The sequence below is a fragment of the Cricetulus griseus genome, unplaced genomic scaffold, assembly GCF_003668045.3.
Source record: "Cricetulus griseus strain 17A/GY unplaced genomic scaffold, alternate assembly CriGri-PICRH-1.0 unplaced_scaffold_108, whole genome shotgun sequence".
In the NCBI taxonomy this organism is placed as follows: domain Eukaryota; kingdom Metazoa; phylum Chordata; class Mammalia; order Rodentia; family Cricetidae; genus Cricetulus; species Cricetulus griseus.
This window is the reverse complement of record NW_023276818.1, coordinates 32,285-99,530: the sequence shown is the minus strand read 5'-3', so window position 1 is coordinate 99,530 and position 67,246 is coordinate 32,285. Positions and strand designations below refer to the sequence as shown.

The following is a 67,246-nucleotide window of genomic DNA, read 5'->3' as shown; positions in this document are numbered from 1 at the left end:
AACCAGGCTGGCCTCAAAATCACGGAGATCTGACTGCCTCTGCCTCCTGAGTGCTACTATTAAAGGCATGTGCCACCAATGCCCTGCTTTATCGTGGTCCTATAGACACTGAGCATGGCATCTAACCCCAAGGAATGGCTCTAATATTCTAGCTCATGTACCATGTTTTTATTAGGTATTTTCCTACAGTAATAAGAAAACTATCGATATAGTAGTCATCCAAGAAATGGAAAAACTGAGATGGGTTAGAGTGGATTGTTGGGGAACTTGGAGGGTGGGGGCAGGGAATGGGGGGATGGATATGGAAATGTGAGCAGTAATTAAAGAATTTAAATTAAAAAACCAATTTGAAAAAATGTCTGCGGGGATATTGACTGGTACTCTATGAGAGGGATATTCTTGTGCAAGATGCTCAGAATTCATGATGTTGACAATGGGAATAAAATGTCTCCCAAATGCTCTCCCCCTGAACCTGCCTGGGACATCAGGTTACCAGCTAGATGCCTTATTGATGAGACATTTAAAAGCACTTCTTAGATTCTTTTGACATTAGTATAGTCCTGACAAGTGATGGAAACTTAGTATACCAGGGTTCCAAAGAATGATGATTGAAACTAGATCATCTGGTTGTCACATCTCACACATGACATAGGAAATAAACAAGAAATCCCTGTAGATAATCACTGAAAACTTAAACAGCATATGTGTTACTTGGGTGTTAAAGCACCCAGTGCCATCATCTCCTACCTGATAATCAGAGAAGTGGGAGTCTTGTGGCTGAGAGAGTTCACTCTTATGCATGTTATGTTCTGGATTGGACTCAGTCCTGAGCACAGTATGATATGACTACTAAGAAATCTTCTGGGTACAGTTGTGTCCTGGAAAAGTGTAAATCATTAGGGACTGCACAGGGGCTGGTCATAGCTGTGGGATTGTCAATGCTCATCTCAGTCACTCAGCACAGACCAAGTCAGTCTGGAGGGCCCAGAAACACATTCTTGCTCTCCAAAGAATATGAGCTATTCTGAGGACCAAAGAATGTTTCCAGTTACAGTTCATGCCTTTTGGCTATATTTCCATTAGTGACAGTGACTGTCTGATAAAATCCCAAAAATCTGAGGAAATCTTATTCACTTCTCACATTACTGGGCATGGCTTTATTTAGCACAGAATTCCTTACTGTTAGTTTTTTTTTTCAAAGTGTTGCTTTGGGATGAACATAAAAATTTGTTTTAAAAACTTGGGGAATTATTAATAATACTAAAGGGGCAGATCTCTTATCCATCTCAGCCTGACTCTCAGTTTATCAAGGCTCTGCCTAATTATTTCCATCATGCCATCTGAGGTCAGGAACTTTCCCACTTTCCATCAAAACTGAGTGAACTGGCAGTCACTCAGACCTAACCCTGTGTTCCTTAGATGACTTAGAATATTCTGATCTTTTACCCTTCTCAACATAGCATTTGTACTCAGAAGTTGAGAATCTCTTTCACTGCTCCCCATTTAAATATTGGATTTTCTATCTCCCTTGCCATAATCTACCATCACAGAATTTGTTACAGCTCCTAAGGGAACATAGTTATCAATGGCAGCATCTGTGAGACTATCTTCATCCTGGAATAACAGAATTATAACTGGATCCATACTTGAGGAGATAGATGGCTATGCAGAAGTTCTTAAGGAACACAACCAGGGTCTGTAGGCATATGGTGGAAAGAAAAATATCTAAGGGTATTCCATGAGATGTCTAATGTGTCCTAAGGTGGTTCCATAATGGAAGAATTATAAATTAAGAATGAATGGCATGAACCACAGATGGTAATCTGTAGTTTCAAGCACCTTCTGAGATACAGAGTTGAAGGCAGGTCTCCATGGAAAAATTCAGATTCTTTTTCATTTCTTACATTAAAAGGGTTGTGTTTCAATGGTCATGCACATACAATCTCATTACTGATGGAACAAAGGTTGAGATGTGTAGCTCCCTTGTACTATTCTCTGAGATGCTGCACACAGACACATGAAACTCTCTTCTCCATGGTAGTATTCTAGGTCCAGGAGAAACTTAATCTCCCTAGGATATCGGTCTCTCTCTATTATGTGATGTGATAACATTTTCAGAGAAGAGCTCCAGCATGCTGTCATCCACCATACTGTTACTTTTCAAGGATTTGCCAACAGAGACTGAAAGAGAAGAAAACAAAATTTTGTAAACTCATCCTCTTACTCTGTAATTAAAACTATTTTCTTAATAAAGTGCATAGCCCTATTATACTAAACCTATACTAAGATCATATACACAACTATAGAACAAAAGAATATATTAAGATACACAGAGTTGCTTCTGTGCTTCCTTTTATTGGGATCACAAAAGATTTACAGTAATATATTTTTAGTGCATTTTCCCAATGTCCTATATACAATCCAGTATACTACCCTACTTAAATAGTCACCCAACTGTTAATAGAATCACAGTAGAGAGCTTTTATAAACCAAAAAATCACTTAGGTGAAAAACACAGAAGGTAATAAAATGGTGATCTGGGGCAATTTAAAAATGCTAAAATATCTTAAGTATGCTTTGGCATTGATTGTCATATTTGACACAAATTTCACAGTCATAAATTAAATAATATATTGATATAATCAATCCATATCTTAAATGCATAAATTTAACTCATCATAACAATTTTGTTCACAGCCACAGAAATATCTGACCTGAACAATGGGGATCTCTTGGTCTCCAGACTCATAGCTGGGAAACCAGCATGGGACTGATCCAGACTCCAGGAATGTGTGTTTCAGTGAGGAGACCTCAGAAATCTACAGGACCTCCTGTAGTATTTCAGTACTTATCCCTAGCATAGGTGTGAACTTTGGGAGCCCAATCCAAATACAGGGATACTCCCTGAGGCAAGACACTTGGAGGAGGGTCTAGGCCCTATTCCAATTAATATGAAAGGATATATGATAGGTAGGGTTTTAGTTGGGAGGATGGTAGGGGAGGAGGGGAGGGAGTGGGAACTGAGATTGATATGCAAAACAATCTTGTTTCTAATTCAAATAAAAAAAGAAAAAATGAGAAAATTGGAACAAATTTTCTAATAAGAAAAAAAAGAATTTTGTTCATACTTGTGCTGCTAGGCCTAAAGAAGAAGAAAGACTTAGGGGCAGAGGTAATTGTATCCCATCAGAATAGTAACTTCACAGCGACAATCACAGTCTGGCTATTTCACAAAAAAATACTGGGTGGTTGAAACAAGAAGAGGTAAAGCTGGGGACTGCTGCATCCTTCAGTACACAAAGTGCTTATTTCACATAAACTAATTTTGTACATGCAAAGAGGGTAGATCAGAGTGTCTGAAGGAATAAAAAGCAAGTGGGAAAATTATGTTATTATATATAATTTCAAAAATATAAAGTGGTTATAAAAGAGTGTTATTCCCAATGAAAGGGATGGCAAGAATTACCAACAAGATAATAAAAATGATCCAAATTTAGATATGTAAAAATGCTAATTTTAGAGCCATATTCCTGTCTTGGCAATCAGTCATCCCTGTGGGGATACAAAACAGTTGGGAATCTCAGGAAAGTATCTAGAGTGTAAGTTCAATTTCAGTTCATTTAAAAAAGGCATTTGACAGAGACAGGCTGGTTTCATCTTGTGTGACAATACAGTTCTTGCTAGGCTGTGGAACAAAACAGTGAAGCTTACAAGATTAGGATCTGCCTCCTCATCCTAGCTACTTAGAATTGAGTGCCAATGAAGGACAGAAAGTCATTTGATTTAACCAGATGATCAACTGAGTCATGTATCCTTAGAAAGATTAACTCATTATTTCATTTACCTTTAAATATGATATAATGAAGATGCAATGTAAGCTATTACAACTAAAATGTCAATTTCAATAAGTCATCAACATTTTCCTATCAGTGTCTTGCTGTCCTCTGTGGGGTTTCATGGTCCTCAATTTACTATAATACTTCTTTCAGTGGTTCAATAAAGTATGTTTTTTACTTCATAAGCTGCACCAAATAATGCATTTTCCATAGGAAATTGATTTCAAATTACTATTATTTGTCTTTTAGTATGCCTTGTTGTGTGATATCAGTACCCTCACTTGATTCTGAGTAGCAGCAACAATGTTCAATACACAGGTAGCCATGTGACCACAAATGGGAACAGCAACATCAGTAGAGTAGAATCATTTTCAAACTACATAGGCTATTCAACATTTTTATGTATTATGGTTTTATATTAAAAGACTTGATACCATTGTTACCATGAGAAAGTTCTGGATTATTTTATCTGGTGGGAGCCTCATTGTAAGACAGGGGGAACTTAGTATCTATGAATCTGCACATACACTTTTGACATGTTTACAGGTGTGTTTAAAACTTTCTTATTAATATTTAATTAATAATGGCAAGAATTGGAATGTGTATATGTATATGTGTGACTGTGTGGTTATCAGTCTTCCTTATGCATCTGACTGCTGGGAGGAAAGAATAACTACTATATAGGCTTTCAACATAAGCGTTTTTTTTTCTGGGCTTTTCAGCATAAGCACTCTAGATCTTGGCACTGATAATTGTGAATACAGCTTTTCCTCTAGATTCCAAAATAGACAATACCCTAGCCTGTCTTCAATTTAGCCATCTTACCAGAAGAGGGCATCACTAACACATATATTTCCAGTCAATAACACAGCCAAGAGCTGCAAAGTCACTGTAACACTAGACAAGATGCAGTCCCTAGGCTCTTGATCAACTAGGACCTAGGAAGATCTCCAAGTCTTTTCTTACTTCCTTTAGAGTTCTCTTAGAACTGACCACAGCCACAGTTAGCTTAGTGAACCACTGTCTTAGGAATCAATCCTCTCCCAGAATTCTGGCTTCTAGGAAAAATCTCTCCTGATTCAGTAGGATCCACATCCACTATAGTAGTCAAAGTACAAGAGCAGATTGGAGTAGATTTCCTATAGGATGTAAAGATGGCATAACAGTTAAAAGCATTTGTTGCTCTTCTAGAAGCCTCAGGTTCAGTGGCTCACAACTACTGGTAACTTCAAATCCTTTGGATTTGTAGGCCTATTCTAACTTCCTTGGACACCAAATATCCATGTGGTACACCTACAGGCAGACAAAACATACATATCCATAGAATAAAATAAATAGATCAAAATAAATTACAAGAAAAGATAGGATGTCCCTCATTCTCAATAGTTCCAATACAATTATTGTGTCTTTGAGGGACTCTTGAGTACCATACCCTAATTTAAGGACAGAGCTGATGGAGATACCTTGCTTTATCAACAGGAGGCTCCTTGATCAATGTGCTTGTATGTTTGTTTTATACAACACCAAGGATGACTTAGTGCCTTTAAATTTGTAATATAAAACCTATCTTCACAAGAATATAGGAAATTATTTCATTGTTAAGGGAGAAGAATAAGACTAGCAACTAACTACTAAATTACTAAACATAAACATTTAAAGATGAAACCACTGGTTTTCTTTAAGGAAATGTAGCCATTTACTCAGAACTGAGTGCTCAGTAAAGCATACTTCACAGTTTTATCTCAACAGATTTTATGTCAGGGTCTCTCAATGTGTGTACCTAGTCACAAATTTTCATTATTACTTTACCTTATCTTTGATACTCAATGGAAGAAGTCTTTCATGATGGGAGGAATGAGAGTGCCATTTTTAAGAAAGAGCTAAGGAGATTTCCATCTCCTTCATGGATTCTGTTTAAATTATCAGATTACAGGAACATAATTAAACTTTACTGTAAGATAAAGTTAATTTTTGATCAAAATTATACATAAATATTCAGATTCAGGAGCTGTTACTCTTTCATAATTAAAATGTAATTTATTTGAGAAGTGTGTTCAGATATTCCCATATGATAATATGATGTGAGCTAAACAGTGACAGAGCAGGGTATATATTGAGAATAGTGATTATTTAGATAAGTGCATCTTCCTGAACCTACACCCCACGGTTCTTTTAAATCGAACATGAGGTAGAGTTGTAGACAAATGATAGTTTAAAAATTGGTTCATGTTTTTTCATCTATTTCACTGAGGCAGGGGATACTCTTTTTCCTATGATGGGGTCTGTGCTTGACTACTGCAGAAATGTCTGTGAGCACACAGAGGTTCCAAATCACACACTTTGATGCTGGTTTCTAAGTGCAGATCTCAGTTGAGTGGCTTTGAGGAAAACAGAAAGCAGATAAAAGATCTAAAACTTCTCTGAGAACATTATAAATAGTTATCCTCCTCAGTTTTTTCATGGGAGATTTAATCCTCAAACTTTTGATTATATTTGGCTTTTTCTAGAAGATCAAATTAGGCCATGCTTCAGAGGAACACATCAGCATTAATCTGGGTCTACACTTGTTACCAAAAATGAGGAAAAGAAATCAGTGTAATATCTACAAATATTTAGATAGGGTCCTGGTTTAACTATGCTTGGCCTAAATAAAGCACCAAATGGGTTTATAAGCCATGAGCAGACTGACCTATATCTGGCTATTTGCATACTTTGTTCGCATAAATCACAAATGACTCACCATTGTTTTAAAAGGATGTCCTTATGAAAAGAGCAGTAATTAGCCTGATCTAGGGATTACAAAGCACAATGGATTTTTGCGTGCAGATTTTAAACTTCCTGCTAATCAGTGTCACAGGTAAAACAGGGTAGTGCTCATGAGCTCAGAACATATGATTCTCTTCTTACTAGGGAATTTTGAGTTCAAGATAAACTATTTTCCAGTTCTTTCTTCTGAATATTGGTTGACATGAAATTATTGTATATAGCTGTGTCTACTAACAACTTCCTTAATTCATCACTTTCTCTTGACCATAGTGTCCAAAGGAGAAATTGTGCTCACCCAGTCTCCAGGATACATGACCGCATCTAATGGGGAGAAGGTCATCATCACCTGCAGAGCCAGCTCAAGTATAAGTGCCAATTACTTTCATTGGTACCAACAGAAACCAGGAGCTTCCCCCAAACTCCTGATTTATAGTACATCCTACCTGGCTGCTGGAGTCCATGGTAGCTTCACTGGCAGTGGGTCAGAGACTTCTTATTCTCTCACAATTAGCTGTATGCAGGCTGAAGATGCTGCTACTTACTACTGTCAGCAGGGAAGTACTAGCCCACCCCCACAATGCTACAGACTGAAACAAAAACCCTTTGGTTCCCTATGGCCCAGATGCTTTCTCACACAGATGAAATGTGGCCAAGGGTTTGACTGACACATGACAGGATCTTCCACATTTTCTTTAAGGCAGTATTGATGCAGTTTAGAGATATGTACTTTTTCCTACTTTAAGTACTTACCACATCTATCAGTTTTATACTAAGCTGGTAAATTCTTCTACAAGAGTTGTCTTTTTATGATGAAATACTTTGTCATGGAAATGTGTCTGGTAAGTAAATGGCTACAGTAATTTGGGTAGGGAGCAGGTCAACCAAGTGTGGCCATCTGTGTAATTAAATTACATTCAACACCAGAAATGCTTACAAGTATCCCCCAGTGACTTCTGAGGATGTGAATCTCATTCACCTACTGTGATGTGGGGCTTCTCACAGTGCTGGGTTTCCCTGAAGTTCTGAGTAAGACAGAATTGAGACAGGTATATCAGAGTGTATTCAACTGTGTGAATAGGTTGCTTCAGCCTTACTTTATTACTATGGAAAAACTGAAATTCTCCAATATCTTGGGGTAGAGTGACATTATAAGTGAGAACAGAATGGGCAAGACTAAAGGCTATTTCTCTAGGGCATTTGAAGATACAGTGTTAAATTGGTTCTATGAAGAATTACTTTCTATGACTGAGAGCACAGTGTGGTCTAAGTGACTGCTTTTATCTATTTATTGTACAATATATTTTCCTCATGATTTCCCCTACCCTGACTCTTCTTAGAGCCTCCCCACCAAAGTCTCGTCTAGGAGGAAATGTAGTGGTGAGAACTCAGCACTTTCAATCTTTTATCTTGGGTCCTGAGATGCCATATTCAACAGCAAAAGACTTAATTGTCTTGGCTACATTGGTACTGCAACAGGCCTCACTCCTTCATTTTACAGCCACAGGAAATCCCAGTGTTTAAAAGTTGTTTTGAAATGGTGACATGCAATAGTCCACAAGAAGTGCTTCAAGTATTTCTTTAAAATGCTGTTTGCATTTTGGGGTAATGTAGTTTCTCTTTGATATCCCTCTTTACTTCAGTGTTCTCCTTCAAGTTGTTTTGGGGCAGAATTTGTTTATTCTGTACTTTGATTCTGTCTGTTGAAAGAAAGTTTAGTTGAAAGAAAGTTTAGCTTGTACCTCTCCTCAGCCCAGAAGTCTTTACACCTCTTTTCTGCTACCTTATCTCATTCAGAATCTCCTCTGACAGGTTGTTCTCCTTCAGGACAGTTGTTTGCTGAAAATAAATTGCCTTTGTCATCCTGCTAAAAGTAGTACCCGTGCTTATTTGTCATCTCATTGTCATTGACAGACCAATTCTATGAATTATCCTGTTAATTTATACTTCAAATTTGTTTCTCTCAAAAAAGAAATAGTTCAAAGGAGTCATATATGTTATTATTATTCTACTCTAAGGAGAATCCCTTAAAGAAACCTCTAATAATTAAGCTAATAAGGCAACAGAGACCAAAGAGTGGACATTTAAATTTTTGTTTAAATTTATTTATGTTTATCTGAGTCTATGTTTGTGGGCACTCATGTAGAAATCAGAGGACAATATTTTAGTTTGAGTTCTTTTACTACGTGGGTGACAGGGATTGAGCTCAGCTTTTCAGATTTGATAAGAAGTATCTTTATCTGTTAAGCTAAATCTCCCATCCTTAATTTTTTTCTTTTACTCACTCATGTCCTTGGCATCCCTCTTCCTCTCCCCTTCTCATTCTCCTAGCTCCCTTCCCCCTCTTCCCGTGCTCCCAATTTGCTCAGCAGATCTTGAACCTCTCCCCTTCTCCAGCGGACCATGCATGTCTCTCTTAGGGACCTCCATGTTTATTTGGCAGTGTGGATTGTAGGCTGGTAATACTCTATGTCTAAAATCTGCATATGAGTGAGTACATACCATGTTTGTCTTTTTGCGATTGGGTTACCTTGCTTAGAATGATGTCTTCTAGATCCATCCATTTTTTCTGCAAATTTCAAGATTCCATTGTTTTTTTTTTTTTTCTGCCGAGTAGTACTCCATTGTGTAAATGTACCACATTTTCTCTATCAATTCTTTGGTTGAGGGGCATCTAGGCTGCTTCCAGTTTCTGGCTATTACAAATAGTACTGCTATGAACATTGTTAAACATATGTCCTTGTTGTATGAATGTGCTTCTTTTGGGTATATGCCTAAGAGTGGAACTGCTGGATCTTGTGGTAGACTGAGCCCCATTTTTTTTTTGAGGAGTCGCCATACTGATTTCCAAAGTGGCTGTACAAGTTGGCACTCCCACCAGCAGTGGAGAAGTGCTCCCCTTTCTCCACATCCTCTCCAACATGAACTGTCATTGGTGTTTTTTATTTTGGCCATTCTGACAGGAGTAAGATGGTATCTCAGAGTTGTTTTGATTTGCATTTCCCTGATGGCTAAGGATTTTTAAGAAATATGTCAAGGACAATGCTGGATAATATAAGAACTTCAAATTCTCATGGTTTGGTAGAATTAATCTTGTAAAAGTTATCATCCAATCCAACACAATTTAAAGATACAATGTATTAATCCATATAAAATTCTACACAGAAAAATTCAAGATTTATATGGGAACTTAGTAGAAAGAATAATGCAGGGACACTACCATAACTATTCCTAAATTATACAATAGAGCTGTAATAGTAAACAGTGTAGTGTTTATCACAGAAAAAAACTCATAAATGATTAAAACAAGTGTGAATACCCAATTTATGTCAAAGCCATTAGAGTCAACTCTTTAAAAAACATGAGTATACACAATCTCACAAACAAATAACAGAAAAAGAAAAACAGTGCTACCAACAAACAGTGCTGAGAAATAATGGATGTGCATAAACAGAAAAGGAAACTAGATTCCCAACTCTCAGTCTTACAAAAAGTAACTCCAAAATGTTTAAACACCTCAATGTTAAATCTGAAACTGAAAAATCTGGAGGCTATTGAATATGCAGTCAGGGACTTTGCAAAAACATGTAGAAGCAGATGAGAACTCTCTACATAGGACTGGATCAGGTTTATTTGATTCAGAATGGTCCCCATAGGCTCATATATTTTCTGTTTATTCCGTTTTTGATGATCTGTCAAGAAATCATGAAGAGACTTGGCCTAGATGCACCAGATGTGGACTTGTTGGAGGAGTTGTGTTGCTACAGAAATGCCAGGCCCAGTGCTCTGTCTCTCCTTGCTGCCTATGATACAGCATATAAAACTCTCAGTGACTTGACTGCCACCATGCTCCCTACAATGATGATAATGGAAGGACCTCTGAAACTGTAAGCAAGACCCAAGTCTATGTTTTCTTTTATAGAGTTACCTTAGTCCTAGTGCCTCTTTATAAAAATAAAGGAGTAACAGACACAGTGATCATTCAAGAAGTAAGGTCACAATTTGACAATTGGACCTCCTGAAGCTATGAAGCTTCTGTACAGCAAAAGAAAGAGTCATTTGATTGAATAATCCATCTGCCTAGTGGTAGAAAGATCTGCCACCTGAACATACAACAGAGGAATTAATATCTAGAATACATAAAGAACTGAAAAAGCATGAAGAAAATAAATAACCCAGTAAAAACAAGGTAGAGATATGAAGGAACTACATGTAACCAAACAAGAATGTAGTTTATTAAATTAAAAATAGTTTTAAATATATATTGCATATTTCTAGAGAAAGTTATTCTCAGAACAACATTATTGAACTGATAACCAATTACAGGGGCTGATTCATTGCTTCCAGTTGTGGATTATGGATGACTTAGACATTACCTAGCTGTTAGAGAGTCTCATCATTTTTCTTGTTTGAACTTGAGAACTCAAAGATAATACCATTTTACTGATTACACCATGTACTTTAGATGTACAATATAGAGAAATAAAGAAGTGAACTAGAAGTGTCTTCCCTGATGATTAGCTTTTATTGTCCTGGTAGATGCCATGGAGTTTGCTAGGGGATAAAAGGCCTTGATGGTTTTAAGCTTCCATGAATCATACTATCTAGAAGCCCAAACTAACAAGCAAGAAGTGTCACCTGAACAGTAGTAGCACTATTATTAAATAGCCAAATGCTTTCTGACTGTATTTAAGAATAACACCAAAGGAGTGAATACATACCTTGTATTTTAAACAAGGGAAAACTAACAAAACAAATCACACAACAGACACAAAGAAACAAATCTTACCTGGCATGGAAATCACAGTGATAATGTTATTACAGTAAAATTTTACTCAGAATTTTTCTGGAATAAAACACTCTGTAATCCAACAAAAGACTGAAGCCAAGATATATCCTGAAAGGCTTTGATCCAGGGTCTAGTATATATTCCCATTTTATTTTCTAAATACTGCAAGTTGGTGTGCAAGCAAGCAAGATTTTAAAGAAGAATATATGGCAGTCAGAAAGTTGTCAAGGGCAACCACCCAATGTTTTTGGTATTTCCCTGGTTCATTCATATTCCACATAACAAGTGAAGTCATGATTGGTAAATTGACAGTATCAGCAATGTTTGTACTGAATAAATCAACAAATCAGTATCTAATAATTGTTCTTTCCTAGCATATTCTACTTCGATGTGACAAAGTATAAAGCTTCCTCCTATGTCTATATTGATATTCATTGTAAAATAACTTGTGTCAATCAAATATCATGAGGGATATGGGTCTATAACTCTATTTCTCAGTTGTGTCTCTGTGTGGCTTGGGTACAAAGGTAATTGTAGCCTCATAAAAAGAGTTTGGCAATGACCCTTCTGCTTCCATTTTGTGGAACAATTTGAGGAGTATTAGTATTAGGTCTCCTTTGAATTTCAGGTAGAATTCTGCACTAAAGCCAATTGGCCCTGGGCTTTTTTTTCAGATGGAAGACTATTGATGACTGCTTCTATTTCACAGGGGTTTTAGGCATGTTTAAGTTGCTTATCTGTTCTTGATTTTATTTTGGTGCATGAAATCTATTCAGAAAACTGTCAATTTCCTTTAAATTTTTTTTAATTTTGTGGAGTACAGGTTTTCATAGTATGACCTGATTATTCTCTGGATTTCCTCAATGTCCCTTGTTATGCCCCACTTTTCATTACTATTTTTTAATTTGCATGTTCACCTGCCTTTTGCTTAGTTTGGATGAATGTTTGTCTGTCTTGTTGATTTTCTCAAAGAACCAACTGTTTCTTACATTGGTACTTTGTATTGCTTTCTTTGTTTCAACTTGATTGATTTCAGCCCTCAGTTTAATTATTACCTGGCATCTACTTCTCCTGGGTGAGTGTGCTCGAATTGTTCTAGAGCTGCCATTTGTGCTGTTAATTCTCTAGTGTGAGTTTTCTCAGTATCTTCATGTGAACACTTAGTGCTATGAACTTGAACTTTCCTCTTAGCACTGATTTTAAAGTGACCCATAAGTTTGGGTATGTTGTGTCTTTATTGAGATCAACAATTAATAAATGGGATATCATGAGACTGAGAAGCTTCTGTAAGGCAATGGACATAGAAAGACAAATCCTCATACCCAGAATGGGAAAAGATATTCACTAACCCCACATCTGACGGAGGGCAGATCTCCAAAATTTACAAAGAACTCAAGAAGCTAGTCTCCAAAACAACAATAATTCAATTAAAAAGTGCTGTATAGGATTTAGTAGAGAATTCTGAATTCAGGAGTCTTTAATAGCTGATAGACACTTAAGAAAGTGGTCAACATCCTTAGCTATCAGGGAAATGCAAATAAAAACAACTCTGAGATACCATTGCACTCCTGTTAGAATGGCTAAAATCAAAAACACCCATGTCATTTTATGCAGGGGAGGATGTGGAGAAAGGTGAACAGTCCTCCACTGCTGGTGCGAGTGCCAACTTATATAGACATCTTGAAAATCAGTAAGATGATTCCTCAGGAAAATGGGAATCATTCTACCACAAGATCTAGCAATTCCACTCTTTGGCATATACCCAAAAGAAGCTCATTCATACAACAAGGACATCTGTTCAACTATGCTCGTAGCAGCATTATTTGTAATAGCCAGAACATGAAAACAACCTACATACACCACAAATGAAGAATGCATAGAGATATACTTACACAATTGAGTGCTACTCAGCAGAGAAAAAAACCACAATGGAATCTTAAAATTCACAGAAAATAGATGGAACTAAAAGAAACCATCCTGAGTGAGGTAACCCAGTCACAAAAAGACAAACATGGTATGTACTCACTCATATATGGATTTTAGACATAGAGCAAATGCTTACCAGCCTAAAATGCACACCACCAAAGTAGCTAGGAAACAAGGAATACGCTAAGAGAGACATACATTGTCCTCTGGAGAAGGACATGGTCTTCTGGAAAATTGGAAACATAGTGGGAGGGGAGTTGAAGCTAGTTGAAAGAAAAGGGGGAAAGAGAGGGGAGAGGAGAACATGAGGGAGCAGGAAGGTTGAGATGGGGGAGAGAATAGAGGAGAGCAAGAAAAGACATACCATATTAGAGGGAGCCATTATAGGTTTAAAGAGAAATCTGGCACTAGGGAAATGTACAGAGATATAAAAGGAAAGACACCAAGTAGCAATCTAAGCAACAGTAGAGAGGCTACCTTAAAAGCCCTCTGCTAATAATGAGATTGATGGCTACCTTATTTGCCATCCTAGAGCCTTCATCCTGCAGCTGATGTAAGTAGAAGCAGACATCCACAGCTAAACAGTGAACTGACCTCCTGGAATAGCTGCAGAGAAGGAGGAGTGATGAGAAAAAGGGTCAAGACTAGGCTGGAGAAACCCACAGAAACAGCTGACATGGACAATTGTGACCTCATGGACCCCAGACTGATAGCTGGGAAACAAGCATAGGACTTATCCAGTTCCCTTGAATGTGTTGTGTAAGTGAGGAGACTTCAGCAATTTATAGGCCCTCTGGAAACAGATCAGTATTGATCCCTAGCATTTGTATGGAATTTGGGAGCCCATTCCACATAGACGGATAGTCTTTCAGCCTATAAACATGGGGGAGGGCCTAGGCCCTGCTCCAAAAGATATGACAGACTGTGAATATCTCCCATGGAAAGCCTTACCCTCTCTGGTGAGCAGAAAGGGGATTGGATAGAGGGTTGGTGAGGGACGGGGGAGGAGGGGTGGTAGAGGGAACTCGTTTTGATATGTAGAATAATCTTGTCTCTAAGTTAAATAAAAAATAGAAAAAATGCCTTGTTGATTCTTAATCAGAAAAACATCTTCACAGTGAATAGTGATGACTAGAAAATCATTGCTTCACAAAGTATTAGTAAGTGAATGGAGAATACTAAGCCATAAACATGCCATTCCCACCATTCTCTCTACTTCTCAGAAAGGTATCTCAGGAAAATAGGAAGAAAACTTGTGAATGGCATCTTCTGGAGAAAACAGAGCAATTATCACTACAGTGTTTCCATGGAGTGTGCATGGCATCTGCACAATAATGGACCTGAAAATAGTGAATTATGGATTGCTAGGGGAGCAGTGTCTTTAGCATTCATTGCTGAACTATTCACTTGAAGGATTGCTTTCAGCTGTGCACCCACTGATAACTCCATTAAGCTTTAATGAATATTTCCAATCCAATATTCATACAGGTGGACATGATAAACAAAGTCACACACACAGGAAATCACATAAATGGGGATGGATATGGATTTGCGGAGGGATTTATTAGGAATGGAGAAGATGATTAGACATGTAGGGGGAGAATAATCACAATATATTGTGTACTAATATGAAATTTTCAATTTGTAAAATTATCTTTTTCTTCAAATAAAACAAAATGAAAATAAATAAAAGAAACAATATAACTAAACCAATGAGAGAAGGTAAAATAAGTACTAATAAGTAATAAGTATAGACTAAATATATAATTTTTATAAAACATATAACTTTATGTGTATTGGTGTTCTACCTGCAAGTGCACAACACAAGTGCTTAATGCCATTATGCTGTGCATAAATGACATTACTCTTTTTCTGTTCAATATATATAACATTATAAGGACTATTATTTTGTTAATAATTATAACAACTGACAATGCCATATCATTGTCAACTCTTCTTGAAGTGTACTTCTGAGATAACTATTATCTTATATTTTTTCCTCAATTAGCTGTCCTATTATGAAACATGGAAGCAAAAAGCAAAAGATTCAGTATCTATTAGAAACTTCATAAAGTTTCATGATCTGCTTACACGGTAAGGATGAGAAATATTCTAGGAACATGTTATAGGGAATGAAGAACATCAGAAGACCAACACTGGGTCTCCTGGACATGCCTGAGGGCAACAGAATTTGGAGGCTCTCTGCTCAGAATAGCTGTCTAAATGAGCATTAGAGAAACCCCAAATTTAGTATCTACATTCTTGAAAAAGAATTACTTTATTAGTTATACTTGTATTTCCAAAATCAAAAGTATGATAAGAATGTTTTGTAGAAGCTGGGAAGTGGTGGTGCACATCTTTAATCCTAGCACGTGTGATGGGGAGTTAGAGGCAGGCAGATCTCTGAGTTTGAGACTCCCTTAGTCTACAGAGTGAGCTCTAGTATGGGCAAATCCATCATACCAATGTTGGAGAATCAACCCAGTGGATAAAAAGAGAGCCCTATGGCCATGTACAAAAAGAAGGGTTTCTCTTTCCACTCAGGAATCCCACACCTGCACTAATCTAAAACCTACAGTATATATGTAGAGGACCTGGTAAATACCTGTGTAAGCTCTGTGTAGTGATCCTCTCAATAATAGAAAATGGAGTCTGCATAGCAACTATGAATTCACCTCCAGGTTCTTAAATTCACTAACATTTTTACTCAAAACATTGGATTTCTCTGGTGCCATTCTGAACTCAGTGCTCTCTATTTTTTAAGGTACAGGCTATTTTTTAGGCCTCTTCAGAATCCCAGTATTATTCCAGAATCGTGTTAGTAAAAATCAATTGTGGTTACTGCCATGGAATTTTCATAAAGTTATTTCTTGGGTCGTATTTATAATATCTATATGCAATCTTTAAAATATCTTCACCAATTTTCAGTTCAGTTAAAAGAAAAACTTCATACAGTCATAGAATATGTAGAAAACAAGAAGTTGCATTAAAAATGTGGGTGTCTTCTGGGAGGTAAACAACTACATTGATAATAGAAAAAATGAGGCTATAACTCTCTTTTCACCTTATAGAAGAATGTCTTACTGTGATCTATGTTGGAACAAGGCATCAAGGATTTTAAGTAAAATTAAAGTGAAGTACAGGACACATACATTGCAATAGAACAAAAGTATGTGTAAAATTTACTCAACATATAATTCTATGAGCGTCTATTTCTGATCCAGAAAAAGGAAGTGTTGGTTTCTGAGACTTCTAATGTATATGCTTTTCTGTTTTTCATTTATAAGCTTCTTTTGATGTACATATAGTATTCCCATGATGCATATGATTGTAATGCATGATCAAATATGCATATGATAATAAATAGGAGAGTTTCTGTTAAATCCTATTCTAAGGATCCTCTTTTCTGCTCAATGTCAGTTGTAGGGTGGATTGGTCAAATAATCCTGCCTCATTATATATTGGAGTGTACTTTTCCATTCTAGAGGTTACTATGAAATCATGGGTTTGATTGGCATTATTGTTTTTTGGAGAGTGATATGCATGAAGCTCGGTGAGGTTCTGTTGAATTTCCAGTTAGCTCTCTGCTTCTCTGTCTCCTTGCACATACAGATGTAAACTCTTAGCTGCTACTCCAGGGACAGATCTGGGGCATACATATATTAAAGTTATCTACAACAAATCCTTAAACCTTAGCTAGATAAATATAAACACTGTCCTCTGCTGGAGAGATATGTAACAGACCAGTTCAGAGTCTGTAGGAAAACAAAAAGGATGGTGGTCAGTGTAAATCCTATTGTTACTGGAAAAACAAAAAGGGGGAGGGGGCAAAGACTTGAATGTTCCTCACTTTACATGGTGCGGAGAAAATGAATATGGTGCAAATACACTCAGATAGACACTAAAATATGCATCCCAAGCCTTGCTAATAAGAAATTGGGAAACACTGAGAAATTGGGAAATAATGGGGATACAACAAATAAAATATATTAATTGGAAACATTATGTCAAAAGTTCATTTGACAAGCATATCCTTCAAAAATCATAGGCATAAATCAGAAACTTACATTTGTGTACTGTTGTATGAGATAAAGTAATATAAAGCCACTTAATAAAATAGAGTTGAATACCCCATACAGTTCATTACATATGATACCCTGTAATGGACTAGTGATTTGAGATGTGAATTTCTGACACTCCTCAGAAATAGGGATGTATATTTACAATTTGAAATAAGTGTTTTTTAAGCATACAAGCTTTTTATTTTTATTAGTTCAAATTAGGAACAAGTTTGCTTCACATGTCAATCCTTTCTCCGGCTCCCTCCCCTCCTGCCGGCACTCCCCCAACCCCCACCTGACCTGCACCCTATCACCCCTCCACTCACCAGGCAGGGTTGGGCCCTCGACAGGGGCTCCCCAAAGTCCACCACATCATCCTGGCCTTGGCCTAGGCCCTCCCCATGTGTCCAGGCTGAGAGAACATCCCTTCACGTGGTATTTCAGGGAAGAGTACTGATCCAATACCAGGGGCCCCATAGAATGCAGAGGCCTCCTCATTGTCATCCATGTTCAGGGGTCTGGATCAGTTCTGTGCTGGCCTCCCAGACAGCATTCTGGGGTCAATGTGGTACCACTTGTTCAGGCCTGCTGATTCTGTGGATTTCACCAGCCTGGTACCAACCCTTTTAGTCTTCAATCCTCCCTCTCTGCAACTGGGATCCAGAGTTCTGTTCAGGGTATATCAGTGGGTGTCTGCCTCTGTTTCCATCAACCCCTTGATGAGGGCTCTACAATGGAATATAAAGTAGACATCCATCTCATTATAGGGGAGAACATTTAGGGTATCCTCTCCACCATTGCCTATATTGTCAGTTTTTTTTTCATCCTTGAAGATCTCTGGAAATCTCCCTAGTGCCATATCTCTCCTCAGACCTATAATGAGCTCCCTCTGATGTTGTATCTCTCATCCTGTTATTCTCTATTCTTCCCCAAATTCAACATTTCTGATGATCAATTTCCTCTTCTTCCCTCCTCTTCTCCTCCTCCTGTCATTCTGCCATCTCCCTCTCCCCTATATTCATGCTCCCAATTAGCTCAGGAGATCCTGCCACTTCCCATTGTCTGGGGTCCATGCATTTTTCTCTTAGAGTCTTTCTTGTTTCTTAGTTTCTTTGGTGAAGAGGATTGTAGGCTGGTAATCCTTTGCTCCATGTCTAAAATTCATATATGAGTGAGTACATACCATGTTTGTCTTTTTGTGACTGGGTTACCACACTCAGGATGGTTTCTTCTAGTTCCATCCACTTGCCTGCAAATTTCAAGATTCCATTGCTTTTTTCTGCTGAGTAGTACTCCACTGTATAACTATACCACATTTTTTCTATACATTCTTCAGTTGAGGGGCATCTAGGTTACTTCCAGGTTCTGGCTACTGAAAAAAATACTGCTATGAATATGGTTGAACATATGTCCTTGTTGTGTGAACTTGCATTATTTGGGTATATGCCCAAGAGAGGAATTGCTGGATCTTGAGGTAGACTGATTCTCATTATTCTGAGAAACCACCATACTGATTTCCAAAGTGGTCTTACAAGTTTGCATTCCACTAACAATGAAGGAGTGTTCCTTTTTCTCCACATCCTCTCCAGCCTAGACTGTCATTGGTGTTTTTGATTTTAGCCATTCTGGCCAGTATAAGATGGTATCTCAGAGTTGTTTTTAGTTGCATTTCTCTGATGGCCAAGGATTTTGAGCACTTTCTTTTATTATTATTTTTTATTAGTTCAAATTAGGAAAAAGCTTGTTTCACATGTCGATCCCTTCTCCCTCTCCCTCCCCTCACCACCATCCCTCCTCTCCCATCCACCCTCCATTCCCAAGGCAGGGTAGAGCCCTCAACCAGGGCTCTACATCTGATCATTTATCCAGCTTTTCTATTTCCATAATTCCTTCATATTGTGCTTTCTTTATTGTCTCTATTTCAGTTTTTAGGACTTGAAGTGTTTCCTTGAAAGAATTGTTGATATCTTGTAATTTTTGTTTGTTTGTTTGGTTTTTCCATTTCTTTAAGGAATTTTCTCCTATCCTCTTTGAGGCCCTGTATCATTTTCATGAAGATGTTTTTAAGGTCATTCTCTTCTGCTTCATCTGTATTGTGATGTTCATGTATTGCTGGTGTATGGTCCCTAGTCTCCGGTGGTGACATATTCATTTTTCTGTTGTTGAATGTCCTTTCATATTTTCTTCTTCCCATCCTTTCTTCTGGTGGGTGTAGCAGGAGTCTCTTCCTCTCCTGGTGTGTATGTGACCAAGGTTCCCTTCTGGTAGATGCAAAAAGTTCCAATACTCTGATGTCAGTCTTCTTCTTGTGGATGGAGGCAGGCCTGTTACCAATGCCTTCTCACACTCTGGGTTTGCTGGAGTCTGCCTGCTGTCCCATGAGCAAACTCGACAATCATCTTAATGTAAATTATTAAACACACACACACACACACACACACACACACACACACACACATATATATATATGATATCTTACAGAGTGGCACTATTTGAAATGACTAAGATGTGGCCTTTTTGGAGGAAGTGTGTCACTTGTAGATGGACTTTGATGTTTCAGAAGCCCAGGAAGACTGTTTCTCTATCTTATGACAGATTATTTATCCAGATGTAGAATTCTCACCTCTCACATCTGCCTGTGTACAGCCAGCCATGCTCCCTAATAGAAGGAAAATTAACTAACCTGTAAATAAGTCCCAGATAAGTGCTTTCATTTATAAGAGTTGGCTTGGTCATGTTATGCCTTCACAGAAATAGAATAGACCCAATAAATCTACAGATCTATTGTGGAAACCTGTACATGTAGTTTCTGGTACTGGGGACTAGCTGTGGAAAATGTGAGTCCTGCAGCAACAGTGATACAATAATTTAATTCCCCAGTTTCTCTTTCATTGTTATGTCTTCTAGATGTCCCATTGTCAGCGTCTCTTTTCTTTCTATGATTTCCTATAGAAATGGTGAATGAGTAACCATCCCAAGAGATGTGAAATTAGAAAGTGAGTATTAGATGTTCACCTGCACCTTAGGCAGACATAGATAAACAGCAAGACAAGAAAAGCACCCACAAATATACTGCATGCTCCTAAGATGATCAACACCCTACCTGGGACTACCATGGAAATGTGGAGACAATGGTTAGATGGCCCACTTTGTCAGTGTCAGATAAGTTCCGGGGTCTAGGAAAGCACCAGAGAATCAACCAAGCCTTGATGAGTATCTCTACATAACATGCTCAAGTCTTTGGAGATCAAGACTATAGTTTCTAGGGTTAATAATTTATTCAATTTCTTCAGTGATATTTGGATATCATTACATACATAAAAACTAAGTACTATCATAAATCCAATCACTTACATATATTCAACACCCACCTTAATTTCATGAGGCAACGTAAGCTGAACTATGCAGCTGAGGAGTAAGGGATTCCAATCTTACAGTTTTAAGGGTTGAAAATATTAACATACTGTTTTTGATGATGAGGCACCATCCTTGTGATGGGAACTCATAGAGGTGCCCCAGGATGCCTTAAGGCTCTAAGCAGAGAATGCACCATGATGTGTGAGATTTGTTTTTTAAATGGTGGATTAAAATTCAGTAAATGCATATTTGCCCTGAAAACTCTGTTAAATTATAAAGAAGGAGAAACTCTCTTACTCCTCCAATACCCATGGCACAAAATAACAGAAGTCTCTTATGAATAGCACTTTAAGAATTGATAATTTCACAACTCTTTCCAATTTATTAAGGAAAAAGAGCTAGACCTCAGAGTAAGCTATCATTAGTGATGACCTCTGTCTTCATCTGGAAGAAGTAAATAATGAAAGTAGTACTGTTTGTCACTCTTTTGGGGTTACAGAAAATTGATGATAGTATCTTACTACATTTTGTAGAATATACAGCACTGTGGAAATGGGTCTGTCTTTCAAACAAGATCTAAGAAATCCATGTTTTGTAGATTGAGAAAGTCCTGCCCTAGGACACTAGCCTTGAACAACGACCTTCCTGGACAGGGGGATTAATATCATGCCTGAAAAAAATTGTTAGTTACACAAGATCCTGTCTTTATTTACAAAACATGTCTTCCAATATTATTTTTTTACCCTAATGGGAATAATCATGAACAAGAAGCTGCTTGGTAGTTGTGGAGAACAGTTCCAATAAATATAGTTTTGGGGAACATTTTGAATAAGAGAGTAGAAAGATCATAAAGTGCCAGAAGATCAGGGAGTTGGCTCTAAGCTTGTATCTATTACTAGTATCCAAATCTATACCACTAAAATCTCACCAACATGCACAAATGTGAGTTGAACAAGGAGGATACCAATGGACCTGGAAGACTGGTTGGGAAAAAAATTCATGAGGCTTCAATTCTTCATGAAGAATTACAGAGAAATGAATAAACTCATGGATGAAGAGCTGCTCCTCCCCGTGCAATAGCACATCAATAATCAGTCCATGGACTAATATATAACAATTAATGAAACTAAATGTGTTCATGAATTTGAAGACAAGCAGGAAGAGGTGTTTTGGGTATTTGTTTTTTAAATTTTGTTTTTTTCGAGACAGGGTTTCTCTGTGTAGCTTTGGATCCTATCCTGGCACTCACTCTGGAGACAACTCTGGCTTAAAACTCCTAGCGATCCACCTGCCTCTGCCTCCAAAGTGCTGGCATTAAAGGCATGCCCCACCCAAACCTGGCATGTTTTGGGTATTTTAGAGGGAGGAAAGATAAAAGAGTGATATTATAATTAAAATTCAGTCTCACATATAAAGAGTAAACAAAAATATAAACCTGAACTACAGTAATAACATTTATACATATCTATGAAAGGAACATGTAATAATTTGTCTACTGCTGAGAATTATACACTATGCCATAATCCCTTAAATTGAAGGAAATGGAACAGGAAATCCTATTTTGAAAATTACAGAAATGAAAATAAGGTGGCATACATAGAATGGAGCTGTCTGTCTTATCTGAGACATAGGAGAACCACAGGGATTTAATGAATCAGTGACCTCAACAGCCCTGCACCTGTGCCCAGCCATTGTTGATTTGCATGCACCCAGAACACAGCCCACAGCCCTGAGCACTTCTTTATAATCAGGTCACATCCTGTGCTGTAGTCAGCTTCACACCAGTCACAGAACAGACATGAGGACCCCCACTCACCTCCTGGGGTTGCTGCTGCTTTGGCTTACAGGTAAGGAAGACAGAAATGGAAATTCATTCATCTGACTCTTGTTAGTCCTGCCTGGTCTCTGGGAAATCCTTTTATAACAAAACTAATTGTGTTAAGATTTGTTTTCAAATTTCCAATCTCAGGTGCGAAATGTGACATTCAGATGACTCAGTCTCCAGACATCCTGTCAGCATCACTGGGAGAAAGTGTCACTATCACATGCCAGTCAAGTCAGAGCATTTACAGTAATTTAGCATGGTATCAGCAGAAATCTGGGGAACATCCTAAGCTCCTGATCTATGCTGCAAGCAGCTTGGCAGATGGCATCCCATCAAGGTTCAGTGGCAGTGGATCTGGCACACAGTATTCTCTCAAGATCAGCAGCCTGCAGCCTGAAGATGTGGCAAATTATTACTGTCAACAGTATGAAAGCTATCCTCCCACAGTGATTCAAGTCATGACATAAACCACCCAAGAAGCAGAAGTGAGAGTCAAGGATACCCTAATTGTTCTTTCAGTGTTCACTAACTTCTACCACTGTTTCTCTTTGGCAGGATTTAAACTCAATGTGGTATTTTTGATAGGGATCATATAATTTTTTCTAAATCCTAAAACTCTGTCCTATTCCCCAAACTAGAATCAAAAATACGGAATGTTCTTCCTGACTTCCATGAAAAACTATGATTTCCTGGGCAGTCGAATTACGGAAAGAGCTAAATTTCAAAGGACATATATGCCAACACACACACACACACACACACACACACACACACACACAGAGAGAGAGAGAGAGAGAGAGAGAGAAGTTAAAAGCACTATCTCCACTTCCAGAGGACATGGGTTTGATTCCCAGCAACCGCATGACTGATAGTAATTGTCTGTAACTCTAGATCCAGGATGTCTGTGCCCCTATTCCAGTCATCTGAATATATTGCACTCATATGGTACACAAACATATGTGCTGCCAGAACCTCAATAAACATGAAATACAAGCAAGTCCTAAATATTTGAAAAAATTCAGGGACTTGTAATCAGAGTAAATCATCCACAGACCAGATTTTTTTGCAGAATCTACAGTCCAATATTTTTAGTATTAGGATTGGAAATACTTCATCTTTTTTTCCCTTTTATATTAGAAAGACATTTACTTTACATGGCATTCCCCGGTTCCTCTCCCTCCCTTGCTCCTCTGCCCCCCCCAAACTAACATCCTACCTATCCCATACACTTTCTGCTCCCCAGGGAGGGTGAGACCTTCCATAGGGGGTCTTCAAGTTTCTCTTATTCTTTGGGAAATGGCCTAGGACAACCCCCTTGTGTCTTGGCTCAGGGAGTAACCCTCCATGTAGGATGGGCTCCTAAAGTCCTTTACTATGTTACCAACAAGCACGGATGCACTACAAGAGGCCCTATAAATTTCCAAGGTCTCCTCACTGATACCACATTCAGGGTGTCTGGATCAGTCCAATGCTGGTTTCCCAGGTATCAGTAAGGGGACCAAGAGTTCTCCCTTGTTCAGGTAAGCTGTTTCTGTGGGTTTCACCAGCCTTGTATGGACCCCTTTGCTCATAGTCCTTCTCTGCATCTGGATTTCAATTCAATCCAAGCTTTAGCTGTGCATGTCTGTTTCTACTTCCAACAGCTACTGGATGAAGGCTATATGATGGCATATGAATTTGTCATCAATCTCAGTATCAGAAGAGGTCTTTTAAGGTAGCCTCTCCTCTGTTGCTTAGATTGTTAGTGTCATTTTGTAGCTCTCCAGACATCTCCCTAGTGCCTGATTTCTCTTTAAACCTATAATGTCTCCCTCTATTAGGGTATCTCTTATCTTGCTGTCTTCTGTTCTTCCCCAAACTCAACCTCCCTGTCCCATCAGGTCCTCCTCACCCCTCCTCTTCTACTCATCTCATTCTCCTAGTTCCCACTCCCTTCCCTTCAAGCTCCCAATTTTCTCAGGCGATCTTGTCCATTTCCCCTTCTCCAGGGGACCACATATATCTCTCTTAGGGTCCTCCTTGTTTACCAGCTTTTCTGGCAGCCTGGGCTGCAGGCTGGCAGTCCTTTACTCTGTGTCTAAAATCCATATGTGAGTGAGTACATACAATGCCTGTCTTTTTGTGACTGGGTTACCTCTCTCAGAATGGTTTATTCTAGTTCCGTCATTTGCCTGATAATATCAAGATTCCATTTTTTTTCGGCTGAGTAGTACTCCATTGTGGAGTACTTCTGGCATCTAGTTTGCTTCCAGGTTCTGTCTATGACAAATAATGCTGCTATGAACATCGCTGAACAAATGTCCTTGTTGTAGAATGTGCTTCTTTTGGGTATATGCCTAAGGTGGAATTGCTGAATCTTGAGGTAGACTGATTCCCATTTTCCTGAGGAATGACCACACTGATTTCTAAAGTGGCTGTACAAGTTGGCACTCCCACCAGCAGTGGAGGAATGTTCCCCTTTCTCCACATCCTTTCCAGCATAAACTGTCATTGGTGTTTTTGCTTTTAGCCATTCTGACTGGAGTAAGATGGTATCTCAGAGTTGTTATGATTTGCATTTCCCTGATAGCTAAGGGTTTTGAACACTTTCTTATGTTTCTTTCAGCCATTTTAGATTCCTCTAATGAGAATTGTCTATTTAGTTCTGTATACCCCTTTTTAATTGGATTATTTGGTGTTTTGGGACTAGCTTCTTGAGTTCTTTGTAAATTTTCAAGATCAGCCTTCTGTCGGATGTGGGGTTGGTGAATATGTTTTCCTAATCCCTGGGTTGTCATTTTGTCTTGTTGACTGTGTCCTTTACCTTCCAGAAGCTTCTCAGTTTCAGGAGGTCACATTTATTAATTGTGTATCTCAGTGTCTGTGCTACTGGTGTAATGTTCAGCAAGCCATGTCCTCTACCAATTCATTCAAGGGTATTTCCCTCTTTCTCTTCTAATAAGTTCAGGGTGGGTGGGTTTATGTTGAGGTCTTTCATCCATTTGGACTTAAGTTTTATGCATGGAAATAGACATGGATCTATCTGCATTCTTCTCCAACCCAGCATCCACTTATGCCAGCAACATTTGCTGAAGATGCTTTCCTTATTCCATAGTATAGCTTTGGCTTCTTTGTCAAAAATCAGGTGTTCATAGGTGTTCCAGTTAATATCAGGGTTTTCAAGTCTATTCCATTTGTCTACCTGTCTATTTTTTTTGCTGTTTTCAAGACTATAGCTGTATAATAGAGCTTGAAATCAGGGATGATGATGCCTCCAGAAGTTCTTTTATTGTACAGGGTTGTTTTGGCTATCCTGGGTCGTTTGTTTTTCCATATAAAGTTGAAAAATTTTTTCTCAAGGTCTGTGCTGGGATTTTTATGGGGATTGCTTTGAATTTGTAGATTGCTTTTGAATTTGTAGATTGCTTTTGGCAAAATTGCCATTTTTACTGTGTTGATCCTACCTATCCAAGAACATGGAAGATCCTCCATTTTCTGGTATCTTCTTTAATTTCTTTCTTTAAAGACTCAAAATTCTTATGATACAGGTGTTTCACTTTTTGGTTAGGGTTACCCCAAGGTATTTTATGTTGTTTGTGGTAATTGTAAAGTGTGTTGTTTCTCTGATTTCTCTCTCAGCACATTTATCATCCATTTATAGTAGGGCTACTGATTTTTTTGAGTTAATCTTGTATCCTGCCTCTTTGCTGAAGATATTTATTAGCCATAGGAGTTCCTTGGTAGAGTTTTTCAGGTCACTTATGTATACTATCATATCATGTGCAAACAATGAGTGTTTGACTTCTTCCTTTCAAATTTGTTTCCCCTGAATATCCTTTTGTTGTCTTATTGCTCTAGCTAGAACTTCAAGGACAATATTGAAGAGATATGGAGAGAGTGAACAGCATTGTCTTGTTCCTGATTTTAGAGAAATAGCTTTGAGTTCCTCTCCATTTAATTTGATGTTGGCTGTTGGCTTACTCTATTTTTTTAATTATGTTCAGGTGTGTTCCTGTTATTAATGATCTCTCCAGGAATTATATCATGAAGCAATTTTGGATTTTTTCAAATGCTTTTTCAGCATCTAGTGAGATAATCATGTGTTTTTTCTTCTTCAGTTGGTTTATATCGTTTATTACATTGATACATTTTCAAATGTTGAACCAACCCTGCATCCCAGGGAAAAGCCTACTTGATCATGGTGGATGATTTTTCTGATATGTTCTTGGATTTGGTGATTGCACTCTCCTATAGATGCTGATGGGTGTAATCTTGACTGGGTTATTAGGATGTTTCCTCTAGCCCAATGACTGGAAAATTAAAAGGAAATATACACACAAATAATATTTCTACATAATTTTCTTCCAAGATCAAACAGCAATTTTGACTATGATTGGAGAAATTCACAAAATTAATCCGTCTCTCAGCTAGAATCAAGAGCATTTATAGACCTAGGAGTATGAATGGAAACTCCCATGCCCATCCTTTGTCTTGCTTGTACCTGATACCAGTACAGATTGTGACCAGATTGTTGAAGAAGTACCCATACACTAGCCTGTGCTATGGGCAAATGGCATTCAGCAAGGATTGGGAGCAGCTGCGCTTAATAGTCCTTAGTATGTATTTTCCAGGCATCATGGAGTTTCATGCTAAAATACGGGGTTTGATGGGCTTTCTTCTGAAGGTATAAGAATCTTCCACGTCAAAATATGAAATTAAATCACTCTGAGATATTTCTCATATTTTGTTTTCTGGTCCAAATTTGCACCAGTGTTCCAGTAATGCTTGTAACACATTACCAAAATCTGTACTTTAAATGGAAGGGGTGTAGTGTGTCACAGTTCTAAAGAGAAAAACTACAAAATCAAGATCAATCAGTCAAGAACAGGAAGTGTGTGGTGGTGATCCAGATAGGTATTAATGAGACTTTACCCATTGATTGTTTCAACCTTTGTAGGTAGCATTCCATCATCTGTGGCCACATCATCCTGTCATACTTCTTTATGCTCTAATGTAGTTTTCCCATGCATGCATTAAACCCATTGGTCGGAATTTTTGTGATTGTGTCCTGGATCCAACTGGTTAATTATTTTCTGTCACATAAGGGCTAAAACTGTAACACGACACTTGGGAAGTAAACCAGTAAAGTAAAAATTTTTCATATTACATTGTAACATTCTTCTCCCTCTTCTTCCTCTCCTCTTTCCTCCTTCCTGTCATCTTTAGTTTCTCTTACCTATAATAGTATCAAAATCACTTCACTTCTGCATAACATGTATGTCATTTCCAAAGGGCTCCCTCAGGAGTTTACTGCTGATTTCCGTGAAAACCTGTTCTGTCACTGTGCTCATAAAGGATAAGGAAAAAGTCAGAGATTGTATTGCACACTCTGGTATTAAATAGAATATTCATGTTTATGTCCTATTAAAAAATCTCAGTCTGTTTAAATAAAATACATTTTGAGAATTCCATAATGCATATACTATGAGGTAACCAAAGTATACAATGTACATTTGTCAAAATGTAAAAATGAAACATGATGTTATTTAATTCTATTTAAAAACCATCGCTAGATTTGTCATGGTCCTAAATCCATAGGCTCATCAAGGAAGCAGTTGCCCCCTTAACTCAGAGAGAATCCAAACATGCCCCCATTTAAAACATTCACTCACTTAGGTGAAACTTATGAGGAAGCAATGATGTGAATAGATTTTCTAGGGCATGAAAATGATTACAGTTTAAACAACTACCATAGGTAAGAGCCAAATGTTTTATAAAATATTTTAAAGTGTACATATGAAAACTCCTTTTCTGGACACACCATAACTCAATGATAGTAAACCTTCCTAAATAATGAATATGGCAATGACTCAAGCTAAAGTATAAAACTCATTAAAAAGAACATGCCAGTCTGGTGTGGATATCTTGTTAAAATGTAGAACATTTAAATGAGAATGTAAATTATAAATTGAAATTTCACATTTCTAACATACTACTTCAGAATCAGATGAATGGCCTTTTGACCAATTTGAAAATATGACTTTCAGCTTTAATGGAAATGAATTATATCTGTTATTTGGTTATCTTTAGTTAATCTGTTAAATTGCATTTTCTGTTTACTATATGATTTAATTAAGGCTGTTTTGTTATTGTTTCTCACTATGATCCTAAACTTCATGATGATATTTCTAAGAACCCATTTACATACTATGAATTTATCCATTTTCTATAGTTACCTGAAATTTCACTAATAGAGAAAGTACTATATTTTATTTATTTAATACCTAATGGTGTTGTAGACTTCTGAAGAGGTATGAGGAAAACATGATTAGATAACCTAAACATTTCTGGCAGAGGACTCTGTATTCTGAGCGAGCATTTGTGAATACAATTTCATATCTACTTCAATGAGTACAGGACCACAAATGATAGTAATGGCTATTATTCATATTATAGTCCCCTGCAATAAAAAAATTCCTTCTTTGAATAGCTAGGTTGGCTTATCTTTCATTTTGTGCACCCAAATTGCTACTTTCATCCAGATACATTGGGCATATGGGCTTTTGTTTTTAGGGAATCATGGGACGCATTGTCATGCCTATAAAAATATGCTGTTATGAAGAAGACTTTAATGTACATCAGCCTCCCTGTGCCATCCAGGAAAAGCGCTTAAGTGACCACCAGATCCTAATTTCATCTGCGAAATGCAGTCAACAGGTAAAAGAACAAAAATGAGTATATGGGGAAGGCCACTCTCTCATTTCTGTCTCTCTCTGTGACTTTTCTCCTTACTTGTACCACTGCGGGCAGCGAGAAAAGTCTGTCCCCAACCACTGCCATTGAAACTCAAGGTAACTCCTGAATGGAAAGTGAATGTAGGTCAGGAGCATAGGGTCTTCTGATTTCTGGATACAGCCATACTCTTGCTGGTATCTTTAATTGTCTTACCTGTGATTCTGACTCTGTCTCCCAGACATGCAGAGAGGGAGAATAGAGACTGGGTAACCTGGATGACCTATCTGATACTTGAATTTGGAAAATTAAAAGCAAGCACACATGCAATTAATAATATCATGACAGGAGTTCCTTTAAACTCAAGCACAATTAAATAAAACATTTTGAGAAATTTCCAAAGGAAAAACCCTCCTTACTAGGCAGCCAAAGCATCAAAAGCACTAGGATTTTAGGAGAGACCCTCCAGACCATGCTGTGTTGCATTTGGGAGAAATCCTTATGGAGAGTTTGGCTAGGTATTGAAAAAGTATTCAAGACAGTGGATTGTGCTCTAGTCACATGCAAATCATGAGGATCTTATCCAGACTTAGCATAGTTGCAGGAGTTCCTCAACTCTGTAAAACCAAAAGTAGCACAGAGAACATTATTCCTTCACACTTTAAGTACACAGTCATTTTATTCTCTGTGAAAAGCTTTAAAATCTTTCACAGCAATTTGTTCCATGGCACTCATGCTACAAACCAAGAAACTACAACCAATATTTCAAAGCTATTCATTTTGTTGAAGTTTAGATTTACTGAGATTACAGAAGCTTTCTCTTTGGTACAATCACTTTGTTTATAAACCTAACACAGAGATAAAAGGAGAACATGTACCTGACATGTAATTTTTCCCCAAGAGATTATTTTTATTAGTTCAAATTAGAAACAAGGCTGCTTCATATGTCAATCCCCCATCCCTCTCCCTCCTTTCACCCACCCTCCACCAGCCCCCCACCTTATCTACCCTCTCCTCCCCAGGGAGAGTAAGGCCCTCCATGGGGCTTTCCCAAAGTTTGTCATATCTTCCTAGGCAGGACCTAGGCCCTCACTCATGTGTCCAGCCTGAGAGAGCATTTCTCCATGTGGGATGGGCTCCTTAAGTCAAGTCTTATGCCAGAGGTAAATACTGATTCACTAGAAGGGACCCATAGATTGCTGAGACCTGACTGACATCCACATTCAGGGGTCTGGATCAGTCCCATGCTACCCTCCCAGACATCACTATGGGGTCTATGTGCTCCCCCCTGTTCAGGTCTGTGGTTTCCTTGGGCTTCACCAGCGTGGTCCTGACCTCTTTGCTCTCTTCACTTCTCCCTCTCTAAAACTGGGTTCCAGAGTTCAGTTCAGTATTTAGCTATGGGTGTCTGCCTCTGGTTCCATAAGCCACTGGATGAGGGCTCTGGGATGGCATAAAAGGCAGTCATCAGTCACATTAAGGAGAAGGGCATTTATGGTAGCCTCTTCACCATTGCCTAGATTGTCACTTGGTGTCATTTTGTAGATCTCTAGGAATCTCCCTAGTGCCAGATCTCTCTTCGTACCCATAATGGCTCACACTGTTATGGTATCTTTCACCCTGCTCTCCTCTATTCTTCCCCTGACTCAAACTTCCTTTTCCCCCATTTCCTCCTCTCCCCACCTCTTCTCACCCTCTAATTCTTCCAGCTCCCTCTGCCCTACAAACATGCTCCCAAATAGCTCAGAAGATCCTGCCCCTTCCGTTCTCTGGGGTCCATGCATTCATCTCTTAGAGTTCTTCTTGTTACCTAGTCCCTTTGGTGATGAGGATTGTTTCATGGAAATCCTTTGTTCTATCTGACATGTAATTTTATAGTAACCAAATTACATGCAAAAAAGTTACAATGTAATGGTAAATACCAGAGTAAATAAGAAAATTAACAAAAAATCCTATGTATTTGAACTTTTCTTGTTCTCCTTTGACAAAACAATAAGTGTTGATTAATTATGAAACCACATTTTCCTGGGGAAGTGCCATACTGATTTCCAAAGTGGCTGTACAAGTTTTCACTCCAACCAGCAGTGGATGAGTATTCACTTTCTCCATGTCCTCTCCAGTATAAGTTATCATTGGTGTTTTTGCTTTTAGCCATTCTGACCGGAGTAAGATGGTATCTCAGAGTTGTTTTGATTTGCATTTCCCTGATGGCTAAGGATGTTGAGCACTTTCTTATGTGTCTTTTAGCCATTTTGGATTCCTCTATTGAAAATTCTCTTTTTACTTGTGTACCACACTTTTTAATTGGGTTATTTGGAGTTTTGGAACTAGCTTCCTGAGTTCTTTGTAAATTTTGCAGATCAGCCCTCTGTCATATATGGGGTTGGTAAATATCTGTTTTCTGTTTTGTCTTGCTGTGTCCTTTGCCTTACAAAACTTCTCATTTTCAGGATGTCCCATTTATTAATTGTCTATGTGTCTGTGCTACAGATGTAATGTTAAGAAAGCTGTCTCATTCAAGGGTACTTCTCAATTTGTCTTCTAAGAGGTTCAGTGTGGATTTGTGTTGAGCTCCTTCAACCATTTGGACTTAAGTTTTGTACATGACGATAGACATGGATCTATCTGCAGTATTCTACCTGGCACTATCCAGTTATGCCAGCACAATTTGTTGAAGATGCTTTCTTTATTCCACTGTATATCTTTAGCTTCTTTGTCAAAACTCAGGTGTTCATTGGTAATGAATGTGGGTTAATATCAGGGTTTTCAATTTGATTCCATTGGTCTACCTGTCTTATTTTTTGTTTCAATACCAAGCTGTTTTCAGTAATATAGCTCTATATTAGAGCTTGAAGTCAGGGATCTAGATGCCTCTGGAAGTTCTTTTATTGTACAGGATTGTTTTGGTTATCCTAGATCTTTTGTTTCTCCATATAAATTTGAGTATTGTTATTTCAAGGTCTGTGAAGAATTGTGCTGGTCTTCTGATGGGAATTGCATTGAATCTATTGATTGCTTTTGGCAAGATTGCCATTTTTACTATGTTCACCAAGTATCCAAGAGCATGGGAAATCTTTTCATTTTCTGGCATCTTCTTTAATTTCTTTCTTTAAAGACTCAAAGTTCTTGCTATACAGGTCTTTCACTTGTTTGGTTAGTGTTACCCCAAGATATTTTATGTTGTTTGTGGTTATTGTAAATGATGACGTTTCTCTTATTTCTTTCTCAGCCCTCTAATTGTATATAGAAGGGTTATAGATTTTTTGAGTTAATCTTATATCCGGCCACTTTGCTGAATGTGTTTATCAGCTGTAGGAATTCCCTGGTAGAGTTTATTTTCTTGTCACTTATATAACTATCATATCATCTGCAAAGAGTGAATGTTTGACTTCTTCCTTTCCAATTGTATCCCCTTGATCTACTTTTGCTGTCTCATTGCTCTAGCTAGAACTTCAAACGCTCTGAATTTCTCTCCATTAAGTTTGATGTTGGGTGTCGGTTTACTATATATTGTTTTTATTATGTTCAGGTATGTTCCTGTTATCCTTGATATCTCCAGGACCTTTATGATGAAGGGGTGTTGGATTTTGTCACAGTCTTTTTCAGCATCTAGTGAGATGGTCATGTGGTTTATATGATGGATTACATTGATGGATTTTTATATGTTATACCAACCCTGCATCCCAGGGCTGAAGCCTACTTGATCATGGTCGATGATTTTTCTGATATGTTCTTGGATTCAGTTTGCCAGTATTTTATTGTGTATTTTTGCATTAATATTCATGAGGGATATTGGTCTGTATTTCTCTTTCTTAGTTGTGTCTTTGTGTGGTTTTGTTACCAAGATAATTATAGTCTCATAAAAAGAGTTTGGCAATGACCCTTCTGCTTCTATTGTATAGAACATTTTGAGGTGTATTAGTATTAACTCTTCTTTGAATTTCTGGTAGAATTCTGCTCTGAAGCCATCTGACCCTGGGCTTTTTTTGGGTTGGGTTTTGAGACTTTTGATGACTGCTTTTATTTCCGTAGGGGTTATAGGTCTGTTTTAGTTGCATATCTGTTGTTGATTCAATTTTGGTAAGTGGTATCTGTCCAGAAAATTGTATGTTTCCTTTAAATTTTCCAATTTTTTGGATTATAGGTTTTCAAAAGTATGACCTGAAGATTTTCTGGATTTCCTCAGTGTCATTTGTTGTGCCCCCCTTTTCATTTCTGATTTTTGTTAATTTGCATGTTCTCTCTATCCCCTTTGGTTAATTTGGATACATGTTTGTCTACTTGATTTTCTCAAAGAATCAACTCTTTGTTACATTAATTCTTTGAATTGTTTTCTTTGTTTTAACTTTATTGATTTCTGCTCTCAGTTTGAATATTTCAGGGAGTCTACTGCTCCAGGGAGTGTTTGCTTCCATTTGTTCTAGAGCTTTCACTTGTGATTCCAACCCTCTGGTGTGACTATTTTCTAGTTTCTTCATGTGAGCACTTAGAGTTATGAACTTTCCTCTTAGTACAGTTTTCAAAGTGTCCCATTAGTTTGAGTGTGTTGTGTCTTCATTTTAATTGAATTCTAGGAAGTCTTTAATTTATTTTTCCATTGACCCAGGAATGGTGCAATTGCATGTTGTTCAATTTCCATGAGTTGGTAGGTTTTCTACAATTTGTGTTGTTCTTCAATTCTAACTTTAAAGCATGGTGCTCTGATAATACACAGGGTGTTATTTCAATTTCTTGAAGTTTGCTATGTTGCCTAGTATGTGGACAATTTTAGAGAAGGTTCCATGTGGTGCTGAAAAGCAAGTACATTCTTTTGTGTTTGGATGGAATTTTCTGTAGATATCTACTAATCCCAATTGGTTATAACTTCTGTTAGTTCCTTTGGCTCTTTGTTAAATTTCTGTCTGGTGGTCCACTCCAGTGTTTTTTGTGCAACAGTACTCCTTCCACAGTGACACATACCACAGCAAAAACCTCTTAAGGAAGTAGGAATCTGAGGCTGCCTTTACCAGCTCTTCCATCTATAATCTCCATTGACTATTTCTCAGATGCAGTCAAGATTGGAAGGACATTGTAGGATTAGCAGAAACACCCTGGAAACTTTATTTTATCATAATACTTGGCCATTCTCTTCTGCCTCAGATGTACAAAAGTAACTACTTTAATCTTGATTTCATTAAGCATAGCACTTACTATACCAGGAACTCTTAATTGGCATCTATGTTTGGGTTATCATGAAGATCATAAAGCAAAACAGAATCCTCTCCATTTTCCCAGATCCAATCCCTCAGATTCTTCCCTGGTAATTCCAGACAACACCAGTTTCAGTCTCTTTCCCCCTTTGTCACATCTCCTGTGAGTCACACAGATCATCCCCTCCAAAACTCTCCCACAACATGTCACTGTATCTAAGCCCCCAAATCCAGCTGGCACATCCTGCCAGAAAACAAAGGAAGCTGATTACAGGTTATCTCCTCTCTGTTCCCTTAGACCCAATTTCTAATCTCATCCAAAGCTCTTCAACAGAACACTTGTGGCAGCCTTCTATGTTGCTATGCTCCCATATCCTCTGGATATCACAGTTCTTCCCCTTTGAACCTTCCTCCCCAACTTGTTGCTGTGCTCCATACTCTACCTCCAGAAAGCACTCCCTGTTAACACAATAGATGTTCCTCTCAGGGCAAAAAGCAGATTAGTGTGAGTTACACGCAACTGTCCTACTGCTCCTGATATCTAATCCCTCAGTCTCATTCCCAGATATATAACAGGAAACCTACTGTGATCTCCCTTTCCTTTCTGACCCCATATTTAAGAGATCAGAATGATCTTCTTCTTCTTCTTCTTCTTCTTCTTCTTCTTCTTCTTCTTCTTCTTCTTCTTCTTCTTCTTCTTCTTCTTCTCCTCTTCTTCTTCTTCTTCTTCTTCTTCTTCTTCTTCTTCTTCTTCTTCTTCTTCTTCAGCCTTCCTTCCACTACCTTATCCCAGTGAAGAAACCAACAGGATTCAACAATTTTTGGGTATTGATATATCTCAGAATCAATACTGTCAATTACAAATAAAAACGACAGACACTAAAAGAATGGATATGAAAACAGGATCCATCCTTCTGCTACATCCAAGAAACACACCTCAATATTAAGATACAAATTTACCTCGTTGTAAAATAATGTAAAAAAGATATTCCAAGCAAGTGGAGCTAAGAAACACACTTGTGTAATCATTTTAAGGTCTAACAAAATGGTCTTCAAACCAAAACTTATCCAAAGAGGCATAGAAGAACACTATAAAGACTGGATAGAAAAAGAAATCCACCAAGAAGACTTTTCTTAACATCCATGCCTCCTAACACAAGAGCACTGAAGTTTTTTGTTGTTGCTGTTCCTTTTTAAATTAAGTTTTTACTTATGAAACCAGTTATCCTTCCCTCCTTTCCTTCAAAACCCTCCATATCCCCTTCCTCCCATTTGCTCCTTTGAGATGGTAAGTCCTCCCACAGGAAGTCTACTATGTCTGTTTCATCATCTAGTTGAGGCAGGACCAAGGCTCCTTTTCACCCCCACAACTCTGTGTCTAGGCTGGGCAAGATACCTCTCCATATAGTATGGGCTCTACTAAGTCAGTTTGGCACTGAAGTTTGTAATGGATGACCCGAGCAAGTGGGAGCTCTAGCCCCCCCCTCCCCATCTGACAGCTGGGAAACCAGCATAGAACCAAACCAGGCCCCTTGAACTTGGGTGTCAGTTGGAACCATTATTTATCCCTAGTGCATGAAAGCAATTTGGGAGTCCATTCCCTATGAAGGGATACTCTCTTAGCCTAGATACATGGGAGGGGGCCTAGACCCTGGACCAAATGATGTGACAGAATTTTATTTACCCCAATGGGAGACCTCATTACCCCTGGGGAGTTGATGGGGATATAATGGGGGTGGGGAGTGTTGGAGGATAGGAGGGAGAACTGGGATTTGTATACAAAATAAGATTGTTTTAAAATTAAATAAAAATTTATTTAACAAAGAAGCACAACTATAGTTTAAATCACATATTCACACTCACAAAGTGATACTGGGAGACATTAGTACCCCCATCTCAACAATTAGAAAAAAATTACTCAGAAAAAATTAAATAGAGAAATACTAGAGTTAACAGACATTATTTAATAAATGGAACTAAACATATTTTTAAAATTTTTTAAAATTTATTTTAGAAGCACTCTTATATACATATCCATCCCCACATTCCCTCACTCTCCCATCCTCCCATGTTACACACCAACACCCCATCCCACCCCCTCACCCACTTGCCAGGGGTAGTGAGGCCGTTCATGGGGGATCATCAATGTCCATCACATCCTTAGGGATCAGGCCCTCCTTCCCATATCTGGGTTGTAATATTATCCTTCTATAGGGAATGGACTCCCAAAGTCCATTTGTACTCTAGCGATAAACACTGGATCCACTGTTAAAGGTTCCATAGACTGTCTTGGCCTGCTAGCTGGCACCCACATTCAGAGGGTTTGGTTAGGTCCAATGCTGGTTCCCCAGCTTTATGACTAGGGTCTCCATGTTCTCACTAGATCAGGTCAACTGTTTCTGCCAGTTTCTCCACAATAATCTTGGCTCATTTCCTCATCCCTCCACCCTCTGCATAACTGGATTCCAGGAGTGTGGCTCAGTGTTTAGCTATGGGTGCCTGTATCTGGTTCAATCAGCTACTGGGTGAAAGCTCTATGAATGGTATCCAAAGCAGTCATCAATTTCATTATAGGGTAAGGGCATCAAAGGCAGCCTCTCCAACATGGCCTAGATTCTTAGGTCGGGTCATCCCTGCTGATCCCCTGAAATTTTCCCTGTGCCAGACCTCTCTAAAACCTGTACTGGCTCCCTCTATCAAGGCATCTCCTTTCTTGCCTTCCTCTATTCCTCCCCTGTCTCAGTCCTCCTGTTCTCTATCTCCTCCCCTTCTCCCACTCTCCCCTTCCCATCTGTCTCCTCAGTCTTCCCGTGCTCCCAATTTGCTCAGGGGAACTGATCCCACTCTTCTTCAGAGGAGCATGCATTCTTCTCTTGGGGTACTCCTTTCTTCCTAGCTCCTCTGGCTGTGTGGATTGTAGGCTGGTAATCATTTGCTCTATGTCTAAAATCCATATATGAGAGAGTACATGCCATATTTGTCATTTTGTAACTGGGTTACCTTGCTCATTGTTTGTTTCTGCTGAGTAATACTTCATTGTGTAAATGTAGCACATTTTCTTTATCCATTCTTCAGTTGAGGGGCATCTAGGTTTCTTCCAATATCTGGCTATTACAAACAACACTCCTATCAACATAGTTGAACATATGTCCTTGTTGTTTGAATTTACATTCTTTGGGTGTATTCCCAAGAGAGGAATTGCTGCATCTTGAGATAGAATGATTCCCATTTTCCTGAGAAAGTACTATACTGATTTTCAAAGTACAATTCTGCACTCCCACCAGCAATGAAGGAGTGTTCCTCTTTCTTCACATCCTCTCCAATGTAGACTGTCATTTGTGCTTTTGATTTTAGCCAATTTGGCTAGTGTAAGATGGCATCTCAGAGTTGTTTTGAGTTGCATTTATTTGATGGCTAAGGGTGTTGAGCATTTTCTCAAGTGTCTTTCAACCATTTTAGATTCCTCTATTGAGAATTCTCTATTTAGTTCTGCACCCCACTTTTTAATGGGCTTGTTTGGCATTTTGCTGGCTAGCTTCTTGAATTCATTGTATATTCTGGAAATAAGCCCTCTGTCAGATGTGGGGTTGTTGAAGATCTTTTTCCAATTCTGTGGTTTGTTGTTTTGTCTTGCTAACTGTGTCCTTTGTGTTACAGAAGCTTCTTAGTTTCAGGACTTCCAATTTATTAATTGTGGATCTCAACATCCATGCTACTAGTGTTATTTTCAGGAAATGGTCTCTTGTATGAATTCATTCAAGAGTACCTCCCACTTTCTCTTCTAAGGGGTTCAGTGTGGCTGGATTTATGTTGAGGTCTTTGATCCATTTGGACTTAAGTTTTGTGCATGGCCATATATAGGGACTTGTCTGCAATCTTCTATATGCCTGCATCCAGTTATGCCAGCACCATTTGTTGGAAATGTTTTCTTTTTTCCATTGTATAACTTTAGCTTCTTCGTCAATAGTCAGCTATTCTTTGGTATATGGGTGAACATTTACAGAACACCAAAACATAAGGCAATATATCTTCCTCTTATCTGCTCATGGATCTTTCTCCAAAATTGGCCACACACTTGGACACAAAGAAAGTCTCAACAGATAAAGATACATTTGAAATAAATTCCTGCATTCTACCAGACAATCGTGGACAAAAGGTAGATAAGTACAGGAGACACAACAGAAAACTTACAAAAGTCATAGTAATTGAAAACCCTCAGATGAATGAAAAATAGGTCAAGTCAGAAATAGAGAAATAAAAGAAGTTCTAGAACTCAATGTAAATACACTGGAAACACAAACTTAATGGAACACAATGAAAAGCGTGTCAAGAGGAAATTTCATAGCACTAACTGCCTACACAAAAATACTGGGGACATCTCAAACTCATAAGCATTCCTAATATTATACAGCAGCAACACCAAATATGTAATCACACCTAAAATGAGTAGAAGACAATGACCTACTCAGCCAAATCTGTTGTTATAAACAGGAGTGAGCATATTGGAGAAGCTTTTCAAGGTCACCAGCTTTCAGGGTCTGTGTCAATGAAAAGTGCTCGGACCAGTATCAGAGAAGTGGTCAAAGGCTTTGCCCTTTGTGACAGTTAAGTGGGACAAGAGCCTGGGAATGTCCTTCTCTCTCTCTCTCTTTACATTTTTTATTTAAATTAGAAACAAGTTTCTTTTACATGTCAATCCCAGTTCGCTCCCCCTTCCCTCCTCCCCTGCCCCACACAGATCCCATATCCCTTGCCCTTTCTGCTCCCAAGGGAGGCTGAGGCCTTCCATGGGGTATCTTCAAAGTCTGTCATATCATTTTGAGCAGGGCTTAGACTCCCACATTGTTTCTCGGCTGAGAGAGTATCCCTGTTTGTGGAGTGGGCTCACAAATTCCATTCATGTACTAGAGAAAAAGAAAATGAGAGATTTGAAACTAAGTTAAATACTACAAGTTTGTGAAAGGAGGCATGTGTTTATTGAGCCAAGAATAGCATAATCTAAACCCTAATGTTTGCATACTTACTTCTCAGAAATCACAGAGGATTCAGGTTTGCTTTTAAGGGAATGAAGTTGGAAAAGATAATTTTGTAGTCAGTGACAATGACTGGACAAGAAGATGGGTTTGATGGTGCAAACTGTCAAATCGCTGTTTCTCAGTGTCTTGGATGAGGAAAAGGGAAGGTACTTGCTCAAACTCAGCATCTTGTTGTTCATAAGTTTTAACTTAAAATAAGTACTCTTCAATTCATCCTTTCCTCTTTCTTTTCTTTCTATTTTCCTTATTCTTCTGCACTGCATTTTCCTTTTCACTGTTTTTATTCTTTGCATAGTGTGTATGATATGAAAATACAGTGGAATCTTGCTTTCTACCAACTTTCATCTTTTTCATCTTTTCCCTATAGTGTCCATTTGAGAAATTGTGACAGAAAGTCATTGTCACCTACAAGGCCAGAACAAGTGGTAACAGAAGAAAGTGATAGCCAGTCTTAAGCCCCTGGTTTATGGTCCATACAAACTAACTCCTGTATTCAATACTCACTTCAGTGTCAGTGTGTCTGGGATATCTTATTCTCTCATAATCAGCTGATCAGAGGTTAAATATGCTGCAAGTTACTACTTTCAACAGAAGAGAAGTATATGACTCATACAGTTAAAACTAGCAGAGAAAAACTTTTCAATTTCTCAGGACAAAGCTACTTTCCTCTCAGAAGATGCCGTATGGTCAAGAGTTTGATATGGGACAGAATCTATGTTTCTACATTGAAATGGGCCTGAGTTCCACTGGAGAGTCTTATGCAGCACCTCCCTGCAAATAATAAGTGGAAATGTTTAGATGGAGAAGTTGAGCTAAGACAGCCAGAGGCCTAACTTTGTGGGTTTCTGAGAAGACATATATTGAAAACTCTGGTTCTGCTAACTGAACTGGGTGCTGACTATGATGGGATATATATATTTACATGGGCATGTATGTGCATTTCCAATTCAGGGAGGAACAACAGCTCTTCCACAGATTATTTCTTCTTCAGAGACTGCCTGTTTCTCCTGGTAGGGGAAGACAAAAAATAAAATCAATGAAAGCAGAATTCTCTATCAACTCTTCTTGAGGTGCAAAATTTTATTTTGATGATAGTATCCTACTGCTTTTGTTTGTTTTTTTGTTCTTTGGAGACATTATTTTTCTGTGTAGCTTGGAAGCCTGTCCTGAATCTCCCTCTATAGACCAGGCCATCCTAGAATTCACAGAAATCTACCCCCCTTTGACTCCCCAGTGCAGGAATTAGAGAAGTGCACAACTAACATTTGGCCATATTCCTGCAGTTTTGTATAAATGCAGCATGGTGGAAAGGATATGTGTAACAACCAACTACCAATATAACAAAATTGTAAATCTTTCATTTTCTGACAATTTGACTTCATCCTACTACATAAAATGTAGGTTTAGAATTCTGTAAAATCTAGTCTTTAAATTGTAGAATTTCTGACAATTTGACTTCATCCTACTACATAAAATGTAGGTTTAGAATTCTGTAAAATCTAGTGTTTAAATTGTAGAACTTGGAGGTAAAAGTATACCTACATAAACTCATATACAGAAGTCCCCAACTATGTCTTACATGTAATGAATCAACTGAGGAATTAAAAAAATATTAGAAGGTATTACATATGCAATACATTAGTTCTTTCAGATTTGAAACATTTGCTTCTTTCTGCATTGTGGTTTGTGGTGCAAATGTTTTTTCCTTGAAACTGAGCTGCTGCAACAGCAGCAGCAGCAACCGCACTAGCATCAACAGCAGCAACACCCAGGCATCCAGTTGACTATGAAGGAAAAACCAATACTCCACTATGAACCATATAAACTAAGCAACATGCAATAGGCTACAATTTGTTACTGAAGGATGAATTGCTTCAAATTAGAGAGCCATGATACAACATTCTCAAATATAAGTAATAATCATAAATATGCTTAAAAGATTTCCAAAGATCATGTATATTAACTGTATTGTTAGCTAACACCTTTTCCCATCTACATAGTTTTAGCTGATGTAACTCCTTTGTAGATATGATGTCTGGGTTGCACATAATAAATTCTCTACTCTGTTCATTTATTTGATTATGCTTAATATATTTTTATCAATATTCTCTAGCCAGGTTCAATATTAGATTATTTTTAAAGTCTTGGTTCACATGGCTCTAGCTGGAATCCCTGCTTCAAACTCTCAAAAGATGGGACTACAAGAGTGCACCATCAGGCCCATTCAATGTCGAGTCTCTAACCAATGTTTCTTTTTTCACAGTAAGCAAAAATTTCATGATAACCTTCAAAATCCCAATGTTTTATTACTTATTAGTTGCCATTTCATTGGCACAGCCATTGGAATCTGGAAACCCTGAGTATTTGCAGTCTTCAGGGAAGGAGCAAAACTTCCCCAGCTGCTCACTCCTATTTATAACAATAACCCTAGCTCAGGAAAATGAGAACTACAGGGTTGTCTTAAAGCAACATAAGGCATAGTGTTGGATTCATCATACATGTTACAACATCAATACCCCTTTCTTTCTGTTTCAGATAGGATGGATCATCATTGCTGAACCTCTGTAGAAATATCCTTAAGTTACCTGAGTTACAGATCACACACTAGCACACTGGTTTCCCTAGGGCTTTATATGTTCAGGGTAATTTAATAAGACTGGGGTGAATGAGGAATATCTGCCAATAAAAGTAGGAGGCAGAGATGGGTCATTATGTTTTCCAGTGTACATTCCAGTCATCCTCGTCTGAGCTGTATAATGGAAAAATAAGTTCCACTTACTGAAGAAAATAACCCAAATGCCATGTAAGTCATTTCTAAGTTTATCTATGGAAAACATTAAGATAATATGTACAACAAAGGTATAACAATGTAGAAAAAAGCAAAACAAAAATGAGAGTTTTAGTGTTCTCTAAATTAAATACAAGTAAGAAAAAGCAAAAGTGTGTTTATGAGTCAAGAACATCCTAGCCTGCAACCTGATATTTGCATATTTACTTCTTAGAGGCCACAGATAGCTCCTACTTTCTTTTATGAGAATAAACTTAGAAATAAGTAGTGTGTAGTCAGAGAATGAGGCCAGAGAACAATATGGGTTTGTTGGTGCAAAATGTCAGCTTGTTTCTACTCACTGCCATGGATGGGAAAGATGGGAAACTCCAAGCTCACACTCAGCATACTTCCTTCACAGAAGTTTCACTTTAAAATCTGTACACTCCTTCCTTCCTTCCTTCCTTCCTTCCTTCCTTCCTTCCTTCCTTCCTTCCTTCTTCCCTTCCTTCTTTCTTTCTTTCCACCCTATCATATGTCTCTACTTCTTCTTTGTCACATTTTCTTATTTGCATACTGTGTGGGATGAAGATATGCTTTAATCTTGGGCTATTAACTTCTATCTCTTTTTATCTTCATCCCCTCCACAGTACTGAATGAAGAAATTGCTCTCATCTAGTCTCCAGCATCACTGTCTGTTTTTCAAGACAAGTGGGTACCTATTATTTGTAAAAGCAGCACAATTGGCATCTCTAATAACTTCCACTGGTTCCATCCAAAGCTGGGAGCTACCCATAAGCCCCTTATTTTAGCATCCCCAAATTGGCTTCTGGAGTCTTACAAGAAAAGTGGGTACCTATTATTTTTAAAGCCAGCACAACTGGAATATCTAATAACATCCAGTAGTTCCATCCAAAGCTGGGAGCTACTCATAAGCCGCTTATTTGTAGCATATGCAAACTTTCTTCTGGTTTCTTATATCTCTTTAGTGTCAATGGTTCTTGGATTTCTTACTGTCTCATAATCAGAAATATGGAGGCAAAAGATATACATAAAGCTGCATTGCCTACATAACATCTACACTTACTTATAAAAGCCCCATGTAGTCATTTATGTATTTTCTAGAACTGTAACATATCTGACAGTCCCTACTGTGGAGGAAATGCAATAAGGAAATTCTAAATTATTTATGATACAAATCAGAATAAGGAACAAGTCAATGACTGATACTGTTTTTTGGTGTCCCAAGACGAACACATTTGTTACAAATAATCATGCACTTTCTCTCTATCTGAGAATTAATTCAACCATGGGACTTTATAAAGTCACTCTTGGCTAGTCCTGTGGCTTTGGCCAGTCATTGCTGATTTGCATATGCCCAAAGCACAGCCCACTTCCCTGAGGACTTCTTCATAATCAGGTCTCACCATGTACTGGAGTCAGCCTCAGACAATTTACAGCTGATTGAAGGCCCCCAATCAGCTCCTGGTTTTTCTACTGTTCTGGCTTACAGGTAAGGAAGGCAGCTTAGGAAATTTATTCAGCTTAGTGTGATCAGTGCTGTCTGGACTCTGGTAAAGTTCTCTGTTTACAGGATTAATAGTGAGGAAATTTGCTTTCAATTTTATAATATCAGCTGCCAGATGTTATATACAGATAACCCAATCTCTCCTTCCTATCTGTATCTCTGGGAGAAAGTGACACTGTCACATGCCTGGCAAGTGAGAACATTAATGGGCATTTAGCATGGTATCAGCAGAAACCAGAGAAATCTCCTAAGCTCCTGATCTATGGTATAAGTATCTTGACAGATGGGGTCCCATCGAGGTTAAGTGGCAGTGGACCTGGTACACGGTATTCTTTCAAGATAACCATCCTGCAACCTGAAGATGTTGCAACTTATTACTGTCAACAAAAGGAGTACCCCACACACAGTGATTCAAGCCATGAGATAAACCACCAAGGGAAGCAGAAGTGAAAGTCAAGACTGCCACATTTGCTCCTTCAGGTGTCTCCAGCTCTAAGATTGAAGCTCCTTGTCAGAATTTTGATGTCAATGTGATGATTTTGTGTAGAAATCATAGAAACTTTTCTATGCTGCAAGCAAATTGTCCTCTTGTCCAGGCCTAGCAGCATTTAAAACACAGAAATCATTCACATGAGTAACAGAGTCATGGCACACTCACATACACACACACACACACACACACACACACACAGAGAGAGAGACAGAGAGAGAGAGAGAGAGAGAGAGAGAGAGAGAGAGGAGAGGAGAGAGACTTATACCTCTATACACAGAGACATACACATCAAACTGCAGTGTGACCCAGGAGCAATAGCTAAGAGTTTACATCTGTGTGTGCATGTAGGAGACAAGGAAGAAGAGAGCTAACTGGGAATGCAACAAAAACCCTACCAAGAAAACAATGATGTCATTACTACACATGAGTCCATAATAACCTCTAGAATGGCCATATACATTCAGAAATATACAATCGCGTAGGTTTACTTGACAAATCCTCTGTACAAATGACTTTGGGTGAAAACAGTGTCCTTAAAATAGGATTGAGCAGGAAACCTCCTATTTATTAGCATATGCATATTCTATCATTCAGATGTTTACCATAAATTGCATCATAATAAAAGTACATGTGTATTGAACAAGGTCTATAAAGGAAAACAGAAAAGCACATACATTAGACCCCTCAGCAACTAACACTTTTTTCTGGACCCCAAATAGAGGCTCCTAGAATTATCTGTTGAGTAAGTTTCTTGAGACACTTATGTTCAATTGCAGTGTGTGTATCCTGTACTTCACTTTAATTTGAACTAAAATCTCCAATTCCATGTTCCAAAACAGATCACAAAAACACATTCTTCTATTAAGAGAAAAGAAATTTATAGCCTCATTTTTTCTATCAATGTAGTAGTTTACTTCCAAGAAGACTCCTGCATTGTTAATATAAGTTCTCATTTTCTACCTGCTCTATGATATATCTCTTTTTACTCAACTGAAAGTAGCTAAAGATATGAGATTGCCTATACATATCATAAATATACCCCCAAGAAATAACATTATGATAATTCTATGACAGTAACCAAAATTGGCTTTAATTAACAAGATTCAGGAACAAAATTGGGATTCTGAGGACACCTAAAGATAGCATGATCGGGTGGCCTATACCTAATGGCACGGAGCTCTGAGTTCAGAATAGCACCAGAGAATCCAATATTTTAAGTAAAAATGATAGTGAATTTAAGAGCTTGGAAGTGAATTCATAGTTATTATGCAGACTCCAAATGCAATTATTAGAAGGATCTCTACACAGAACTAAGAGAGTTATTGACCACATCCTCTGCTTATGTACTCTATAGGTTTTAGCTTACTTAGTGTTTTTTGTGGGATTCCTGATTATAAAGAGGAATTTGTCCCATTGATCATATGACACTTTTTTTTAAAGGTGATAAGAGATAGTTTATTTTGAAGCCATTTTGTGTGACCATGGCCTGGGAAGACAGGTTACTCCAAAGTTCATCTTCCAGCATTTCATATGACTCTTTTTTACCCCTGGGTTGCTTTCTCCAACTTTGATATGATGGTTTTGTTTTATATTGTTAACTTTATTTTGTAATATTTTGTAGTTGCCTCTTAGAAGCCAATATTGTGTAATGAAAGACAAGAAAGGGAGTAGATTCAGAAGGGAGAGGAGTTGGGGAGGAACAGGGAAGAGTAGAGGAAGGGAGAATTCTAATCAGAATATATTATGAGAAAATAATCTATTTTCAATAAAAGTAATAATGAGAAAACTTATATGACTTTTGTTTTCCTATGTGTATCACACTTGATGATCACATAAATACTCAAGGTATATAAACATCTCTTCTTAGAAAGTCATCAGAGTCATTATCACTTATGATAAGTTGGGTTTGAGCTACTACTTGCTTATTTAGGTAGGCATCAGTCTCTTTGGGTCCTTCCAATAAAATTTCCATGATTGTCATACTTGGTTACATAGCAGAGATATTGTTAGCAGGTTGGAACACCAAGAGGAACAGCTGGAGCAGCCCAGCCTTACTCTCCTTGCCTGAGTACTTAGTGTTATTACTTGAGTCAATGTAGGAGTGTATCATAGCTTTGTTGACAGTAATAGGTTGCAACCTTCTCAGACACAAGTTGTTGATGGCGATAGTGAAATTTGTCACAAAGTCATTCCCATTTAAACTCAAATATCATTCCAACCTGCAAATTAAATGCATCATAGGTGAGGATCTTAGAAACCTTTCCTTATTTCTTTTTGTGCCAATGTAAGGAAATCTTAATATCTCGATTTGCTTGCAATGTGATGGTTACTGTGTCAGAGAGACACCAATGTAGAAGATAGAGACTGGGTCATCAGGATGTCACATCTAGCTCTTTAGATTAGAAAATTAAAAGCAAATAAACTCCAAATGTGTAATATTTATGCACAATTTTAGTTAAATAACAAGAATCAATGACTACTTTGAAGGGAGAAATCCCAGAGCTGACCCTTCATACCTGGGATGCAGAACATCAGCATTTCCAGAAACTGAGAGGAAACACTCAAGTCCATGCTGTGTCTTCAATGAAACTGATATGTGCAGAAGATATGAGCAGCTTATTCAAGAAGTACTTCTGCACTAAACTGTGCTCTGATCACATGCAAATCAGCAGAGCTAGGGAGGACCTGACACAAAAGTTATCAATGTGTATTACACAAACATTATGAGCTTTACGATATGTACTACAGTGTTTCATTTGTGTTCTTCCTAAGTTATAGACATAATTCCACCTTTTCATATAAAGTACTGAAGAATTGAAGCAAGAGATTAAATCAATCAGAGTATTTTTAACCTAGTTTGTTCTCTGAGCAAAATTTGTATTAGTTGCTTCAAAGATGCATAACAAATTGCCAACATTTGTACTTTAAATTGAATGTAACCTCTTATAGTAATGTCTTTTAAAGGAGGCTATTCCATATTGATGCTTACAGCCTTTGTAGCTCTTACTTGTCTGTGGCTACATTACCTTATTTTTCTTCTCTAAGCTCTCAGGTGCATCTATTTTCCCTGTATTACTCTATTAGTCAGAATGATTGTGATGGCATCCAGGGCTAAATTGGTCCATCAGCTTCCATCAGCTAAGTGCTAAAACAATGGTGTACCTCCTAGGTAGTATCCCCATTAAGTACAGTTCTTTCTATTTGTACAGTATATTGTCCCTATTTCAAATTTTCCCCAGTTCCATCCCAATCTTCACTTCACTTTCTCATTCCTTTTCTCTCCCATAACCACAATGGTATTAAAATGTCTTCACTTCCAGTGAGAATTACAGCAGTGTGTAATACCCAGAGGGCTCCCTTGGGAAGGTAATTATGGTTTTACATGGAGACCAGCTCTTTTCCCATTGCCATGCAGGAAAAGAACACAGCCAGATTCGATTTTGAATAATCTCTACAGTCTCATTATCTACAAAAAAACATTCACAGCATATAAATCTTCTTAGTGTGTTTACAAAACTTTTTCTTTCTTTTTTTCTGAGAGTTTCATACACACATACACTATGTTTAAGGGAGAATTCCAAGTACTTGTAACGCTGTACCATTTGGGCGGGGTCACAGGTGTGCAGTAGGGATGGGATAAAGGGACTTAGGAGGAGGCTGGCGCTCTCTTTTGGGGTTCAGGCCAGGTCTCAGAGTGCCCTACTGTTCCTCTAGGCACAGAGTTGCCCAGTGCCCAACCGGCTGGCGCTTCCTCCTTCAGCCCGCCCAGCAAGCAGACGGTCCACATGCTCCAACATCTCAACCCCAGAGTCTGCAGTTCCTGGAGACGGCTACTGCCTGCTGGTTTCCAAAACACTTTTAAAATGAAATCCTGCCCATTTTAACTTGGTATAGAAACCACTTTTGAGAATCTTGCAGATCATACTCGGCTGAAATGTGTTTTGCGGTACACCTGTGCCACTTGCTGGTAAAACATAGTTACTGAGAGCTGAAATCCACACTGCAGCCAGAGTCCTAAAAAGGTAAAGCCTTATTCTTTAAACTGGTAATAATAACTAAGGTTTATTACCATATAACAAAGGCAGATAATCTTACGATGCAGAATGTTAGGAATCATTTTGCTTCGTATGTGGATGGCATGTTAGAGGGCGTTTCTGACTTGACTGGAATGAAAATGAAATAGTTGACTTCCCTTTACTTTGTATAGTTTAAAGTATTGTTTGGTCTTTTCGTGGGGGACACTAGATCTCCCTCAGAAGGGAACTAGATTTTTGAGGTAAGACTGGAGGTGGTTGGCAATGGGGAAAGAGTGGATCAGGTTGGATTTAGGGGAGAGAATTGGAAGAGATGACAGCAAAAAGGTGACATTTCTAGGTGGTGTAGAAATGAAGTGCAGTGGAAACTCCTAGGAATATGCAGGGATGACCTAAGCTAAGATTCCTAGCTATACGGGACGTGTGCTCTGAATTGGACATCTCCTGTAAGCAGGCAAGACTTCCTATGGAGGAAATGAGACACAAACCCAGACATATAACCTTCAGCCTACAATTTGTCCTGCCCATAAGATGAGCTGGGGTAGATGTGGCACAAAAATTGTGAGAGTGACCAACCAATGGCTGGCAAGCCTGAGACCAAAGACCCAAGAGGGAACTCATCCATGAAACTACCTGAAGGGCCAGAATCAGAGACTATATATATCCCAGAGACCTAGAATAGGATCAAACACAGTGTCAAATAAAAAATAAAAATAATGCCAATGTAATGAGGCCTGATGTTACTCTGCTACACACATTGAATTGTGCCTAGCCCAGTTGTTACCAGAGGGGCTTCATCAAGCAATTGAAGGGCACAGATCCACAGACCCACACCAAGCATTAGGCAGAGTTCAGGGAATCCCGAGGAAGAGGGGAAAGATAGATTTTAGGAGCCAATGGGTCAAGGACATCACAACAAAACACACTAATCTACTAACCACAACTCACAGGGACTCACAGAGACTAAACCAACAATCAGAAAACCTGCCTGGGACTGACATAGCGCCTTTACCTGTATGTTAGAGTTAAACAGCTTGATCTTCTTATGGGACTTCCAAAAGTAGGAACAGGATCTCTTTCTGACTCCTTTACCTGCTTTTGGGACCCTCTTCCTAATACTTCGTTGCTTTGTCTACTTGTAATACTAGGGAAGGTGCCTAGTCTTATGACAACTTGAGGTCATGTTTGGTTGTTATCCATTGGAGGCCTGCCATTTTCTGAAAAAATGAAGGAGACATGAATGGGAGATGTAGAGGATAGGTAGGGAAGGAACTAGGAGGATAGAATGGAGCAGAAACTGTGGTCCAGATGAAAATAATAATATTAATAATAATAATTATAAGTATAAAATGAAAATTGTTTATTTTCAATACCAACACGCATGCATATACTATATTTTGACCATAGTATGAAATGTAGATTTATGGAAATTTAATAGTGGACCCTACTTTATTTTATATAGTTTAAAAATAAAAATGTGTCTTGGTCTACTCAAGGTTGTTTATTCCTTAGCCTCAGAGTAACAATGGTTGCACCCTAACCCAAGAAGAAATATCTTCTCTCTCCTGGTTTTAAACATTTGTATTCACTTAAGACAGACCTGTGGGCAACCAATGAAGGAAAGAAATTGTTTCCAGTATGAAAATGACTACATTGGAATAATTGACAAAGTTAGGAAGAAACCCACAGCTAAACACTGAACTGAACTGGAATCCAGTTACAGAGAGGAAGGACTGATGAGCAAAGGGGTCAAGACCAGGCTGGTGAAAACTGCAGAAACAGCTGACTTGAGCAAGGGAGAGCTCATGGACCACAGGACTGATCCAGACCCCATGAAAATGGGTGTCAGTGAGGAGAAGGCATGTATCTATGGGATCACTTGTAGTGGATGAGTACTTATCCCTAGCATAAGACTAGACATTGTGAGCCTATTCCACATAGAGGGATACTTCCTCAGCCTAAACCCTACCCAAAGTGTGGGGAGCCACAGCCCTAAGATGGCGCCTGCTGGATGACAGGCAGTCCGAGTTTAGCTGTAAACAAGCCTTATTTGGAAGTGCTTGAGTTATCTGGCTCGCTTCCTCTTCTGTGGCCTATCCGGGATTGCCAGATGGCATGAGTTGATTGGGCACAAGGTTCCTGGATAAAACTGCTTGAAGAAGAGTCATGGTCATGTTTCTCTTGCTGGTTAAGATAGACTCGACAAGTGGTGGCCCGTAAGGGGAACCTCCATGGGTGAACGGCTCAGAACTACCTGCAGTCAGGGCAGTCGACTGGTAAGTCCCAGGTAAGTTGGGAACAATAAGGCCCTCAGTGAAGAGGCAATAAAGTCTCCAGCAAGGAGCAATAAGGCCCTTGGTAAAGAGGCAATAAGGTCTCTGTTTAAGGAGCAATAAAGCCCTCAGTAAAGAGGCAATAAGGTCTCTGGTAAGGGGTAATAAAGCCCTCAGTAAAGAGGCAATAAGGTCTCCGGTAAGGAGCAATAAAGCCCTGGGTAAAAGGGCAATAAGGTCTCTGGTGAGGAGCAACAAAGTTCCGGCATTTGGACAAAGCAGAGGTAACCAAAAGTATGAGAACTACAGCATCACAACCAATTTTCATTGCTCTTCAAGAGCTGTTAAGGTCTAAGGGACTGAAATTAAAGAAAAGTACTTTAGAGAGATTTATCCAAGAGGTTGATGTGGTAGCCCCCTGATTTGCTGATTCCAGTAATTTAACCACCAGCTGCTGGGATAAGCTTGGGAAAGACCTAGACTATGCTTGGAGGCAGGGGACAGTGAAGCCCTGGACAAGATCAATTTGAAGGCTTGTTCGAAGTTGTTTGGAAGATCAGAGATGTTGCAGAGCCATTGAGAAGGGGCAGGAAGTGTTAGAACAGTTGAAGGAGGAGCGTTCAATGATATTGGAAGAGGACTACTCTGAAGAGAGTAGTTTTGTATGTTATGCTATTGCTCCTATTAGAGAGAAATACCCTGCTGTGAGATGTGTCCACTATATGGATGGCATTCTATTAGCTAGTAAGGAGTTGAAATTGCTGCACTTAGCATATAGAGATTGGTAAAGACCTTGGAGAGGAAGGGATTATACATAGCCCCAGAAAAGGTCCAGCAGAGTAATGTTATTAACTAGGAGCTAAGATAAAGATTGTGTTGTGCCGCAAAAAATAACACTTAGATTATATACATTACCAACTTTAAATGATTTTCAAAAATTATTAGGTGATATTAATTACAGTATTTTGGATATCAACCTGATGTGCTCGTTACTCCTTATTCTGCTGCTCAAATAAAAGTTTTAGTCGAATCTTTGGATGAGTTGGCAATTCTAAAGTGCAGCTTTGATGGGGATATAGATAATCATTATCCTAAACATCCTATGTTAAATTTCTTTAAAGAGCACCCAGTAATTTTCCCAAGAGTGACTCGTAAAGAACCTATTAAGGGTGCTGTAAATATTTTTACAGATGGATCCAAGCCTGGGTGTGGTGCTTATGTAATTGGGGAGAGCGCCCCAGTTGTTTGTCAATTTATACCAGGATCACCTCAAATAGTGGAATTCCAAATAGTTCTTAAAATGTTTAATAGGGTCCCTGAGGCCTTCAATTTGATCTCAGATTCTAATTATGTGGTTAATCTAGTTAAGGATTTAGAAGTCGCTGGAAAAATAAAGGTAAATAGTCCCATTCAAAATTATGTGAACCAGCTACAAAAAATTATTTGGAAGCGCTCACAACCCTTTTATATTCAGCATATTAAATCGCATACTGGTCTGCCTGGAGCAATTAGTAAAAGGAATGATTTAATGGATAAATGTACCAGAATGCAGTTTGCATTCGCCTCCCTTCCATTGGATAGAACTCAACAATTTCATTCGCAATTCCATGTTAATTCTAAAACTTTGCAATGCCGCTTTGGTATATCCCGTGATGCTGCTCATGATATAGTTAAGGCTTATAAGGATTGTGTTACTTTCCTACATCCTCCAGCTTGGGGAGTAAATCCTAGAGGATTGACTCCACTTAAGTTATGGCAAATGGATGTTACTCATATTCCTGAATTTGGGACATTAAAATATGTGCATGTATCTGTGGATACCTGTTCTGGAGTCATACATGCTACCCCCTTAAGTGAGAAAAAAACAAGGAATGTAATTGCCCACTGCTTAGAAGCTTGGGCTACATGGGGCATGCCACAACAACTGAAAACAGATAACGGACCAGTGTATACCAATGTATCCTTTTCTGCCTTTTGCAAGCAAATGCATATAGACTTGAAGCATAAACTTCCTTATAATCCTCAAGGTCAAGATATTGTTGAATGAGCTCATCAAACCTTGAAGGAATGCCTAATAAAACAAAAAGGGGGAATAGGCCAAGGCCGCACCCCCAAGGAAAGAATATCTTTAGCTTTATTGACTCTTAAGTGGATGGGCATTCGGCTGCTGATCGCCATGATAGTGCCCTTCCCTGTACTAAGGGATTGGTAAAACAGAAGGATGTCATTAATGGACTGTGGAACGGTCCTGACCCTATGCTATCATGGGCGAGAGGGTCTGTTTGTGTTTTCCCACAGGATCAATCAGAGCCGGTGTGGGTTCCAGAAAGGCTGACAAGAAGAGTCCCTGCCTCTGAGGATGGTGAAAATCATAAGCAGACCAATGTACCTGATGCTGATGATCATGATGGTGATGCTGATCAACAAGACGACAGCAGAACCCCGATGGGGGATTCTGTGGGTGTTCCCAAAACCACTGCCAATCAGACTTTCTGCTCAAGTTTTCCCTAGATTTTTTAGTAGCAATTTGAGTTTAAATTTACCTTTTTTGCCTTTAGACAAGGATATTAGTCCCATAGAGGGTAATGTTAGTTTTGGTTTGTCAGGGAATTTGTGCTTTTTTATAGTTAGTAATATTAGTCAGAATAATGATGGGTGCCCTGGGAGGAATACTTATCCTTGTCAGTATCATTGCTTTATGGTGTATCTACAGGATGGGGTTTCACAGGGGAGAAGTAATGCCATGATTGCACAAGCCTTCGAAACCCTAGAAGCAGGGCAGTCTCCTCAGGCTTGGTTAACAGTACTCAAAAGCTAAGTAATTACTTCCTCCACACAGGTTTCGAGATGTAGTACTGCACATGAAGTGTACACTTAATGAAGGGCAAGTCTGATTGCATATGGGTTGGTATCATTACATTGTCCCTTGTTTTCAGAGATCAGACCCCTACCCTTACCAGTTGTGCTATAAAATAAAAAAGAGGGAGCTGTGGGGAGCCACAGCCCTAAGATGGCACCTGGCTGGATACCAGGTGGTCCGAGCTTATCTGTAAACAAGCCTTATTTGGAAGTGCTTGAGTCATCTGCCGCGCTTCCTCCTTCTGTGGCCTATCCGGGATTGCCAGATGGCATGAGCTGATTGGGCACTGAGCATCTACTTAAGGGCTTTTGGGGGCTGGGAGAGGCAGAAGCTAATGTACAAGATTCTGGAATAAAACTGCTTGAAGAAGAGTCGTGGTCGTGTTTCTCTTGCTGGTCAAGATAGATGCGACACCAAAGGATGTGACAGACTCTGAAGATCCCAAATGGAAGGCCTCACCCTCCCTGAGGAGTGATAGGGTATAGGATAGGTAGGGTGTTAGTTGGGGGCAGGGGAGGAGGGGAGGGATAGGGGACTAGCATTGACACATAAAACAACCTTGTTTCTAACGTAAATAAAAAATCAAAAAAGAAAAAAACACATATTTTAGTTAATACTGATGTGGCTACAAACATAGCACTGTACTTTTTGCAGACTTTTTTATTTGAATTAGAAACAAGATTGTTTTACATAACAATCCCATTTCCCTCTCCCTCCCCTCCTCCCATACCAATCGCCCCTAACTAAAACCTTATCTATCACATATCCTTTCTGGTCCCCCTGTAAGATGAGGCCTTCCATAAGGTGTCATCAGAGTCCATTGTATCCTTTGGGATAGGTCCTAGGCCCACGCCCATAACACTCTACTTTTAATTTGTAATTAAGAATATTAACTAAATCCAATAGCAATGTAAAATATGTCTTCACAAAATGAATCAGTACCACAATGAAATAAGCCATATACAGTTGTTGGCTTTTACCAGGATTTCAATCTTTCTGTCTTAAGGATCATTTCCACTTATCTCAAGGAATCCAAAAAAGAAGAGATCTGCTGATATAGTGCTAAGAGATCTGCTAATATACTCTGTCAGAAAAAAAGAGAGAAAAGCTCTCAGAATGTGAGAGTACATAAGTGCTAAATTCAGTGCACAGCTGACATTAATCACAACTTGGAAGTCTGCATTATTTTTGGAAATAGAAATGTTCTTGATGACATTTGCTGTATCACTATTAGTGGAATCAGAGAACAAATACAGGTCACAACAGGGTGATCAGCTGATTGACTATTAAACAAAGATGATAACAAGGACTATGGAACAGATGCAGATAATTTTCAGTGAAAAAGTAAATGGAGAAGAGACTGTGGGGTCACAGGGAAGCATGTGTTCCTCAGGACCAGAGACATAAAATTGTCCATATGTACTTAAATATACATGTGATGTTAGGAGGAATCTATGAAGCATAGAAAAATGGGGAGCAGGAGAAAAGGAACAGAATGGGAAAGGAAAGAAGAAAAACAGAATAGGAATAAGGGAAAAGTGATAAACATGGTATCTGAAGAGAAATTCAATAAGAGAGAGAGGGAGGAGAATGAGAAAAAGGGAGCAAGAGAAAGAGAAAGCTTTAAGTAGAAAGAAAAGCTCTGAAAGGCCAGAATGATACATCTGTGGTTAAGAGGGATTTCTGCTTGTGTAGAAATCTGAAGATCTCAGCACCAGGTTTGGTGACTCATAACCACTCTAATTCCAGCTTCATGGTATCTGACTCCCTTAAAGAAATATTTTTGAGAGTTCACATGAGAAATGATTATCTGTGCATGCCATAGCTCAATGATGGGATAAATTATTAAATGACCATATGACAATCACTGAGTTTAAAATACAGAAGTCACTAGATAGAACATCTCAATTTGATACAGACTTCTTGTTAAAATGTAGAACATTACTAGTCCATGTAAATTATAGATGGCAATTTCTCATTTGTAATAAGCTGCCTCAGACAAGTTTGACAAGTTTGAACATAAAGACTTTTATTTATTAATGGAAATGAGAGTTATATATGTGTTTGGTCAGCTTAATTAGCCTGTTAAATTACATTTCAAAATACATTAGAATTTCCATTTTGTTTTCTCTATGGTTTATATAATGCTATTTTCTTCCTTATATTGTTTTTACTATAACCTATAATCAATGATCATATTTCAAAGAACAAATACACATATTATGAACCTATCCCTTGTCAGTCATTATCTGAAAATTCAGTCATATGAACCATAGTTTTGTTTCTGGTGTCAACACCCAGTGATAATCCTAGACTTCTGAGCTAATCTGAGGATAAGGTCATTATCTAGGCTAGACATTCCTTGTAGTGAGCTGTGTATTTTGAGAGAGCTGCTGAAAATATTACTTGCTGTCTCCTTCAGTGACTACAAGAGAAACAAAGCCACTTAATAGCAATTACTTATATTCTACCTCCTCAAATTAAAATAATTTCTTCTTTGAATATGTACACTTGTTTATGTTTTCCTTTATGCAACCCAACTGCTGCTGACATCCAGATGCATCAGTTATATTCACTTCTAATCTTAAGCATTCAGGAAAGGCATTGTTATGCCTCTAAAACTGGACTGACAAAATGGAGAGTAGAGTGTGTAACAACTACTTTGTGCCATTCACAAAAGCTTCCATGTGGGCACCAGAGCCTGCTTGCATGTGAGACATGGTGTCAGCAGGTAAAAGAACAAGGAAGAATATCTGGTTCTGTTTACACTCTTACTTCTGCATTTCTGAGGGGTTTATGTCATGACTTGTATCACTGTGGTAATAGCTATAACTTTGCAGACAGTAGTAAACTGCAGCATCTTCAGGCTCCAGGCTGCTAATGGTAAAGGAATAATCTGTCCCAGAACCACTGCCACTGAACCTAGTGGGAACTCCTGATTGCAAAGTGGATGCAGAATAGATAAGGAGCTTAAGAACTTCCCCTGGTTTCTGTTGGTACCAAGACATTTGATTGTTAATATTCTGACTTGCTTTACAGGTGATGGTGACTCTGTCTCCCAAAGACGCAGGCAAGGAGGATGGAGACTGGGTAACTTGGATGTCACATCTGGAACCTTAATTTGGAAAATTAAAATCAGATATCAATGAAATTAATAACATTATGGCAGGATTACCCTCAAAGACTACCAATAATAATCACAGTATATTGAGATATTCCCCAAGGCCAATCCTCCTTACTTGTGAGCCAGAGCATCACCAGGCCCAGGAACTGAGCAGCAGTCCTCATGTCCATGCTGTGGCACATGTGATTCAGATAGATACCACTGAAGGGAGTCACCAGCTCCTTAAAATATACTCAAAGCAATGAGCTGTGCTGTGGGCACATGCAAATGATTATGATCTGGGCAGAGTTGAGCACTGGTGCATAATTAGCTCCTCTCTGTGAAATCACAGGGTCTCTAAGTGTCCTCATTCCTACTACAGCAAAGAGAACATTCTTTCCTCTGACTGGAAAATGGGGTCTTTCTATATTTTGTGAGTATGTAATGTGTTTCCATACCCTCATCTAAGGAACCTCAACAAGTTTTCAAGCTCCTACCATTTAGTGCTTTTTAGTATTATTAAGATCACAGACAATTCCTTTTTTAATGCAATTCATTTATATTCTAAGCAGGAAATTGAAGTATAAAATAGTCATGAGTAACACACTTGATAAGGAAGAACAGAATTTGTGATGCCTAAGTGTATTCTTTAATAACTCTTTTGCTTTTCAGGAATCCTTTGCCAAATTTGTTCTATCATTGGTATCTAAAGTTACATATAATCTGTCTTTTCTTTGGAAGCAAGTGAGCTGCTATCCTAACTCTTTTTGTAGTTAAACACATCCACATAGTGGTCTCTGCACCCTTCATGATATTGTTTTCTTTGCACTCAATAATTCAAGCCATTGTGTTAAAAATTTGAGGGCTTCTGCTTGTGAGTTAGATGTCACGATTGTGCTCATTAAAATTGCATATCTAAAAGCAATTCTCTAATTTAGTTGCTGATAGAAATCCTATTTAAATGGCTGGTTAGGGCAATGCATAGATTTCACATTTATTACCTGGTGTATTTTTACCTAAAATGTAAATTTTCAATATGATTACAAAAGTTATATTCAATGGTATTTCCAAAATTAGCAATAGAAACCACTAATATTATATTTAATAAAAGACAGATCAAAAACCTTTACTTGTCTTTATTTTAAATTTATAATACAATGACATTAAGTTCATATATCTGTTTTAGGTCACTCCCCTGTCCATGAAATCACCCATAATCATGCTTTGCTCAAGAGGAAAAAGACAGCATTGTGCAAACAAGCCAGTGTTCTTTGGAGGATTCAGCACATGCTGTAAATGTTAGGTATTTTTCTGCTATGGGTGGAAAGTTAATAGAAAACATGTGACAGCAAAGTAGAAGGAGGGAGGCTGAGTGTGGAAGTGTACAATTGTGAACACAGGACAGGAATATGGCATTTAACCAGGTAAGATGGACAAGAACTAAACCAAATATACGTGAAAATGCTCTGAGAAAGCCTGTTGCTTTATGTGCTAATTAAATATGTAAATCACAAAAATCATGGAAACAAGCTGTGTTTGCCTAGTACTGAGAACTTGAATATTTTACTGGAGACATTTTTTATTAGTTGACATAGATAAATATAGATTATACTCTCTGCCGCACAGCTGTTTAGTCCCAAATAAACACTCAGGGCTTATATTAATTACAAAATATTTGGTCAATGGCTCAGTCTTCTTATTGGTTAGCTCTCTCTTAATTAGTAAATCATTTCTATTAATCTGTGTATCTCCACATGGTCTTGGCTTACTAGTTATGACTGGGTTTCTTGTTTCTTCAGTGACCACATAGCATGTCTTTCACTCCACCTACTACCTTTTTCCATTCTCGTTTGGTTTTCCCACTTGTCAAAATCCTACCTATCTATTGGCCAAAACAGCTTTATTCATTAACCAATAAGAGAAGCATACATTCACAGCACACAGAAAGACATCCCCATCAATAAACGTTAATATGCAGATTATTTATCAATTTATTTATTTCTTTATATACAGAAATAGAAGCTACAAGGTCATGGGTAAGTCTGAGAAAATTATGTATTTAATATTAGATATTTTATATTTACATTTTATAGTTTATACATTATCAAAGCAAAATGATCTTATGAGACTTCATTGAAGTTTTTGATAAAACATTAATTATTTAAATAAATTAGCTAATAAATACAAGCATGTATAAATAGATGCATAAAAATGAGAAATTGGGATATGATCATTCATAAAATAGCATGTTCTACACTTTGTCTGTAACCCTTACTATACATATATAAAAAAGAGTGTTTGTCTCAAATGTAATGTCATGGAAATGAAATAGCAATGTTAACCTCAATGTTGAAGTAAATATTAAAGTCATCAAATAAGACTTATGCATTGGAAGTTTTTCTCTTTTAACCTATGACTTAAAAACAAAAACACATGTTGATTAATTGTGAATCTACATTTACAGGCACACAAATGCAATTTGTAAGTGAATATGAATGGGGGAGAAATGCCACTTTGCGAGACTAAAGTGCTTTGGTACTAGTGAATCGAACTTAACATTAAATAACATCAAATTATTATAGATAAAAATGCTTATGATATGCAACACAGAAATTAAAGTGGGAAGATAAAAAGGAAAGAACATATAAGAAGGTAAATAAATAACAAAATTAACTGAATCAAATCTGGAAGATTTCTACCATGAAATAAGCAGAAGAACTGAGAAGCAAACTTGATGCTCCAAATGGAGAAGTAAGCTTCTGTGCTCTCAAGAGCAATGTAGAGGCAGAAATAGGTTCTCAGCATGGAGTATGACCTGATTATGAAGAAGTCCTCAGAGCAGTGGGCTGTGCTATGGGCAAATGCAAATCTTCAATGGCCGGGCATAGCCACAAGACTAGCCAAGTGAATCAATACATGACTGTGGTCTTCTGTATCATATGAGAGAGGCTGTACAGGTTTATTTGTAGAAATGTGATCCTATTTGGACAACAAAGAGCAACACAAGTCTGTTGCACCTTATTTTGATTTCTGTCATGTTTAATGTAGAATTTCCTTATTGTGTCCAATGTTCCTTTGAGGCTTCAGATTATACATCCGAATATCCATCCCCTTCAAACACAGATCTTTAAGTTGTATGAGTTTTCTCTCAGAAAGAGATCATTTATGCCCTTGAATAGAGTGTTTACTAAACTTGTATAAGTTATGGGCACAATATCTATTCCAGATACTAAGTGGATATATATCTTAGATTAGGTTTAGTGAAGAGGGGCACAAGATCTCTGGTAAGAGAGCATGTTAAGAAGATAAAATAGAAGCTACAAATGGGGAATTATGTATGTAGTGGGGTCTAGAGCCTGTTTTCATTGGGAGTAAAGATATGGTGAATTATGAGAGGTTGAATTGGAAGAATTTTACATTTACAGGCAAACACTCTATACAAGGCAGTGATAGTACAGGGTAAGAAAGACTCAGGGACTGACAATAATGATGGTCACAGGAGAGGTGCTAGAAGGAATAGTAAGTGGGTGTTTTAAGAAACTGACTGACCTGCAAATCAATGACACTGGTGACTCTGACACCAAGGAATTACTTAGTGATCATAGTGTTTGTTTTGAGGGACATAACTAAGGGAGTGCAATACAGATAAAAATTATACACCCAGACATAATTCTATGCATTTATATGAGTATATCTCATGTACTCACACCATATATGTATGTTTCAATTAAGCAATAAAATAATTTTCACAGAGACAAAAGAATGGAAATGTATTCCACAGTTGGCAGCAAAGGCCTAAAAATATGGTTGATATGTAAATGTTTTTCATTTAGATAATTTTCTGACTATTATGGAAACTTTCATTAAATTTAAATTTTTTTCAATATATATGCAAGTAGTTTTCCCTGCATGTATAACACAGGTATGTCAGGAACACAAAGAACTCAGAATAGGGCTTCACATCCTTTGGTACTGAACTGGTTTCAAGCCACCATGTATGCAGGCAAAGGGAATTGAACCAGGGTAATCTCTGAGAAAAAGTTGTGCTCTTAAGTAATGAGTCATCGTTTCAAAGAGTCGCTGAAAATTATAATTTTGCTTGGCTTATGACCCTCTTGCAAAAATGTAATAATATTTAACATTTCCCCCTTTCATTATCTGTCCTTGTATGTCTCCCTAAACACATACTGACTACCACATTTTCTGATGCATTTCACAGAAGCATGGCATAGAACATTTACACACAGTTATTACATGGACTATATTTCTTCTCTACAGACAGGCAGAAGTATATCCATTGTTACTTGAGTACCAGATGAGGAAAGCTGATGATGGAAGAAAGTCATTGCACTCACCCATCACCTAAGTGATTCAATGAGGAAGCCCATCTTCTGTCTTGTTCTCTGGGAAAACTTCACAAAGAACACTCATTTTATGGTGGGATTGACAAATTGCCTGGCATCTATCAGCTAGCTACCTATACAACCTGCATGAGGTTGTATTCTCAAAACATTCTGCAGGTATTATTGAACACAAAATATAATAAAATGAAGAGAAATTTGTTGGTCCCTGACTACCATAGATTATTGTTTCTTCACACTCCTGTGGAAGTCCATTTTCTAGCACCACATTGTCTTGGATCAAATAACACCATAGCCCATATATGATCTAATTCTTGGACTAATAGTTAAATTTCCATAGCATCCATAATGCATAATCTATAGAAGTTTGTGAAATTAGATTATCCACAAGGAAACAATGTCAATACTAGGGCTTGACTAATTCTGATATCATGGATTAGTTCCTTGGAGCATAGTCTATTTACTGATGACTGAATGATAGGGAAACCAGATATTACAGTGAAGCTCATGTAGTGTGGAGAAAGTTATCCTTATCCTTCCCACAACATTATCAAAAGACTTTGGTGATATCACACTCACAATCACATTCATTCACAATAATTTTCTTCATGACTCCATAGGAGTGTTGTGGTCTAATGTCTCATATGAAGAAGCTTTGGACAATCTTCCAAAGAGGAGAAAATCAAAGGGAGAACATTAATTTCCATAGGTTAATACCACTGCCGATATTAACAATGGAAAGTGAAATCTGCACTCCATCTGGACAGCACACTAGAACTGACTCTGTTGTAAGGAACACAGGTGACCTGGCCCTGAGATTATGAGTTGAGGAGAGCTATCCCCACCTGCCTTCCTTCCCATGTACATGTATGCCCCATACAGCGATGGGGAGAGAGTGTCCTACACTTCTTCCAGGTAAAACAGTAGGACACAGTGTTGGTTATGCTGGTGCTGGCAAGCTGGATCTGACCACCTGAGAACAGGAGAAGTGGTCCCTCCCCTTGCCACAGGCTTCACTGTGTGAGATAGCTGAGGCACTGATGGGGAGCTTATCCCAATAGAGATGATGAAGGAAATGTAGCAGCTGACCTTCTTAGGTACCACCCAGGTCCAGAAACAGGGTTGTGAGTTAGTTAACCCCACATCCAATGGATCTTTGAACCACCAGAGCATGTGAAGGGGACAAAGCTACAGGATCTCCATGATGCAGGACAAAGACACTATATCCAAGAGGCATTCAAGAGACAGTGCATTACTGATAATGTACCAGAAGCCAGAATGTCATTCATCCAGCAATGAACACTTACATTCAAAAAGATTAGACCGATGGGCAAGACTCAACAGGCCACACTACAACTTCCAAGACAAGATTGTTTTTCTTTTTTAACTTTGCTGTTGTTTTTGTTTGTTTGTTTTGTTGTTGCTGTTCTTTGTTTGGTTTGGATTTTTTCTTTTAAATGTTCTTTTGTTTTAGGAGGGAGATTTCATGGATAGATGGCAGATACAAGGGGACAAGGAGATAAGAGGGATAGGGATGCATGATGTGAAGTCCACAATTAATTAATAAAGTATTTTTAAAATGGACAAAAGAGTTGTCTCAGTAGACACTGAAGTCATTCCTTATCTGTCTTTCACTTGCTATAATGATCCTTTGAGATCAGTGTGAAGATATTGTATGTCAGCCCTATTATGTCAACCGTTTTCTCTCAGAGTTTGTAACATGTTTGCTTTCTATGCCCTTTTTGTTGTCAACTTTACAAACTCTACATTCAGGTTAATGGATATACCATTCAGCAGTTGAGCAGCAACTTACTACACTACAATGGGTGCCACCTGAAAAGTAAGCAGGAATGACATTGATCTTACTAACCAACAAGAGTATTGATCTGGAAGCCACAGAAGCAACACACTGATAAACCCTCCTCTATGAAACAGAAGAAAACATGTGTTGACTTTGTAGCAGCTGTCATGATTCCAACACTAGGTCTCATGCTGCTTTAGGAGGACCTTAACTTCTGATTCTCCTGAGCTACGTTTGTTGCTATAAACTGAAGTGAGAATCCAGGACAAACTTTTCCAGTCTTAGCTTCAGAGGGTGTGTCAACAAAATGTTCTTGGACAAATCTCACAAAAAAAAAAAAACAAAGGCACAGAGACACTTGGGGATGCAAAGTGAATCAAGAGCCCAGAAACCTCCTTAATTCAAAGTGTTACCAGGACTGTCATCACTAAGGTGGGTAAACTTGACTTGATAGTGTATTATTGCCCTCTGCTGGATAGATGGGAAATAGTCCAAGTCAGAGCCTAGAGAAATCAGTGCAAACCCCAGTGTGCTTGGGAAAGAAGGGTGTGTGGGGAGGAACTCATGAAAAATCAAAGCCTGGGAAATTCCTCAGAATGACTGATGGAAGGAACATGAATAATTGTGCAAATGCAGTCAGTAATGCACAGACACACACACACACACACACACACACACACACACACACACACATACATCCCCACTTCTTGCTATCAAGTAATATGCAAATGTTGATAAGATGACATTAATCATAGATGTCAAAATTTGCAAAGCATGTGCACAAATACGTTCTCTCCTTATTCAGATATTATTTACTTTAATGAGTAAAGTAAAATCATGTTGATCAGTAATATAAAAGGTCCAGCCTGGTGGTGGTGGGGCACACCTTTAATCCCAGCATTCAGAGGCAGAGGCAGGCAGACCACTTTGAGTTAGAGGATAGACTCACCTACAAAGATACACAGAGAAATCATCTCAATAAATAAATAAATAAATAAATAAATAAATAAATAAATAAATAAATTTCACTGACACACATTCTGCCAAATGTGCCCCAAAACATACACTGACCTGTAGTGGCACAGATTACCTCATAGAAAGCCATTTAATAACACACCGTTGAATGTCCAATGTGTTTCATTCTATATGGTACACTGTAACATACTGCTGCTTTGAAATACTGATTGCTCCCTTGCTCATCAGCAAGGATGGACATCAACAGTTTGAAATTACGTTTCCATTGAACATGCAGGCTTTGTAGAAATCAAAAAAGAAAATTCAGTTGTACAATGGTAAGTTGTCACAACGAATATTGAAAATGGCATATATATCTTTGCAAATATATGTATGCCACCAAAATACAAAATATAATGCGTTTCTCAAACATTTTCCTATTTATTACTACAGAAAGTGTTTCTAGTTATGAACACATGGGTAATTGTTAGAAAACCAATGTCCATCTGGCATAATAGCTTTGAAACCTTTTATTTATTCTCTGATGATGTCATACATATATGCAATGACCTTATGCACTCTGATTATGTTACTACCCATGATTTCTCTTTGAATCCATCAATTTGATGAAATGTTACCTTGTAGTATTTATTTTACCCCTTCTAAGGCCCATTTCTCAATCACCTTATAGTTACAGCCTGAAGACATAGACCACCACTCCCTGTACTATTCATGTCCTCCCATCTGCTCCACCTCTGTATCAATCAGTGCTCTCTGATAGAAAGTTGACTGACCTTGTTTGATTGGTCCTGTATAGGCCACATGCAGGCATCACAACTGCTAAGAGTTCCTAAGCACAGCAGCTAAGTCCTGCCTATAAGACAGCTTTTCACAGCACTTCTCCCCAGCCATCTGTCTCATATATAATTTAATCTTCTCCAATGTAATAAATCACTTAATCTTACTCAGTTCTCAAGCTTTCAATAGCTGCCATGGGGAAAGTATACAAATGAGTAGTTATTGTATGCAGTAATTTACCTACTAAGTAAAATTTCAATACACTTGCAAAATTACAGTTAAATGGTATTATAAAATATTAGCAAAAGAAGTAACTATGTTCAATATGTTTAGTATGATAAATGCAATGATCTTCACTTGTTGTAAAGTTTGTAATATCAAGTTATAAGGGCATAAATCTATTTTAATTCAGCCTATTGTTTAGGACATTTTCCACTTCCATCCAATTATAAAGCAGAAACAGAGCAGAGGGAACACATTAGGAAAAGAGGGAAACACAAAGCTAAGAAGAGTCTGATATTTTCTGACATATTGAATAATAGAAATAATAATAAAATTGTGTTATTTTGTGCTAATTTGTTTAACCTTAATTTCTTGTTTGAATGTTATGTTTCTGCACTCATGTTCATTCCTTCTGGTAGGCAGAGGCATGTACCTTCTTAGTGCCTAGGTCATGTTAGAAGGAAGAAGAAGAAAACCAGTATCCAAACACACATTGAGACTACCAGTCACAGATTATTGTGTTTAAATAACAGCTTGTGCAGCAGATGATATTTTTAATATGGAAAGGGGAAGATATATAACATGGGAAACACTATGGCAGAAAATTCATAAGTGGAGTAGATGGATTACTTATGTGCTGGGAGCATCAGTTCCTTTCCTTCCTCTGAAATCACATTACCTAAAACGTTGCTTTGTATTTCAGCTTCACATTAAAGATGTTTGGGAAATGCAGCCAAGAGGAACCTTCCACATACACATGAATATTAAACTGTGCCAAAATCAATGGGTTTCCAAACTTGTTTCCAGGTTCTCAGACTGTCAATAGGAGCAAGTTAATAACTCGATCCTAGAAAAGATCAAAATAACTAGCTGAACTTAGAAACCAGAGCCATTCTGTCTTTAGCACCACAGTGAAACATGTTCTCAACAGAGAAATCTACACTGTGCTGGAAAGAATAAGGAAAATTGGAGACATTGATCCTTTATAGGGTAAAGAGATGAAACACTTTTGCAGTTAATTAGTCCTCCCACCCCTGCTGATTTCATGTGCCCAGAGCACAGGCCTCTGTCCCGACGACTTTTGAGTAAGCTGTTTACAATCTATACAGGAGTTAGTCCTAGTCAGGATGCACTACATGAATGTGAGTCCATGGCCGATGTGTAAGTCTTCTGAGGATCTGGATCCCCAGGAAGGAGGACAATGCTCTGCATTTTCTAAAATCAGTGGCCAGTGATGCTTAGTCTTTAAGAACCATCTTTTCATATTATTAATCATGTGGGTAATTGTTTTTAGTCTCTTAACCTTAGGTGCCAGTAGAACACTTATTTGACTCAGTCTCTATCCTGCTTCTCCATATCTCTGGGAGATGGAGTCATCATCAATTGCCAGGTAGATCAAGTTATTAAAAATACCTTATCCTGGTATTAGTAGAAATACAGAAAATCTCATAAGGTCCCAACACATTCAACTTGCACTCAGGAGTTCCATCCAGGTTCAGCAGCAAAGGGGCTGCTATAGAACTTTTCTCTTTTCTCTCTGGCATATCATGATGCTGTGGTTAATACTGGCAATAGTCCTCCCACAGTGATACAAATCAACAGCAACCACTCAGAGAAGAACAAACCATCCATGGTCTGGCTGACATTGTGGCTGTTCCTCATCCCTCCACTTGCTGACATCATTTCTCAGATGCAGCCTGACTTTGAAAGTCACTGGGGGATTTAAGGGAAGAACCTTGCTTTTTCCCCCAAGTGATTTCCTCAGTGCCTGTTGTGCAGACATTGCCATTTTCTATGATATCTTAAGAAAGGCATTTATGCATATTAGGTACACGAGTCTCAGAATCAGTTATGGTGCGAAAAGGAAATATGCTAGTGTAGATATTAATAGATAGGTTGATTTATGCTTGAAATCAGAGTCAGAATTACAACTATGAGTTGATTAGCATGCCCTTACTATCATGAAAATGTATGCTTTTATGACAAAATCCTTCACAATTTATTTACAGTTCATAGTTCTGTGTCTCTAGACAGAACATCACACAGGTGCATAAAAATAAATTTTAAAAATGAAATGAAGTATTATATTAAGCATTTAACAATGCTTTGGGAAGTAAATAATTAAATTACAATATAAAATAACCTCTGGAGGCTTGCAAAAAAATACTGTATCATAATAAGATCCAGAGACTAGGCTATGATTCCTCTATAGAATGAGCTTCTCTACAAGGGGCTTGTGCCACTTCTGGCTATGTTCTTCCCTCTTTAGGATAATGCTGGCAGATCACGTCTTTCTGTAAATCTTTAGCAATTCTACATATTCCCTCTCAGCCCAACATTTTTGGAAATGTATACACATAGGAAACATTTTAAAAATATATATAATTATGGCAGTGGGAGATGTAAAGGGAGAATGGACTTTTTTCTTCAGTGGTTGATTAACCTTTGGCATCATGATCATAATCCCTTGAAGCTGTGAATGTACCTTAGATGAGAAAGGGGGACCTGAAGAGGCAAACTAAAACCATTTACAGGGAATGATTTCCATATATTGATTAG

General features: G+C 38.2%; 3 gene segments (V, D, J or C); 2 read left to right on the top strand and 1 right to left on the bottom strand.

The window, feature by feature from the left end:
* The first annotated feature begins 6,644 nt into the window (after positions 1-6,644).
* On the top strand, positions 6,645-7,267 carry LOC113838498. The segment is given in 2 exon segments: positions 6,645-6,693; positions 6,873-7,267. Coding segments are annotated over 2 exon segments (444 nt in total).
* Positions 7,268-22,530: 15,263 nt separating this feature from the next.
* Positions 22,531-23,024, top strand: LOC113838499. The segment is given in 2 exon segments: positions 22,531-22,579; positions 22,702-23,024. Coding segments are annotated over 2 exon segments (372 nt in total).
* Positions 23,025-56,219: 33,195 nt separating this feature from the next.
* On the bottom strand, positions 56,220-56,742 carry LOC113838501. The segment is given in 2 exon segments: positions 56,220-56,563; positions 56,688-56,742. Coding segments are annotated over 2 exon segments (399 nt in total).
* Between the last annotated feature and the right edge of the window lie 10,504 nt (positions 56,743-67,246).